The sequence below is a fragment of the Equus quagga genome, chromosome 15 (genome assembly GCF_021613505.1).
Source record: "Equus quagga isolate Etosha38 chromosome 15, UCLA_HA_Equagga_1.0, whole genome shotgun sequence".
Lineage (NCBI taxonomy): Eukaryota > Metazoa > Chordata > Mammalia > Perissodactyla > Equidae > Equus > Equus quagga.
Window position 1 is genome coordinate 53,365,400 of NC_060281.1, and position 70,864 is coordinate 53,436,263.

A 70,864-nucleotide genomic window follows, 5' to 3' on the forward strand; every position below is an offset into this window, starting at 1 on the left:
TAAGTTCCAGATGCTGGAAGCGAAGCCCAAGTGTATGTTAGAGTTCTCAAAAGTCTTCTTTCTTTCGGCTGGCTGGAATGTACACTAGATGCCTAGAGTTTAGGCAACCTTATTGGACCATGAAATAGTCCGCTGGGGATGGCAGAAAAAGAAAATAAAGCTGGGTCCTGAGGATCGCAGACTCCCTTTACAAGCCATCACCTGCCTATATCTGGATTTTCTTTTATTGGCAAGAGAGATAGCTTAAGCCGCTGTTACAAGGTTACTGTTACTTGCAGCAAAACGCAGTTCTTAACAGATATGCGTACCCTACACAGTGCTTTGCACTTTGCACTTTTCCTTAACAATATATCTTGTAAATTCATCCATATCAGTGCACAGAGATAGAAAGACACTCTCTTTTAAGGAAAACTTCTTTAACCTAGAGCCAAGAGGCATCCATGAGGAAAGGTGGCAGCGCTAAGGAGAAATGGAACTGCATTCCATTCCTAGAGGAACATCCGTTGCCATCGGGGTACACGTTTAAAAATTTATGTAGTCAAGGGGCTGGCCCCGTGGCCGAGTGGTTAAGTTCGCGCGCTCCGCTGCAGGCGGCCCAGTGTTTCATTGGTTCAAATGCTGGGCGCGGACACGGCACTGCTCATTAAACCAGACTGAGGCAGCGTCTCACATGCCACAACTAGAAGGACCCACAGTGAAGAATATACAACTATGTACCAGGGGGCTTTGGGGAGAAAAAGGAAAAAAATTAAAAAATCTTAAAAAAAATTTATGTAGTCAAAAAGTACACATTTCCAGTTATTAGGTAAGTCCTGGGTTGTAATGTACAGCATAGTGACTACAGTTGGTAATACACAATTTGAAGCTTGAATTTTTAATGGCTGAACAATATTCCTTTATATGACTGTACCATAATTCATTTAAACAGTGTCTTATTGATAACATTTAAATTGTTTTCAGTCTTAACTATTATAAAAAATGATATACTACACCCAGTCATCATTTCACACTCTTGCAACTGTAGGACAAATTCCTACAAGTGGATTCACCAGGTCAAAGTGTATGCATATATTGGTTGGGAGAAATTTCCCATAGAGGTCATAGCATCTTACATTCTTCCCAGTGAGGACAGAATGTCACTGATGCCCACGCTCAACAGCAGCCTTTCTAAGGTGCCGCCTTGGGATGCCAGTTGCATTTCTCCGATGAGGCCGAGCACCCTTCCCCACACCACACTGCCTTCCACACCAACCCTGCAGCATCGGAACTTGGTCCTCAGATTGGCCAGTGAACATCTGCCAGCGTAAGATCTGAAACCTCATTGTCCGCTACCAGGCTCCCGAGACTCGCTCTCTTTGTTCGTGGATTAAGAGGCCAGAACACCAAACACTTTATGATTGAGAACTAAAGCTAAAACTAATACTAATGAGATTTTCAGTGTCTCCAGAAGCAGAGATTTTCCATCCATACCCTCCTGGCCCCAATTTACCTTTGTTAAATTCAGAATGGATCCTGGAAGTAGGAAAAGACCACATTTATCCTGTTAGAATTCTTATGTATTTCTTAGAATACCTTTAGAAAGATTAAAGTGAGAACAAAATCAGGCAATTTTACACTCATTAAAAAGAGAAAAAGGAACAAGGCAGCATATAAGACATGGTCAAAGGGTGAATAAATTGTCTAACAAATGAGCTTTGAACAAAATTCCAGTAGATGGCAGTGTTGGCCAACTTTTTCCTTAAAAACGAAAGTTGCTTTTCAAGATACCAATTAAACTTTCTTGGGCAAGTTAGATATATTTTTAAATTTTCGAAATAAGAATTGAATGTGTATCTTATTATATATTGTGCTCTCAGTTGTAAAAATAAGAAAACCCTTCAAGTGATAGTTGAGGGATGAATTAACATTTTGAGCGCTAACAAGTGCTAAGGGCATTCTTAGGGACTCAGTTGTGTCCCCCCTCAAAATTCATATGTCGAACCCCTTCCCCTCACATGGCTGCATTTGGAGAGAAGACCTTGAGGGAGATCATTAAGGTTAAATGAGGTCATAAGGGTGGGGCCCTGATCCATTAGGACTGGTGTCCCTATAAAAAAACAGGAAGAGACCAGAGAGCACTCTCTCTCTCTCCACAGGCCCTCAGAGGAAAAGCCGCATGAGGGCACAGCAAGAAGGAAGAGAGTCCTCACCAGAAACTATCCACGAGGTCACCTTGATCTTGCACTTCTAGCCTCCAGAAGCGTGAGAAAACAAATTTCTGTTATTTAAGCTGCCCCAAGTTCTGTGGTATTTTGTGTGGCAGTCCTAGCACACTAATACAGGCTTCCCTGACATTCTCTCTAAGTTCTCAGCACCCGGAGGTAGGAATTGTCAGACCTGTTTTACCAGGGAGAACGCTGAAGGTGGAAGGGATAGGTAAGTTGCTTAACAGTATCCAGGTTTTTTATGTAGTAAATCTGGCTAACACTGTATGGTTCCCTGCCTGCAATCTCCCGCTGGTTCCACCACGGATGGTGAAGTCTCCGTGGCTAGAGCAAGGGTCTGCTTTCTGTCTTTCTCCCACCCCACCCATCAGCAGCGTTCGACATGGCTGTTCACTCCCCCTTCTGGAACTCAGGCTTGCAGACTCCACCATCAATGGCTTTCCTCCCCCTTCTTTGGCTGTTCCCTTTTCAGACGTGTTTTGTTGGTGTCTCTGCATCTCCCTGACGCTCAACCTTGGAGATCCCAGGGCTCAGCCTTGGGCCTCTTCCCTGTTTACCTGCAAGTGCTCCCGAGGTGATCTCAGCCAGGCTCATGCTAATTGCTACAGCCTCCAAACTGGTTTTCCTGCCTCCACACTTGTCCCCTCCAGTGACACAGCAGCCAAAGCATCCTTGTTAAGATATGAGTCAGAGCATGTCATTCTTTGACACAAACCCCCCCAAAGGCTCTCCTCTACCTCAGAGGAAAAGCTGAGGTCTTTAAAATAGCTCACAAGGCCCTTCATCATGAGCATCTCTAACCCCAGCCCTCCTCCATTTGTCAATTTCTCCCTGGCCTGGTCTGTTAATACTCTTTCCTTTGCTCCTTCAATCCAACCACACAAACCAGTGGTGTTTCTGCCACAGGGCCTTCACACTTGCTGATTTCCCTGCCTAGAATATTTCCCTGGTGATGCAGATGTCACCTTATCCTTGGGGGCATCCTGATCTAAACCGCAAACCATGCACTCTCCCAGGACTTCCTAACTCCCTTTCTTCATTCGTATTTCTCTTTAGACCATACTATTATCTACCATACTATCTATTTCACTTATTTATCTTGCTTATTGTCTGTTTCCTCCATTCTTGAATATAAACTCCACAAGGGCAGGGATTTTTGTCCTTTATTTTCACTGTTCTAGCCCCAAAATCTAGAAGAGTGCCTGGCACATGGAAGACACTCAATGAATATAAGCTGAATAATTGAAAGAACTACCATGTCACCTCACCTAGAATTAATTACTAAGAGTGAGACAGGTTATTGTGCAAAGAATTCCCAACAGCTGTCTACATTTCACACAGAGAAAACAAGAAAAATTAACTGTAAACCACTGCGTGGGAAACTAGATGGAACAAAAAAATGATCAGACATTGAGTATTCTTAAGTATTGCAGTAAGCTATAAAGAAAAACAACGAAAACTCTCGAAACATTGGAAAATAGGGTAGTTTCTAAATTTGCTGGTGATATTTACCTTCACCGTGTGTAAAGGCAAAAGGAAGGGTTAACCAGCTTCTTGTGGTCTTCCAGACCCTGGTATCTGTGGCTAAAATAAACGTATTCTTTATCTGACTTCTGTGCATGGAAATATCCCAATGCAATGTTCCTACATGCTTAGAGGAATTTGTCGACAACAAATAGTATTGTAAGACTAATCCTGCTTTTCAAAAAAATACAACAGCAGGCTTGCCTATAAAAATTATTATATATATATAATCCATTCATGGGCTTCCATGAGTCATTTCCCTTAAGGAAATGTTATAAGTTTTATGATTCCCTGAATATTATTGGCGTGTGTTTATATAGCTGTCTTCAGTGAAACCGATAACGTGACTAAGGAGCACGTTGCCTCTGTGCCAGGCAGAAGTCTTCTGGATTTTGTCAGTTAGGATAGAGAGGGAGATACAAGCAGGTGAAAATGATTTGCTCACTAATGACGAGTCTCAAATAAGACTGACTCTCTTATGAACCAGATTCTTTGCTTAAGTTCCATCTCAAGGTGAAAAAATACATTAGATGATATCTTTGAATCTTGTGACTGGTGGCTTCATAGCTGTATGTGTCATTTCTAGAGCCATTGTTTCCAGCCTGTGTTGTCTTGGAGCTCAGCTGACAGATATATGGGTCTGACTCCAGGGGCTCTTAGAGGTGGAAGGGGCCTCTGAGATCATCGGACGACATACTTGCTTCACAAGTCAGGAACTGTGACCTTGAAGTGTGAAACAACTTGACTAAAAACACTCAGGTAGCTGTGGCCAGGCTGACACTAGAATCCTGTCCTTCGAATTCCAGTTTGGGTCTCTTTCCCTTGTCCCACGCTACTCAGAAAAGCCATCGACATTCTAAAACACTGTAAATTGAGTGTTGCCCTAACGGTGACGGTAGCAGTTTCAGATGGATATTGTATTCTATTTAAACGGATCATATGGCCTTGGGAAAGAATGGGCACAGCACAGGAATAGGGACTGGCATATGAGAATCGTTGCAGAAATGACAGACCCTGGTCATGAAGAGGGGCCTGCAATTAGTCCTGGCACTTTGTTCCTCCAACAAACTGAACTGTGGCTCGAAAGGAGAATCCTTCCTGCCTGTCACACTGCACCATGCTCTGAGGAAACATGTCACGTCTGTGGTTCTCATCAGTCACTTCGGACTACAGTTGGGAATGATGTCTATAAATGTCATTGGTTTCTTGGTACAGAGAAAGAAATCAAAGAACAGAATCCTTATATTTAGATGAGGACACATGAATATTTTCTACACCATAAGTCTGCTTTCTATTCAGTTATATATTAGGCCATCTGGTAATGGAGAAAATGTTTGAAACTCTACCTAAGTTAACCTGAAATGTTGCATTCCCTGCCTTTGGGGCTTTGAGTTTTTAAGTTTCATATTGTAATAGAAGGTGATCAGGCTAAAAGTCATACCTCCCTTAGACATTTGCACACGTTTAAGTCAGGAGACACGTGAGTATAATTCACATAGCAAGATGCATGTCTTACTAACATGCTGGTTTGCTTAGGAAATGAGAATGCCAGGCTGGAGGCAGGTTCCTACAAGCAACTAAGGGTTCAATCACTGATCACATTGTTTTGTCAGGCATAGCATGCTAGCATATGAATATTCGAGCACTAATACATGATTTGTTTTTTTTAAGATTGGCACCTGAGCTAACAACTGTGGCCAATCTTTTTTTTTTTTTCCTGCTTTATCTCATCCCAAATCCCCCCTGGTACATAGTTGTATATCTTAGTTGCAGGTCCTTCTAGTTGTGGCATATGGGACGCTGCCTCAACGTGGCCTGACAAGCGGTGCCATGTCCGCGCCCAGGATCCGAACCCTGGGCCACTGCAGCAGAGCGCGTGAACTTAACCACTCGGCCATGGGGCCGGCCCCTTAATACATGATATTCAAAGTAGGGTTAGTAAATCTGAAGATGACTTAGAATCCTGTGCATTAGATACACAACTGTGTTCATCCTGCACTTGTGAAAAAAATAAGACACAAAACAGTTAAAGGGTTTCACAGTACGTCAAGGGTGATGTGTACATTAATGATGAAAACGCTAAAGAAAGCTAAAAGCAAAAAAAAAGTCCTCAAAACCACCTCTTTCAAAGAAAAATAGATTTGAGTACAGAAGTTTTCAAACATTTCAGGCACTAAAGCTAAACAATTGTTAAGAAACAATCAGAAAACCTTGATATGATGGCAAAATTTGAATGATTTACATATTTAAGGCAAGTGGTAATAGAGTTTGTATCACTAATAATCACATAGAAGATGACGGTAGTAAAAAATAATTGTACATATGATGACAGTTTAGAGATTCAGTTTGTACAAATTGCAAGAAGAATCTCTTTCCTTTTTAGGTTTAATCTTACCCAGGTCAAAGAAGAAATTTTCTGCTTGTAAGTTATCTCTGCCCGATCCTTGTTTTTTATTTACAAATGAATCAACTGTTTTAGTGTGAAGACGGAAGTGAAAGGAATAATATTCTGAAATTGTATGCTCACACATTATACTATGTAAACATATACACATCTATACAAAATCTCACTTACAAACTCACAAAAACATCCCTGCAAAATCCCATGGGGTCCCACGGGTTCCATGGACACAGTTTGTGGAACTCAACTTAAAATGTGTGTGCTTACTTTTTTAAAACTATCAGTGTATCAGTTAGGATAATTTGGGTTCCAACTAAACTAAATGTCTTTTATTTACATAATAAGTCCCAAGGTAGGACAGCTACAGGGTCAGTTAATTCAGCGGCTTAACCAGACCATCAAAGACTTAGAATTCTTTCCTTCTTTCTACTCTGCTATACCTGGCATGTGGGAGCTTCCTTCATGGTACAAGGTGGCTGCAGCAGCTCCAGACATCACATCCCTTATATCCCCACAGAGTAACAACAAAAACCTAGAAGAAGAAAACAAGGCTATAATCTTATTGTTTTTCTTTTCTAAGAACGAGGAAAACTATCCCAGATGCCCCATCCCCAATCGGATTTCCCCTTACAAGGCTGAAAATTGCTTCATGTGCTCATTTCTAAACCAAGCACCAGAGAGAGGAGTGGAATGATCATTACTGACTTAAAAAAGTGATTCTCAACCCAGGCTGCACACTAGCATAACTCGGAGAGTTTGCAAAACTGTCAAACTCAAGACAAATTAACCAGAATATCTATAGGTGGGCCTGGACATCAGGATTTTTGTAGAGCTCCCCAGAAGATTCTGATTAACTGTGAGGGGTGATCACACTTGTTAGAATGGCTATTGTCAAAAAGACAAGAAATAACACGTCTTGTCAAGGATGTGGAGGAAAGGGAGCTCTTGTGCACGGTTGGTTGGGATGTCAACTGTTGCAGCCACTATGGAAAAAAGTATGGAGGTTCTACAAAAAATTAAAAATAGAACTACCATAGGATCCAGCGATTCCGCTCCTGGTATTTATCTGAAGGAAAAAAACCACTAATTCAAAAAGATATATGCACCCCCATGTTCATTACAACATTATTTACAATAGCCAAGACATGGAAACAATCTAAATATCCATCGATGGATGAATGGATGAAGAAAATGTGGTATATATACATATACAGTGGAAAATTGAATAATAAACAAGAAGGAAATCCTGCCATTTGCGATAATATTGATGGATCTCAGGGACATTCTGCCCAGTGAAATAAGTCAGAGAAAGACAAATACCGTAGAATCTCACTTAAATGTGGGATCTGAAAACAAACAAAAAAACAAGCTCATAAGTGCAGAGAATAGATTGGTGGTTGCCAGAAGTGGGGGTGGGGGTGGGGGATGGGTGAAATGGGTGAAGGGATTCAGAAGGTACAAACTTCCAGTTATAAAATAATTAAGTAGTGGGGATGTCATGTATAGCACAGTGACTATAGTTAATAACATTGTCCTGTATATTTGAAAGTCGCTAGGAGAGTAAATCTTAAAAGTTCTCATCACAAGAAAAAAATTTTTGTGACTGTGTATGGTGAGGGATGTTAACTAGACTTATTGTGGTAATCATTTTGCAATAAATGCAAATATTGAATCATTACATTGTACACCTGAAACTAACATGTTATATGTCAATTATACCTCAATAATTCAAAAAAACAATGAAACAAAACCTTCTGAATAAAAAAATAAAAACAGTGAGGGGTGAGAACCAGTGAATAGCCTAATTCTTGGATGAATCAAGATTCATTCCCTTGGGTATGGGAGGAACCCAGGCTTTCTTGAAACACGTGGTTGCTTGATAACTGAACAAAATCCGGATTCTGTTTTCAAGAAAGTAGAGAGAGAATGGCTTTGCTAGGTAGATCATGGCATTACAGAGAAGATTTAAGACCTAGTTGGTACTCAAGAAGCACTGGTTACTGGTACATACTATAAACACTGAAGATGATTTTCATTTTGAAGTCACAAGCAGTCCACTGCATAATCATTGGCCATTAAAGGAAATGAATTCCTTCTTGTCTCCTTAGGTTCCGAGCCACTCAGACATCGAGAATCAGGTTTGTCAAGATGACGGAGCACCAAGGTAATGGATTCCAATGATGAAACAGGAAATTCATTCAGGAGTTTTTGGTACATCTCCAAATCAACTACTTAGCCAGAAAAGGGATAACTAGATTTTCCTACTTCTGTTTTACTATCCTCAATGAGAATGACCAAATAGTCAATGAGATGGGACCTTAGAGAAAATCTGGCTCCCACTCTCTCCCCATCCCGCCAGCCTGCCACCATTTTAATATTTGAAGAGACCAAGGCACAGAGAGGTTATGTAATTGCTGGCGATTGCACCAGGAGTCTGTGACAATAGTAAAACCTTTTCTCCACCTTTCTCCCACCCTGTCTCTGGAGCTCTTTCTACAATCATTAGAGTATTTTTCTGGTCATAATTCTGCATATCTAAACTGTGAATGCTGCCTAGGAGGTGCTAAATAGATACAATTTAGCTTTCACACTCAGTTTTCTAAAGGGACACATGGGGGCAGCAAATGTTTAGGAAAAAATTCCAGTTCTAACTTGTGCGGGCTATATATATATTCAGAAGACATTTGGTAAAAGGGATATTTGGGGGGGTGGGGTTGGTTTTGTTTATTTGGTGGTACTGAGATTGCTTATGAGCCATATGCTTCAACGTGGTCCTGGGGATTTCGGAGAAAGTGGTAGTCACTACAACTCAATTTTGCTGCCAAATGTGCCAAATGTGCCACTGCTAAGAGATTATGCAAAGCACTCCTTGTAAATAGGAAGTGTGTCTTCTTCAGGATGTGCATTAATATTGAGCCACACCTTCCTTATAGAAGGTAATGAGATTTTGTGTCACATGGACTGGAATAAGCACAGGCAAACTTATTGGTGAAGCCCCCTTTCAGAAGTTACCATTACCCATGTTCACTGTTATGATTACTGAGGAATAAACGTTCTCTTTTGGTAAATACTATTTCTGATTTCCTCACTCATTTAATGTTTTCTCTCTTGTTGTCAATTGTTTCTTATCACTCCCTAAGAACTCCTAAATAGTGATTCCTGACGGATTATTCCTGCTTTCCTGCTATCACTTGTTAGTAAAAGTGGAGCTCTTGTACTGGAATTTTTTTTTTCCTTTTTCTCCCCAAAGCCCCCCAGTACATAGTTGTATATTCTTCGTTGTGGGTCCTTCTAGTTGTGGCATGTGGGACGCTGCCTCAGCGTGGTCTGATGAGCAGTGCCATGTCCGCGCCCAGGATTCGAACCAATGAAACACTGGGCCGCCTGCAGTGGAGCGTGCGAACTTAACCACTCGGCCACGGGGCCAGCCCCTCTTGTACTGGAATTTTGTGCCATAAATATCAGGCATGTGTCCAGACAAGGTTCAGGACACATTAAAGAGACAGGTAACTGCAGGCATATTCAGACTAGACTTTACATTTTCTGGTTTTCTTGTAGCTTTCAGTGGAGGTTGAGCTCATTCATGGGAACGGTCACCAATGAAATGTCAACATCAGACCCAAGAGCCATTTCTCAAGTATCATCCAGAATCAAGCCTTGGGATGTCATTTCTATCAACCCTGGACATTTTCTGTCTGCAATTAACAACGGATTCATAGGCCATATCTCATTCCAACCCCTTTAAAGCAGGTTGGACGCTTAGGTTTACAAACATTTAGTCAAAAAGGGATTGTAACCAGGCCTGCATTCCTGAGCACAATCCAGGGTGCAGTATCGTGGACTAACTCAGTAGGGAACAGGTGAGATGAGAAGGTCTCCAGCCTGGACACTAGTCTTGACCCCCTTGGCCACCAACCAGCTGAATGGTGCTGCGTTCGGGATACACACCCCTGTGGGGAGGGGCATTATGATGAGAGCTCTAAGACTCTCAAATTGTGTGGTTCTGATCATTTCTCCCTCATGATAAAACTGTGGAAAGCATACTGAATTCCTTCTCTTTGGGAGGTTTGAGCCAGGCTGCTGTTGAACAGCGCAAGTCAGATTTTTCCTATACAGTGTTGGCATGGGGACGCGCCAGAACTGCCGAGGCCAAGGAAATCCTGTAGTTTGAAGAAGTTTTAGTTTGTTATCATCTCTTTCTAGTAGTAAAAGAAAAAAGATGTTAAAAATCTCGTCAATATCCTGGAGGGTTTTTGTGTAAATATTTCAACACAGTAAGAATATATAAACTGGATATATATTTTTTACACATTTTACTTAACTTTATATAATGGTTGCTTAAGGTGCTCCAACAATGAAAGGAGAAAATATGTATTTAAGCGTTTTTAGGGATTTATCCTTTATTCAGCAAAATTGAGAGGGTCACTGAAGCTGTAGTTTTAAAATTGAAAAATTTTAAGATAACTAGAAATTAAAAGCAGTCAGATGTGATTATCTGAGTCTTTGCTCAACTAAGTGTCTTAGACAACTTCGCCTTTAAAAGTTCCTGGAGCAAACGAAAACCAGTTTTTTGAAGTTAGAAATAAAATATCTGAACTGAAAACCAGTTAACTTAGTAGCCTGTGACTTTGATATTTTAAATGGTAATTCTCAAAGGGGAGAGTCAAGTCAGAAAGGGAATTGTGTGTATAAATTGTCAGGTTCTGGTGTTTGTTTTCAATCACTTCTCAAAGAAAAGCTTCCTTTTCATTCTTCTCAGCACCATACTTCAAAGGAAAATTGTATAGCTCTTATATCCACAACATTAGGGCTGAAATTATCTAATCAGAAAGGTTGTACAATTTACCTTTTAAGATTCAGAAAGAATACATTTTGAGTTTGGAAGCAGATGAAGTGATGTGTGCTATGTTAATTTTTTAAAAACCTCGTACACTTGATCCGACCTTGTTAAATTGTCAGCTTAAATTCTGAAAGCAACTTATCATGTTGATATAAATATGGAAAAACATAATGCCATTTGAACAGTGCCTCCCCAAGGTTCAAGAATCATGGTAAGTATTGTTTTATTTTGAAAAAAAAAATTTAATGACTTCAAAAAAATTCCTCTCTAGACTTGAGAAGCAAGATACATGCATCTTTGATTTTTGAATATGTAATTGGAAATGCAGAGGAAGCTGGCCGATCATTTTGAGATCTTTGATAAATAATGTTGGGCAGCTTCAAAATACCCACAGCAGAGCACCTTCACTGTAGCGCTTGCCTTTCAGGATCACGTGCAAAAGCAGTAAGGCTCCATTATCCAGAAATTACAAGAGATTAAAACATGGAAATCTGGCCGGTTTTAATGACAACCGAGGTTTGCTCTTTGAACGTCTGTGGTCGCGTGGAAAAGCAGTGGAATCTGGTGTCTGCGGTCCCGTTGAGCACATCATTAGGAGCTTCCTTTAGGAAGGCAGAAAAGGCAAAGCGAGCGATCTCCACTTTTTAAAATAAGGCCTTACCTCGTATTTCTAAATTAAAGTGACAAATCCTTGAGAAAATCTCAGAGCACGCCTTACAGCCTGTCCCGCCATTAGTCAACGAAGACGAACTGAAAGCAAACGGAGCCTTGTCGGAGTCGATCCACAACCCCGGAGCCCTGCGGGCGGCGGGAAATGGGGAAAAGGTTGGAGGGCCTGCCAGAAGGGAGCGGGACGGAGCCCTCGCGCAGAACGCGCTTTGCGCAGAAGAAAGTTTTGAGGCCTCCCCGCAGACGATCAGGAGACTTGCATCAACCTAGGAGACTCTCTGTCTCCACCAGCCCCTAACTTCTGAACGGGAACGAGCGCGATCGGCTCCCAGCCCGCCCGCCGGCCCGCCGGGGTTGGCGCCGGAGCGCGCTCGCGCCAGAGGCCGGCGCGTGGCCGACTGTCCGCCCGGCGGGGGCGCCCTCAGCTCGGCGCGGCAGGCCCTTCTCCGCCGCAGCCGCGGGGTCGGCCTCCGAGGCCCCCGGCCCCGCCACCCGGCAGCCGACCGGGTCGGCAGCGCAAAGCAGCGGCGGCGGCGGCGTGGGGAGCCTGCGCGCGCTGTTCGCCCGCGTCCCCTCCGCGCCGCCCGGGAGCGACGCCCACCTGTTTGCCCAGATCCTGCCATTTCCAAGGCAAGAAACCTGTAGCCCCGAAGGGTGACCAGGCCCCACCCGGGGCACACACCCTGCTCGGATTACGTGGCCTGAGGGGCAGCTGCGGGTGAAGCCCCAAGGGCCGGGCGAGGTAGCCTGCGGCGCAAGCCTACCGCCGGGATGCAGTCGCCCCGGGCGCCCGCTCCAGGAAAAGGCGCCGGAGCCGCTCCTGCCAGCGCCCCAACCCACCCAGCGCCCTCCGGTAAAGATGCGGCAAGCTTGCCCTAGGGGCGGGGGCAGGGGGCGCTGAGAGGGCGCTGCGACTGGGTGCGGGCCTGATCGGCAAACCTAACCCGACGAGTCTGGGGGCAGGATGGAGCAGAGGGCGGAGATTTGACTCCCTCAATGCAGGAAGAAGTCCGAGACTGAAGGATTCGCTGTTTGGGTTCACAGGACAAGTCCCAAGCACATGGCCTGAACGAGTGAGACTGAGATGCCAAGTCGGGTTCGAGGAGTTGGGAAGAGGGGAGAGAAAGGGTGGAAGAGGGAAGATGGAAAGAAAGAGGAGCCCAGAGCTAAGAGGAGTGAAAGGTACACCTGGCCCCAAGGAAAGCCTACTGTCTCCATTTCTTAGCGTGCGAAGACCGCCTGCGGTGTGGTTCTAAACCTGTATCCTGGGAAAACGGCGACGCCACCAAGAGAGGCAGGGAAACGCTGGGGTTGTAGCAATGATGTCAGACTTGGTCTTAAGATGGTTAATTCTCCTGCAGGGCAATTCTCTTGAGAGATTTACACCTTTCCATAGCTAAGACTAAGACACGCCCTCTTTCCGAGCGATGGACAGGTAAAGTTGGGGTCTCGAGTTTTTCACAAGGGCAAAGATGAAGAATAGCTGCAGTTTAGAAGTCAACCCCAAAACTCTACCTCAGATGGAAGATATTTCCCTTCCTCAGTGGTTCTCAAATTTAAGCGGGCACTGGCACCGCTGGGAGGGGGGCTTAGAGCACTGATTGCTGGGCCCCACCCTCAGAGTTTTCAGTGGAGCTAGTGTGCAGTCTGAGAATTTGCCTTTCTAATAAGTTTCCTAGCGATGTTGCTCATGCTGGTCCCTGGACCACTCCTTGAGAACCACTGCCCTAAGCCATCGGTTCTCCAGTTTGGCTGTACATTGCAGCACCTGAGAGTCTTTTAAAAATATTTGTGCTTGGGTCCTACCCTAGAAACTCTGATTTAATTGATTTGGGGAGCCACTTGGGCATCGGGGTTTTAAAATTCTTTAGGTCATTCTAATATACAGCAAAGTTTGAACGCCACTGCCCTGAGTCATCAGTTGCTCCCGGACAACTTTCCTTGGGGGGAGAGGGGATTCAGACCTCCTCCCATCCTGCTCTGGGTGGTTCCACTGTCTTTGGATCTAGCCCCCGAGTCTTTGGAAAGGAAAATTGTTCATGTTACAGATGATTTGCACAGTGACACAAGCACGACGTTGACTCTCCACTTTCATCAGCCACAAAGAAATGATAAAGGATGAAACAGTTCTGCCAAGCCCTTTAAAAAACTGCAAATGATAATCTAACATTGAGAATTCTGCCTATGAATGGGGTATCAGGTAGCCCCTTCAACCACGCCAGCTCAGGATAGTCCATTAGGAGCCAAAGTTATCTCTCAGGGCTAGTGGTTATAGACTTTTCAGGCTGGAGTGATGGAGACCAAGAGTCCTAAATCCAGGTTGGATCGCAGGCGCTTCATCCAAATCCGATGAGCATTCACCTGCTACATTAATGTGGGCTGCAGGGGAAATCTGGCCCTTGGCTAAGAGAGTGGGGTGGGGCAAGCAGTACTGGATGTCCAGGATCGCTCACGAACAAACCCAAACTCTGCTGATATTAAGGAGTGAATTACTGATACCAAGACTAGAAAGGTCTTCCCAACGGACATCTGATGGGAAATGGTGGGGGGTGGGGGTGGGAAAGCTTGTTCTCTTCCCCCTTCTGAAGGACAGCAGGAGAGGCAGAGGCACACCAGAGGGAACGCCCCAAGCACCCCGCTGTTCATAGGTTTGGCTCCCTGAAGCTTTTCTCATCTCACTCTAGACAAGCCAGGAAGGGGATGGAGATAACTGGAATGGACTAGGTCCCGACAGGGATTGCTTATAACTTCCGAGGACTTTCTGCGTTTCCACCATTTCCTGGGCATTTGGCCACAATACTGCCCAGCACATCCTTAATCTGTGCCCCCGCCCAACCCGGAACAAGTGCATTGAGGGGAGGGTGGGGCTGGGGGTACAGAAGGGTTAAGAGGAGCAAAACCCTTTAAAACTGGTTAGGAATTCCTAAAGACTGTCTTTTGGGCCTTGCTGTGCCCCTGCGAGGGAAGAGATCAAAAGGGACCTAGCAGTCTCCAAGAACTCACTTTCCCCCCCCTCTGCCCATCTATTTCAGGGAATGGGGGGAGGGCTTTAGTCTTTGAAGATGCCAGAAAAGTAGACATCGGAGTCTAGCTGCGGATGGGTGGATTCCAAAGAGCCAAGAGAGGGATTCCGGCCTCTGCCCGGCCCAGTCCCAGGCTGGGCTCCCCTGTCACCCTCCGGCACCGGTGCTCAGGCTGTCCTCTGTCTCTCCCAGGCCTGGAGGGACACGGCGTGTCCGAGTGATTTACTCTGGAGGAGAGTTGGGGGAGCTCTCCTTCCCTTTGCCCCCTCCCCCCCGCAGACACACAAACTCCGCGCGGTTCTTCGCTAGGGTTTCCCTCGGGGCAGATTACTTTATGACAGGGTGTGATAAGTGGTGATTTTGTTCCTCTTTTGATGGCAGGATTGCTTTGTAAACAGAAGCGCAAACTCGTTCCGATAGTGGTTCCGCACCAGTGCGCGGCGGCCGCCCTGGCACAGCAGGCGGCCGAGGCTGCGGCTGCACCTGTCGCCTGAGGCCGGGAGGGACCCGGGCCGCGCGTGGAGGGGAAGCACCGAGCCGGGTCGCGGACCTCCGGCCTCCGGGGCATCTCTAGGTTCTTGGCCTTTGGGCCTTCTGGCTTGCTGCGCTGTACCCTGTGCTCCAAGAACTCTCCTGCACGCCAGGGAGGCACCGCGGTGGACACTTGTCAGGGTCACCAGGCCTCCCTTCTGGACTCTCCCTGGGCACCTTTAGTAAAAGGTTTGGCTTCTTTCTTCTGTGGTTACTAGTAACCCTATTCCTTTGGTCTAATCCTTTTGGAGAGTCAAACGGGTTTTTTTTCACCCTGGAAGAGTTGCCCAGATGAAGGCTTCAGCTCTTGGTGTGGCATGACGCCCCACAACTTCTCCCCTGAGAGGTCCAATCTTCTCCTTTCCTTGCCCCAAGCCTGGGGCCAGTTTACCTCTCCCAGGGGCCCAAGAAAGACCCAAAGTTGACTTTGGCTCTCTAAGCCCAAGGTGGGGGGGTGGGGGGCAGGAAGATGAGCCTCTGGAGGAGAAGAGGCACAGGCACAGTGAGTGGTCACTCAACTTGTCCCCATAATCCCCGAGTCCTCTAGGGGACAGCGAAGCCAAGGCCACCACACCAGTGAACTTGCGAGTTAACCCACGGCTTTAGACTTCCAAGTGCAGTAAGGAGCCTCAAACGCTGCGGTGAGGGTTTGGCACCGGATGATGAAGGAAAAGGTGGGAGAAGAGCCCCAGATGTTCTAGGGTAGGGGGAATGAGGTTCAAGCAGACTTGTACCCTAAAGGAAAGATTGTTCCTGTTGCAACTTTGAGACTGATGAAGCTGGGGGGCGGGGGGGGGGGGGGGGGGGGGGGGTGGGCGTTATAGGATAGGAATAGATTCCACCAGGATATCCTAGGTCACCAGGGGCCTCAGAGAGCCTGAGCTCAGCATTACCTGAAGATAGGAGCTCCACAATTTGACACCAAGTCATCCCGCTCCTTCCCGCAGCCCAGGATGCCCACACTGAGCAACGCACAGAAAAGCTCCCAATTGGGCCGAGAGTCCCAGGACCTGTTAGCAGCCGAGCCTGCTTTGTGGTAGCAGCACCCAGCATGGGGAGAGGGACTAATGATGATCTCCCTCCTCTAACCCAGTAAAAAAAAAAAAAAAAAAAAGCCGCAATTTTTTCTGATTCGCAAGTGGCCCGAGGCCAGACAGTTCTGGAGAATGCTTGGGTCCTGGGGCGGGTCGCCAAGGGCAGTTAGCGGCCTTAGGCCTGCCCTGGCACTGGGCGCAGCTGTCTCTCTCTGGCGGCTGACTGGAACCTGGGCGCAGGCTGAAGCTGGGAGGCGTCCTCCACCTGCCCCCTACGGCTCCGTCCTGGAGTCGGCAGAATCCGGCTGTGCGGGGCTAGGGAGGAGATTCAGGTGGAGAAGGGCCCTGAGGGGCGAGGGGGTGTCTGGGGAGTAAAGGGGAGGGCACACACCTGGGAGGACCAGGGTTCTGAGGAGGGAGTCGCGGGAGGTGCAGTTGACCGCGACGTCCGGCTGCGGCTGCCTAAGGAAGGAGTGGTGAAGTTGACATCATCTTGAATTGAACCGATCTTGGAAGCCATGAGGGTGGGGGATGGGGCGGAGTAGGCCATCCTTGACCAGGCTCGGCAGCGTAACGTGGGCCAGGAGCTGTGCTAAGCACTTTGCACACTCTTCTGGTGAGTTCTCACAGCAAATTACCCGTTTTACAAATGAGTAAATTTAGGTTCAGACAAGTCCAGTAACTTGCCAAGTCACTAAGCCCGTAAATGTAAAGGACAGAGCTGAGTTTGGACCCCAAGAGGTCGTACTCCAAAGCTAAATTCTAGCTCCCGGCCGCTCCCAGATTCCTCACGTCCCTCCTCCCTTCTTTCCCCTCCCCCTACTCTGACCCCAGCCCCTGTCCCAAGCATCTGAGTAGACCTCAAGGGCCCTTGCCCAGGGCCTGAACTGCTTCGCTTCCACACCATCCTGTCCACCTCCATGCAACCCTGCACGGCAGCTTGGCTTCGCGTTTAATCCCACTGGCAGCTTTGCCTCCTCATTGCCCTCCCCACCCCCACCCAAAAACACGACCGAAGTTGGAGATGGCACTCTTCCTTCGCGCTCCACCCCGGCCCGTCCTTCCTGGGCCCAGCCAGCGGGGTCCCAGGTCCCTGCAGCTCTTGTTCCACCCGCGCGGGAGAAGGCAGGCCTGAGGCCGTGCTCATTTTTAAGAAGGCACAGCGCCTCTGGTCGGAATGTCGAAGAACTACAGGCGCGTCCTCCGCGTGTGTCTTGGAATTTGATGAATTCGATTTTCACCAACTTATTTCGACAGTCTGGAAAAAGCCAGGAAAGGGAAGCGTAGACACTTATGGGTTAAAAGTGCCATAACTCAAATTATTTAAAATTCTCACAAGCAAAAAAAAAAAAAAAAAAAATCGCAAACAAAACCCAAACTTGTTGAGCAAGGTTCTAAGGCAGGTCCAAGAAAGTTTCAGATCAACAAGAGAACCGGCATCGAGATAAAAGTCCTGCAGCCTGGGGACGATTAAAATGCCTAGGCGACACAGGGTTTCCTGGGAGAGACACCACCACCCCACCCCTGGAAATGTCCGGAGGTTGCAAGGCCATCTGGGCCGGCCACAGGGATGGAGGCTCGAGCGGGGCGCAGGGTTAGAAAGGGGAGGTGTGGGTGTGGGGACAAATCTCCACTCCTCAGAGCGGAGCTAACCTTTTACACACATTTGCCTGACATGTCAGAGAAGACGATTTGAAACCGGTTCTTTATACGCCTCGCAGTCCCCGCGACGGCAGCCCGAGACGATCAAGGGGCCGGTCCCAGGAGCCCCAGGCCCAGGCCCTGGACAGTGGGATCTCGCTGCTGCCCCGGAATGAGGCTGGCACGGTAGCGGCGCGACGGCGGCCGCTGGCTAAGCTCCTCAGCCTCGCCTCCCTCCCGGCCAGGTGTGGTTCCCGACGGAAGTGAGCTCCTCGGGAGCCCAAAATCCTGTGGCTTCTTTTAAAGCTCCCTTCTAATTAGAAGCAGCGGTGAAATCACCTGAGTGATTTTATCTGTCATGGGAAAGCAAACCCCAACCCAAACTTCAGTTGCCCATCCCAGAACCACCGACGCCCCCATTCTCCCTTTAAAAAGTTTTTAGTGGAAAAGATGAAGAGCTGGGAAGCCATGGAGGAGTGGGGGAAGGGGATTGTGAAAGTGGGAATAGAAGTGTAAGTGTATGAGTGTGCAAGGGTGTGTGTGTGGTTGGCTCTCTGCGGTGGGAGGAGACTAAAACTAGAAGCCAGAAATGAAACAGAATCGTGAACGTCTTCACCTACTGAGAAACGCTTTGATCTGAGATCCGACGTCGAAGCAGCCCTGGGGGTTGCCGACTCAGATCCGCGAGGGCCGGGAGTACCCTGAACCTCGTGGACCAGTGGGGAGGCCCGGACTGGCATCTGGCCCCACAGCGAGCATCCAGGTGCGCAGGACCTATCGGGTCTGGCCCCATCTCCAGGCCTTGCCCTCCCCCCTCCACATCTCTGGGTGGAGACTCTCCCAGCCCCAAAGTTCCGAGAGGGAGAAGAGCCATGGGAAGAGCGTGTAGATGCCCCCATTGCTTGAGTGCGAAAACACCCCCTCACACTCGCATCGCGCCCAGTACACCCCAGCAGACAGTCGGCCTCAGTTCGCTGCTCAGGGACTGACCGGGAAAGCGGGTTGGGGCTGTTGGGAAAAGCTGGAGCTGATGGCGAGATTGCCGCGGCTATAAATCCATCACTTCCCAGGTCAGTTCTGCGAGGCGAGGAGGCTAGGGCTGGCGGAGTGAATTCCTGGGCTAGTGCGCATGCGTCAGCAGGTAGCAACCCAGCTCTTTATGACCAGGTGAGATGTTGGTGAGCAGGTAAAAAAGGAGGATTTGCCTAAGCGATTCCAGGGAGCGGGCCCGGCCGAGCCCTACAGCCCATGCCCGGCGGGGACCAGTCGCCAGGAGCGCCGAGCCGCGATGTCCTTACTTGCCAAAATGGGGGACTGGCAGGTACGGGGGTTTGCCTTGGCCGGGGCCGAGGTGGGCGGGGGTGAAGCGGGGGAGGGGGCCGGGAAGGGGGAGGCGGAGAGGAAGAGCCGTGGCCCAGGGCAGGAGTGTCGTAGGTGAGGCGCGCCTGGCAGTGCCCAGGAGTGTTCCCAGGAGAGAAAGAGGACAGGAAAAACGAGCGCAGGCGGCGGCCGCGGCGCTGGGGGCAACGCGCGCCGCCGGCGGGCCCGGAGCCGGGAAAAGTCCGGCGCGCGCTCCACAGGTGGCCCCCGGGGGTCACTTGTGGCTTGCGCTGCAGCAGTCCTCCCCCACCCCAAGTAGAAATAGGGGTAGATGACTAATTCAGGAGGGGGGAGGGCGCAGGGCGGGGGGTGCGGTGCGCCGAGAGGAAGCTTCCCTGCTGGTTTCGCCTTGGGTCTTGCCCTAGACCCCAGGGCTGCGCGTGAGGTGGGATTCTGGTGCACCTGTCTCCCTTTGGGTCTCCAAGTTTTGGGGATCTAGGGAGTGTGGAAAATGAAAAGGGGGTCCGATGGACTAGTTGCGGCGGCGAGCTTCTTCTTTTGGAAAATACTTAAAAGAGTTTGCGCAAAGTTTAGCTTCTCACTCAGTCCGCTTCCTGAACCCAGTTTTCCCAGGTTGGGCTCCGGATGGGGGTGACTGGACGATGGGTGAATGGTGGGTGATGAGGCAAGAGGGTTAGAATTTGCCGAAACCAAAGCCTGAGAAACTTGGCCCTCCTCGGTCTCGGGCACCACAAGGCCACTTAGGCTCCGGATCCTGCCCTGCCAGAGCCCCGGAGCTCGACCCAGGCCACGGGGGCCTTCTTCCAGCGCTCTCCTAACTTCCAGACATTTCCCCTACGGGAACCAGGGCAGCTGTGGCCAGGTTGGTGAGGGTAGCAGCCTCTCCCCTGTCGCCCATTTCATAATGAGAACCGCAGGGCCCTCTTTTCGCCCCAGCCAAGCTAGGCCTGGTTAGGGCGAGATTCTGTGTTCCTACGGGCCTGCGGGGCGATTCGAAGCAAACGCCCCGACATTCCCGAAGAAAAGTCGAGGCCCGGCTCCTTCTGGGGAGAGTTCTTTCGCTTGTTTCAGATTTAGGCCATTACAAGTAAGGTTTAGAGAAGTCTCGTCTTCACTACATTCCCTGGAGTTGGGGAAAGGAAGTCATCTTGCGATTTTTACTTCTTTCCCTGCACTTATTTTTATCAACCGTGGGCTCTTTCATACTTCTTCCTCTAGTTAAACCTCAGTAAATGCAATTTTATCCCCAAAGTTTGACTAACTTTGTGGTTTAAGGATGCAAATCCAGCACCAAACACAAATCCTGGGAATCCACATCTTTCCCTCCCTTGCCCCTGTGGGCCTCAGGGCCCTTCTTCATTCTCTTCCCTGGAGGGTGAAGATTGGGGGAGTTCGTGGGCAGAGGTCTTTGGAGTTTTCTGCTCAAGTCGGGCGAACTTCGCTGCAGAATTCCTCGCGGAGAGAAGGCCCCGGGCGCGAGCTCGGCCCGGGGCTGGGCCTCCAGGGGGCCCGAGTAAGGTTCGAAGCAGCAGATCGCGGCCTGAAGGGGAAAGGAGGGAACCCTGGGCCTGGCTCCTGCGGGCTCACAGTTTGGCAGGTGGTGGGAAGACTAGATCTCGGGCGGGCACGCAGATTTGGAGCCTGGAGGGGCCGGATCCTCAGGCCTTGGCCTGTTGGGCTCCTGGGTCCCACTGGGTGGTGACAACCTGAAAAAATAGTCATTCTGGCCCCTCGCTGTCTCTTTGTTTCTCTCGGCGTCCCTGTCGCTCACACAGATACTCGCTGTTCCCCGGACGCCCTCTCCACGCCCCCACATCAGGCCTGGACCCCCGACCCCTACCCCCAGGCCTGGCGCTGCTGTCCCGGGGTCCGGCGAGGCCGGAGCATTGACATGCAATGAAGTGACTTGTCGTGGTAATAACGCTCACACTAACGCGGCTCGGCTGTCTCCAGGGGCGACCGGGGCGGTGGCCCCGGCCTTTCTTCAGCGCCCGTAAGGCGGGCAGGGCGGCGGCACCGAGCCGGCAGGCCCCAATCTGCACCTCAAAGGCTCCCTCGGCGGGAATACAACAACAGTTTAGCAGCCCCCGCGGGTGCGGAGCCGGAGATCTGCGGGGCGCCGGTCAGAAAGGGGGGTGGTGAGTGGAGAAGATGAAGGGCCTTAAATGCCTCCTCTAGCCACAAACAGCAAGAAAGAAAGCGAAACTTAAGAGTTGCCTGAAGCATACTCCGGCGACATCTGGGGGTGTAAAATCCCATGCTCCCAGGCCTGGGATTCGGCCTGCAGCTCACGCTCTGCGGCTGGCGGCCGCCGCTGGAAAGGTGTCAGCGCTCCCGGCGGCCTACCTCCCGCCTTCACGCCGCGGGTTGAGCTGCGGGCCCGGGGGCAGCCCGCAGGGCGCGTGGTGCTAGCCCTGGAAGTTGACCGTTTTCTGGGCAGAGTGCGGTACTGAGCCGAGAGCGGGGTTCAGCCAAGGGACTGGACTCGTGTTCAGGAGGGGAAAGGGAGGGCAAGGGCGCGCGGAGGGCTCGGGAGGGCGTCCCTCCAGCTCTTCCCACCCCGGCTCTAGTTTTCTTCCTAACTTTTTTGGGGGCTTCTGGCCTACTTTGCCTGGCTTGGGGAATTTGCTGCCGTCTTCTGGAGGGAGAATTGCCCTTCGGCAGGTTGGGGGGAGGCATCCTCCCTGTTCTTGCCTCGCTTCCACCTGTTAGGGAAAGCTCGGATTTGCAAAAGCCTGTACCCCTCTGCGCGGACGCCCTGTGGAAACCTAGGAGGACTGGAGATTTGCAAGAAACAGGCCCAGATGGAGCGGAGGTCGTTGCTAGAGCAACTCTGAGGCCAGAGCTACTGTTGTTCGGGGAGTTTGCGGTATTAGACAGGGAGAAAGACAGAAACTTTTTTATGGAGGAAAAACGAGGAAGATCAGCCAGATTAATTACTTTGTATTTCGGAGGATCACATCACGTCTTTCTCTTTTCTTTCTTCCTTAAAAAATTTCGCTAAAACAGAAGAAAAAAATAGAAAGCCCCGGTGGGGCGAGCAGGCCCCTGTGTGGAGCGGGGGAGCTAGGCTTGCCAACCTGGACGAGGGGCTGGCTGCGGGGCCTCCGGGTTCCGCGTCAGCCGGGCACTGCGCCGCGAGCGCGCCCGCGTTAGTAACATCACCAAATCATGAAGGAACTCTCCTGCTTTAATTAAAAAGGGGGATCTTGGGAAAACTGGAGCAGATTAGCACAGCGAAGAGTTGGTTCCCAGCGATTTATTTTGATGCATGCATGACACGGCGCACACATGTCGGTATTTCGGCTCCACTCCAGAAGCGACAGTGAGTCTCCATAGGAGTTCTGTATTCTTGTCCACACCGCACCTAGGAAACCCTTAGCCCAGACGCCACGTTGAATTATCAGTCGGCCCTAGTTTCATACAAACGAGAGGAAAATCATTTAACCCCTGGAGCTGTCAAGTAACCTCTTCAGGGTACAATTTTTATTTTACACGCGGCAATTAAAGGATCGCAAACCCCAGCCGAGCAACCGGAGCCATTTGGCAAAATCTCCCACCTGGGGGGAAAGCGCAAAGCCAATAAAACTCTCGAGGCGCTGCGGCCGGAGGTGGCGGCTGCCGCGAGCAGAGGCGATCTCTTGTTGGGCAAAAATCCTGGAGTGACTTCGCCGGTCTTGGTTTGGTGGTTATGTTTAATTGCGAAAAGGCTAATAATTTCTAATAAAATTGGACAGGGCCGAAAGGACAGCGCCGTTAGTGGCGGCAGGGGTGGGGGAGAGGTGCTGGCAGCCGGGCCCCAGGAGTGGCCGCTCGGACCCTGCGCAGCTTTTGCGGAGGACATCTCCCGCGAGGAGAAGATGGAGAGGAAGCTGAATGAGGTGGAATGGGGCGGGGGGTGCTGGGGCAGGGGCGCGGTGGGGCTCAGGGGAGATTTCGTCGGCTCACAGGCGGGCGTGCGCTCTAGGAGCAAGTTCGCGGCTCGGAGAGGCCTTTATACCTGGGTCGGAGCGGCCGGCGGCAGATTGTGGTGCTGGCGAGCAATTGGACTATTGTTGATATGCTAATGAGGCGATTAGGCGGTTGGTAAAGAGCTGGAAAAGGGAAAAGTTTCTACCATTAGAGGGAGATCTCCGAGCGCACACGGGAGCTCTTTCCATTCTCTCCTCCTCCTCCTCACCCTCCTCCTCGCCCTCCTCCTCCTTTTTGCCCTCCTCCTCCTCCTCCTCGCCCTCCTCCTCCTCCTCCCCCTCTTCGCCCTCCTCCTCCTCCTGCGCTCATCGCCGGCAGCCAGCACTTTGCGCTTACCCAGAGAGTAGCTCCACTTGGGTGCGAGGCGGAGAGGGGGCAAATCCGTTCACGCCGATCCATGAAAATGCTTTGGAAACTGACGGATAATATCAAGTACGAGGACTGCGAGGTAAGCGCGGCGCTGGCTCAGTTATCCTTGCTGCGGCAGGCTCCGAGCTCTACCTTCCCGCTCCTCCTCCTCTCCTCGCAGCCAGCTGCGACATGCGGGTGGGACAAACTTTCCCCAGCGCAGCGCCCGCCTCTCGGATTCGCCCGAAGAATGTAGGGGAGAAGATGGAGAGGGAGGATGTGGACGCTCCGTTCTTTCATTCCCCTCTTTCGAAGCCCGTGTCCCACTTTCCCCGTTTTTGTGATCAGTTTTGGCTGTGCCTAAGAGTGGAGCGAAGAGACGAGCATGGGTTTTTGCAGCAGTTACTGACAATTGGGCACGCGCCTGTGCACTCTGCGTGACTTTCCAGCGAGATTCTGGGGGCCCAAGTCATTAGGAAAAGAAAGGAAAGAGAAAACCCCTTCTCTCTTTAACTTCCTCTCTGCTCTTTAATAGTGCGTCTTTTATTTATTCTTTCTTTGCTTCCTTCCTAACCTCCCCACCCCCTTTCTAAAAAGGCTCTCTTCTGTTTGGAGAAGGGGCCGCCCGCTTCGCTCTGAGCTGAGTTGCACCTCCCAGTAAGCGGGTTCAGTTTGGAAACACTCATCTCCCAAATTGCTGCGGGGCTCGCTCCAGGTGCTCTATGTTATTCAAGAAGTTCTAAACAGCTTCTCTCTCTGAGCTACTTGGTTCACCCCGGGGGTAGGGGTCGGGGACTGCACGCGGCACGAAGCCTACTGGCCGCCGGGTCCCCACGCGTCTTCCCCTGGAGCCGCCCGGCGCTCGGCTGCGTGACCATGTGAATCCTGGCGGGGCTGCACACGACCTTTGGTTAGGAGAGTCCTCCGGGACGACAGAGCGCGCCGCTTTGGAGCCCATTTTAAAACCCAGGGTTCCCGGAGCTCGGCTTCTTGGGGAGGCCGGGGAAGCCCCAGCACCACGGGTCCGCTCTCGGGAGGCGCTGGGAACGGGCCTGGCGGCCGCTGCCCTCACCACCCTTACAACTTCTGTCGAAATGAGCGCCTGAGTCACGAGAGGGGGTGGGGAAGGAAGGCCTGCTGCCCGACATTACCTAAATAAATAGGTGGCTGTCCTGGCTTTTGCTATTTTTTTCTTTTCTTTTCCCATTTCTTGTCTGTCTTTCTTTCTTTTCGGCATTTGGAGCTGAGAATGTCAGGCGTGGGAGTTCTGTGCGTGTGCGGCGGCGGGGGTCTTGTCTTCACTTGAAATCAGCAGCTGAGTTTATGTGAACGATATGTCACCCGTCCCCTTCCCCCTCTCCTTTCTGCAGACTATTTTAAATCTTTCTCCTTTCAGGGGCCCTCCCTTTTCGCCCTCTCGTCCCCCCTCCGCCTCCGTGCATTGGGCACCGGATGATGTCGCACCGGGACTGGCGCGACTCGGGGGGCTTCTATCGCGCACAGTGCGGGGCGCAGAGACCCCACGTCAGACCATCCGCTTTGTTTTCAGGGCTGGGGAGGGGGGTCCTTTGCAAGCTGGTCTGGGTGAAAGTGAACCCCTAAGTCTCCCAGGATGAGTTGTCCCAGTCTGGGCTGTGGCCCGAGGTTCGGACGCTCACTTTCGCGAAGGCCGAAACCTAGCTCCGGGCGGCGCCGAGCCCTTGGCAGGCGGGGGCCGAACCTCCGCGCCGCGCTGGGCGCCTACGGGACCTACGGGAAAGGCAATGAACTTGCACCCCCAGGGAGGCACCCTGTAGGGGCGCATGTGAATGTGTCTGTGAGCGAGGCAAAAAAAAAAAAAAAAAAAAAAAAAAAAAAAGCGAGAAACAAGGGGGAGCGGAGAATAAAAAGAGTGAAGGCTGTTTCAACAACTTTGTAGTGGGCGAGCGCCGGAGCAGGGATTTCGGGTTTTCGAGCCGGCTTGGGACTGTCTAATTATGTCGGGGCTCTGCAGGGACACGCAGCAGGCGAGGTGCCGCTTGTTCTGACAACCCAGCGGACAGACTGGCAGCGGCGGACGCCTTGCCGCCCTGGGAGAGAGCGAGCCCCGTCATCTGGGGGGGCGTCAGGCGGGAGTGGCCCAGCCAGTCGGACGGGTTTGCGCCGGGAGCCGGGAACCCGTGCCAGCGGCGCCCGGGCTGGGCCGCCTTGCGTCTCTGCGCGCCCCGGGCCGCGTCCCGGCTCCCCCTCCCCGCACCTCTGCCTTGGAGAGCCGAGGGCAGGGCGGCAGCTGCCGCAGAGCGGACGGCTCCGGGTGTCCGAGGGAAGCGCAACCGGCGGCCGAGGCGAGGGCCGGTGGCGGGCGGGGCGCCGGGCCATGGAGGAGCGGCGCGGCGGCGGGCAGCCGAATCCCGAGTCCCAGGCCCGGCTGCGGAGCGGAGGAGCCCGCGGCCGGAGAGGACCGGGAAGCACCCACCGTGCCGAGAGCCCGATGAACGCCCGGACGCGGTCCCCGGCAGCTCCTGCCCGCGACGCGCGGCCCCCACGGTATCCCGAGGTCTGCCTCAGCCTTTTAGGTCTGATTGTCCTCGCTCGCTTCCTCTCCCCCTCCCCACCCCTCCCCCGCTGCCTCCCCCTCCTTGCGCTCCGGCTCGGCCCCCTCCCCCTCCTTCCCTCCCTCCCTCTTTCCCTCCCTCCCTCTTTCCCTCCCTTCCTCCTCTCGGGCTCTCCCTCCTTCCCTCCCTCCCCTCTCCCCACTCCAGGCTCTCCTCGCTCGCCCACACTTTCTTTCTCACACACGCACGCAGACACATTCTCCCTCTCTGCGCTCTCTCCCTCGGTCTCCCGCTCTCCCTCTTTCTCTTTCACTTTTGCATGCCCTGCAACCTTTTAAAATGTTGCCCCTTCCCTGTGATTCGCCAGACGCCGCGCCGCGGCCCCCCGCGCGCTCGCCCGCTCCCTCTCTCGCCCGCTTTTTGTCTCTCGCGCTCCCTCTCCCCACCTCCGATTTGCTACACTGAGGCTCCCGTCAATGGACTGCATTGAGAGCCGGCTCCGGCGCGAGTTGCCTCTCCGCTTCACGCTCGATTTCCAGGCATTCTTCCCTTATTAAGTATTCGTGTAATATTAATAGTCATGAATATCTGCTATTAGGAGGCTCCAGGAAAGCTGCCCAGCGCGGTCATTAGAAGCTCAAGCGAAGCCGCCGCTAAGAAAAGAGGGGGAGACACGGATTAAGGAACACGCACACACACACAGACACACACACACTTTTTTCTTTTTCCTTTTTTTGGGGTTTTTCCTTTTTTAAGGAACTTTGAATCATAACCGATCACGGCAGGATAGAGACCGTGGGCTCGACCAGCTGAAGGCGCCGCTCGAATCGGTGGTTCAAGTTCGGATGGACCAGAGCGGGGCTCCAGCGCTCGGGGGAGCGTCGGCGCCGTGACTGGAGTCCTGGGTGGCGCGGGCTGTCGGCGCCTTTTGTGTGGGGCGCGCTCGGGCGGCCGGGCAGCCGGGCTCTCCAGGCTTGCTTGTTTTTTTCCACCCTGACTCGTTACCCCAGACTCTTCGCAGATGTTAGTTCACAGTTTTTCAGCTATGGTGAGTCCCACCCCCCCCCCCCCCCCCGTTTCCTTAGGAATTCTATGCTGGAAACCTGGCGCTGCGGAGCTGCCCGAGACCTCGGGTTTCACGCGCAGGTTTCCTTCAGGACACCCCCTTTCCATGTGCGTTTCCCTCTTTCCTCCTTTCTCTCGCTCTTTTCCGTTCGTAAATCGAATGCATTACCCCCTGCCCCCGCTCGACCCCTCCCGGCGCGCAGACCTACCTCGCTGCTGCTTCCCAAGGCGTGTTTCTCGCCACCTTCGTCTTTATTTCCTTGCGTCTTCACTTGTTCCCGAGATGTTCCCAACGTTTGATGCTTAATCCGTCTGCAGGAAAAACTCGGCCCGGTGTGCCCCCTACCTTCGGGGCCCGGGGCGGAACCTCCGAGGGTTCGCGGTGCCTGGAATCGCCTGGAACTCTGTTTGCTTGTTTTGCAAGCGAATTGCAATAGAGGAACATAAAGTCAGGCGTTTCTTCTGCCCTTTGGGGCTGGGGTGGAAGGGGCGGGGGCCTCTGCCCCGGGGTGCACCTCTCTCTTTTAAACCCACTAAGGCTGAATCTTTCTGTTGTAAACCTTGACTTGACGTCGCCCTCTCCCCGTCCAAATCAAAAATCGACCCTGTCCAGAGAAAGGCTCCTAACTGAGGAAGCGGAAAAGGTAGCCCCCCATCCCGCAGTTAAAACCATCTTTAAGCTGCTAATTTAAACGTGTGCTTTCGTTACAGCCCCTCTACGAAATATGTTTCTATTTAAATAGTCATGAAATGGTAATAGTCTTTGAACGTGTATGATGCCCCCCCCCCCCCCCCAATAAATGGAACAGAGTAAACAATAACGCAGTGGCAGGCAGGTTCAAATCCGGGGGAAAAAAGAAAAGGCCTTTTCTGCTGTTTAATATTTAGCAGGAATTTTAATTTTGCTTAAGGGAGGTCTCATGCTGCAGCTGAACGGGCTGTATTCCAGGAGGCCCTTTTCTGTCTTTTTCCCCTCTTTGAAGGAAACGCCTAAGGAGAGTCTCTTATGCCCTCACGTTTGCACACTCTAATTCCCTGCGTTTTTGGAAGAGCCCGGCTCACTTCTGGGGGTGTTTTCCGAAATGAACAACTTAGAGCTGCTTTCTTTCGGCAGCCTGCCGACGGGAAAGGGCGGTTTCCCACGCAGTCCTGCGGAGTGGATTTCGAGTGCACAGCTGTAACTCGACGCCTGATTTCTTGTTCTTTCCCCTTCCTCTCGCTCTCTTCTAGGACCGTCACGACGGCACCAGCAACGGGACGGCACGGTTGCCCCAGCTGGGCACTGTAGGTCAATCTCCCTACACGAGCGCCCCGCCGCTGTCCCACACCCCCAATGCCGACTTCCAGCCCCCCTACTTCCCCCCGCCCTACCAGCCTATCTACCCCCAGTCGCAAGATCCTTACTCCCACGTCAACGACCCCTACAGCCTGAACCCCCTACACGCCCAGCCGCAGCCGCAGCACCCGGGCTGGCCCGGCCAGAGGCAGAGCCAGGAGTCTGGGCTTCTGCACACGCACCGGGGGCTGCCCCACCAGCTGTCGGGCCTGGATCCTCGCAGGGACTACCGGCGGCACGAGGACCTCCTGCACGGCCCCCACGGGCTTGGCTCAGGACTCGGAGACCTCCCGATCCACTCCTTACCTCACGCCATCGAGGACGTCCCGGTAAGAGGCCTCGCGCGCGCGTCGCGAGAGGGAATGCAGCCCCTACTCACCCAGCCCCAGAGAAGGTACCCGAACGTGCGGCCGGTGGGCCCGGGCTTTCCTCAGTGGTGTTTACCTTTTCAAAATTTCATTTCGCTTTTGGGGTGGAGGTTTTGAGGACCCACATAGACAACCAAATTTAAAAATTTAAAGTAGTTGAGAGTTCTGCTCCTAGAACAATGGTTCCTGGAGCTCCTTCAAACAATGCCTGCATTACCATTTCCATCAACACAGAAATAAATCAGACGAATGTCACCATCAACAATATCTTCCCCTCTCGAGGACCGTAAACTGTTTCGATTAGGTGAGGCTCTGATTCCACCGCTGAGTCTGGCATGGGGATTTCTCCCTGTCCTGGAAAAGACGTTCAGTTCAACCGAAAGAGCTCATGAAATGCCTTAGCAATTTAAAAGAAAGCTAAAAGATGCACTAGGAAAATTATTTTTACCGATTTTGGAAGTACTAGTGATATCTAAAAGTTGTGTGTATACCTGACTCTGATTAAAGAATAGTTGAGCAGCAAATCCGAGCAAAGGGACATTAAAATACAGCCTTCTTCTCTTCCTAGGGGTGCTAAATGCTGACCTCATAAATCATTAGCTGGGTTCCCAACGCCTATCAGAAGCTGCTACACCCCATATTAAATTAAATGTTTTGAGACTATTGGGCAATACATTATTTGAGTTCTAATTCAGTTATCAATAAATGCAGCTTAAATGATTTCTAAATAAGCATGGTATTAGCACATTTACTGTTTACAATGCAAACCAGGCTATTGATAATTTGAAAATACTTTCCAAAATTAAATTTAAACCAGCATCTCTGCTTCAATTCTACATATTTATGGTTTCCTCACAACCTTCCTGAAACAGAATTAGAACAAACCAATAATTTTATTAAAGCTGTAAAGGCTCTGTTAATGCTACTTTTCTTTGGAGAGGAAATGTATCTGGATGTGATTTTTGCTAAAATGCTATTTCAAATTACTGCATCAAATATTGCAGCAATATGTTCGTTGACAGTTTAATGATTACTGCATTAGATTGCAAAGAAAATGGTCAGATGAACTTACCTGCTTGCTTGGTGAATTTAAAACATTATTTAAGTTACATAGGAAATTAGAAAATTTATTACATCTCTCATTTGGCCCAGTTAATCACTGAAATTTTTTGGTTATGTTTAGCAGCCTTGCATGGAAAGCAGGAAAGTAGGTACTTGATCCAGTGTGGGGTTTAGTAAGCATTGCATGTGTGTGCGTGTGTGTGCACGTGTGTGTGTTCATACATGTTTTTGGAAACTGATACTAAACAGTGCATTTCTTGGGAAGTGAAATGAGAGAAGCAATAGTTGAGAAAACAGCAATTAAAAAACTAATCTGGAAGTTGTGATCATTTTAGTTCCCCTTCCCAAAGAATCTCTGAACCCTTTCCCTAGTCTGCGCTTTGGAAATATTTGAATTGCAAAATAACGTTGTAAGCTTTTGGAACTACTGTGAATTAGAATTGCTCTGCTTTGCAAAAATTCCAAAGTGGCTGGTGTGAATTCTTAACACCTGTATAGTTACTCTTTGTGGTGAAATTGGTCAGTAGGAGAAATCAAGCAAAAAATCAAATAAAAATAAGGAAACCCAGTTGGGGCTCTTCCCCCTCCATCCCCCACCTTTTAAGAAAAAAATTCTTTCAAAGGAATTTGGGTCAGGAAAAGGGTTGTTTTCAATTTTCTCACTGCTACAACAGTTAACCTTTAATAAGAATGACTGCTAAATATTTAAGAAAATCAAATCGATGGTGAAAATTATTTAATCATTAATATCTCAGTGGGGTTTTGAACTTAACAGTCTTCCCTGTATGGACAAGGTCTAGAAATAACACAAATAAAAGTATTATGCCACACTACATTTACTTTATGGGTTTAGGGTGCATGCATAAAGGGATCATATTTCCCCATATAGTTAAAACACAAGAACTGCAGCAGTAGTCATTTCTGAACATTTCTCAATTTAATTATACTTAAATCCAGAAGCACTTTAGGCAAGTTACAAATGAGAGCATTGAGTATAATAAAACCTGTAATAAAGCAACTTAGTACCATCCACCCGGAATCATTGCGATCAGGCACAATTAACAGGAGCATAAATCCAAGACAGAATGGAAAATGTTCGAATTAGTATTATTGTTGGACAAAGACTAGAGAAGGAAGTAATAGTTTTTTAAATGGTAATGCCTGTGTTTGGTAACGATTGCAAAATCTTCTATCTCAGCAGCCCTGGTGCTAATTTGTAAACACAGCCAGACATTATATTGCCTGTCAGTTTCTGCATTAGAAAACATGATTTCATTTTACTTTCTAATCACGTTTTGACTCTAGCACACACGTATATCCATCCATCTGTAAAAACAAAACACAACGAAAAAACCCCACCAACAAGAACCCCACACCAACAAATCTGCTGCTGGACAACAGGAAAACTACCTCAAAGGTTTTCTGCTTTTTATCGTGTTCATACTACTGTCTGCTAACCAGTTTAGGCAGTAGTCCTTTTTTTTAAAAAAAAAAACAAAACAAATAAACTATTTTCAGTTTTGCATAAGTGAAGGTGTGTATATGCGCTTGCTCTTTATCACACTACCTACAATGGTCCCAACCCTCCCCTGCTCCTCCCGCCTCTGTCATTTCTATTGTGTTTCTCTGGCTTTTGCTGCCTGAACACTGGAATCGCTAAGGTCCGAAGCCGCTGAGGCGCCAAACTAAAGCTAGGTGTGTTTGTAAAGGGTGAACTGACTGCGAGAAAGATTAGGTGCTCCAAAACTTGATTTAATTTCCAAAGAAAGTTTTATTCCCCACCCCCACCTCCTTGAAACATGGATTATTTGCTAGGGGAGGAAAAATTGGCTGTGGGTGTGCAGTGAAACCTCTTGAGTTGCAAAGCCCCAAATTCCAATAAGCCAAGATGAGATGTTTATATATAAATGTCACTATATGGGAGGGGGAGATTTCAATTCTACACCTTCCCCTCCCCCCCTCTTGCACGGAATATTCATTTCCTTTTGTTTTGATTATACACTTACATCCATGTGTATCCTTTTGTTGCAGCATGTAGAAGACCCGGGTATTAACATCCCAGATCAAACTGTAATTAAGAAAGGTAAGCCATTTCCTTCTGCATTCCAAGCATGTCCTTACAGGCAGAGTGCTATTTAAAAGAACTTGCAGAGCTGTATTTATTTTTTTCAAATAGGATTTCCTAAAGGCTCAGAATTAGCAAATAGATAGGCATAGAACAGCAATGCTTAAATGATCGGTTTTCAGTATGTTAGTAACAGGCTAGTTTTGTTCTGATTCATGAGTTGACCATTTAATTTAGTTAATGATATCTGGACAAACACATGAAATGTGTAATAGTTGAACTGATTTGGAAGTGGTATTTCAATTTTGGAATGGCTTAATAGTGAAATCCATTGTGTGAGTGGCCATGAGTGTTAAGAAGTGTATAATGCTAAAATAGTGCAAATAACTTCATATTAATATAAGGGCAGATGATAAAAAGATGTTGCACCCCTACCAGATGATGAAACCTTTTACATTCTTCAATTTAATTTCTCATTAGTTGTTTAAGGGTTTTGAAACTTTGTGAATTAGGTTAACAAAAATTTGGCTTTTGGTTAAAATTAGCATTTTCAAGATGTCAGGATCATTAGCATAATGGATCAGAGCAGAAATTGTTGAAAAAAGTGTCAAGTGATTTGGATGGATTTGTAATTTGTATTGTTTAGTGAGCAGAAATAAAGTTTACTGGATTAAATGCTATTCACAGCAGCTTTTTTTTTTTGTTATGGTGGCAATGTTACATTTCAGGATTCTAGGCCCACCAGAGGACGATGCTATATAAAACTGTTCTCATTTCTAACCCCAATCACTATATTGTTAGCTAGTTTAAAGTTTCATTTTTGCATCTGTGAAGTCTTTGTCACGTCAAATTAGATGTGCAAAGGATAAATCTTAAGAGATGCTCTTTCCAAGTCGACATGATAATTGGCTCTTTTATTAGTAATCTCTCAAGAGTTCGTTTAACTCCTATTGTCTCTATTAGCCTCCCCAGAGCTATTAATGTCACAAGTGATCTATCCAAAACCTAGAGCCCCCCACCTCCCCATACGTCTAGAATATCCCCATCAAAAAGGGAGGGGTACTGTGATGAAAATGTATGCATATTATTACATATGTCTCCATGTGGAATTTTAAAATATAAATGCATACAGGACTTAAATGGTTGTGAATGCATCTGAATTGTACCGGTGTTGAGAAATGTTACATGTTAGTATGCGTTCTGCTAGCCTTGGATTTTTTCTAACTACGGTGGGTCCAATAATGAAGAGCTTGTGATTTTATCTAGCAAGAATATAGCCTCCCCACTTTCCTAGTGAAGACTCTTAAGGGGAGAAGTACTGTTAATTATTTGCTCAACAAAAGGACACACTGCTAGTATTCTCTGGTAGGCCTGTTTATCCTTCGTGCTCACAGTTCAAAACAGGGCGTGGAATGGACTTCCAAAACTCAAGTCTTTTCCAAAACTAAATATAGGAAGGGGCCTATTTATCAAAAGGATGGGGCATGTGTGGTGTGGGACAACAGAACCCCCCAGTTCCCAGCTCAGTGCCTTAACTGAAATGCTCATTTACAGGCTGCCTGAGCCATCTAAACTCTCGGCTGATTTTAATTTTAGGTCTTTGAAGCAATTTCTCCCCAACATAAACCCCTCACCCCACAAAGCCTCCGAAGTACACATAGTTTGCTCTTGGTTTGCAAACCCCCTCCCCTGCACCCTAAACCCTGCTCCAGCACCTCGTCTGGGGCCCACTCTCATCGGATGCTGAGGCGAGATGGTCACAATTTCAACACCATCTCTAGACAGCATCCTGAGGCTAAAAGGAAAGAGCCCGGACACATGCACAGGCCTGGCTGGCTGGCGGGGTGAGGCGCCGAGGGGCAGAGGTCGATCCCTAGGCCGGGAACAGAGCAGGGAATAGGGCAGGAGGTGGGAAAGGGCCATAGGCTTTTCAGGGCTGGGAGACAATCGGGTTGGCGGCGCAGCGCGGGCCGCCGGTCGGGGCGACGGCCGGGTCGGGCAGCACTTGGGCGGTCCCCTCCGCGCCCACACGCGGCCTCCGCGTCTGTCTCCGCAGGCCCCGTGTCCCTGTCCAAGTCCAACAGCAACACCGTCTCCGCCATCCCCATCAACAAGGACAACCTCTTCGGCGGCGTCGTGAACCCCAACGAAGTCTTCTGTTCAGTTCCGGGTCGCCTCTCGCTCCTCAGCTCCACCTCGAAGTACAAGGTCACGGTGGCGGAAGTACAGCGGCGCCTCTCACCGCCCGAGTGTCTCAACGCTTCACTGCTGGGCGGAGTGCTGCGGAGGTGAGGCCTGGCGCGGCCCTGCCCACCCCGCCCCGCGGCCCGGGGAAACACTGCGCCTGCGCGGGGCGGCGGCGCAAACGGGCCCCGCGCCACGGCCCTCCCTTCGCGGGAAAAGAAAGGGGCGGGAAGAAGAGCCCAGAACCGGGTGGGTGGGGGCTGGGGGGGGCGGGGCGGGGCGAGGCGGCGCGCGCCTGCGCTCTCCACCGCCTTCCCGCGTGCTCCGGGTTCTGGCGCGCGCCCGGGCGGCCTCCGCAGCGCGCTCACCGGGCCCTCCGCCCCCTTCCCCCGCTCCCCACGCGCACGCGCAGCTCGCTCCGCCGCCGCGGGCTCAGTCCCGGCCGCTGCAGCCGCGGGGCGCCGTGCAGCCGTCTTTTTCCTCCTCGCGCACACCTTGCAAGCCCTGGAAAACTTCCTCTTAGGCTGGTCGCTTCGCCTTGCCTTCGTGTAGGGTCTTCGACCGCAACTCGCTGTCCCTTGGCTAGGGTTTTAAACGGAAAGATAGTGGCTTTCTCTTGAGTCCGAGCGCCACGCCCCCGGTCACTGCCACTTGGTCCAGACGGTTAATGGTTCTGATGGACGGCGGCCCTGATGTGTCCCAGGCAGTGTGCAAGGCCCCTTTACGTGCATTTTGTGCAGCAGTTACTGACGAATGCATGTTACCTACGTGGCCAGGGATTCTCATCTTATCCGCAACCCCCCCCCCCCCAAGGAGAGGAACATTCATTTCGTAGATAAGATCTTACCAGGGTCATCGAGGTGAAGCCCCTTCCCTCCAGGCAGGTTTCTCCCTCCTGTGGGCTTCGTCCTCCTAGGGATCCACCCAACGTTGTGAGGGGTGGGTCTTGTGTTGAACTTTCCTGGATAATATTTTCTTCTTTTTTAAAAAAACATCAGAAAGTAGCCCCAAAACTTTATTCCTTTGACATTTATTCATTTGTGTGTCTATTTATGGGCCCATAGTTCCGCTCTGATGGTATATCCCATATAAAGCCCATAAAGCCGTTTTGGGAAGGTTTTAACATCAGCTATCCTAATCTTTTCTTCCTCCTTAGCAGTCATTTTGCTGTCCCTTTGTAGTCTTTCACTGACATAGATCTGAATCCACCCTCTGCCTGTTCCTCCCCTGCCCCCATCCCCAATATTGGAGACTGTTTACCTAGGGGAGTATAATCTAATCCACACAATTAAAGAGCACTTGAGTAGGGAATAAAATCTGAAATTAATTAATTTGCTGTTTTATTTAAACAATTTATCTTAACCACTTTCTGATTATGGGAGTCTATTTAGACATCTATTTAGAACGGCCTCCATTGTCTTTGAAATCAGTGAAATTTTTAAAGGCTGATATCAGCTTTTGACATTTCCAGTTAGGCTGGTGACATGGCATGTAAACAGCTGGTGAAATGAGTTTCCCATTGGGGCTAAAGCCAGAGCATGAAACACAGAGGGATGATAACTTTGGTTACTCTGAGCAAACTAACAGCAACCTTGCAAAGACAATTTAAAGACCCCCTTGGGATTTGTGTGATTGTAACAACAGGGAAAATACACAGCAATCAGTTAAATTCAAAAATACCTCAAATCATAGAGATGGGAGGTGTCTGTTTGTTTGTGGTTCTTCTTTGGAGAGTTGGCAATTCAAAACCTTCCAACCTGCCACAGCAGCTGCAATCATAACTGAGCACAGGGGTGCTTTTCTGCTTCACAAGTTCTTATGTCCTGTGGTCTGTCCATTACCATTCCTTCCTCTGTTTCCCTCCCTTAAATATCTCTGGGCCATGGTTCTTAATTTTTAAAAGCACATTTTAGGAGGTTGTCAGAGTGACTATAATGTGATGCAGAACAATCCAGTGTTTTCTAAATTCCTTTCTCGCATATGTTTGTGAAACAGGGCGAAGTCTAAAAATGGAGGAAGATCTTTAAGAGAAAAATTGGACAAAATAGGATTAAATCTGCCAGCAGGGAGACGTAAAGCTGCCAACGTCACTCTGCTCACATCACTAGTGGAGGGTAAGCGAGACCACTTGCTAACAAGAAAGGGAACTGTCTTCTGGGAAAATGGATAATCCTTAGTGGCCAGATGTTTGGTTGTATTTTGTGTCAATTGGGCAGTTTCAGTTTTTCCAGAGAATATAGCTGGAAGTGAATGGAATTCTTGCATGTCAAAAAACTATTGGCATTTACTCCTATCCTCCTTTCCTCTTCCCCTCGGCCACAAAATTACACCTCCCTGGCCCAATTCTGATCTAAACAATGTGAAAATTTAAGAACTGCATATTCTTCAAGTTCCTGTCTCCTTTATAGAGCTCAGCAGTAAATCACTTAAGCTATTCTGACATGTGCGTTTGAGAAATGCGTGACCATTACTTCCTGAATTAATTTGGGAATCTTTGACCTGCATCCTGATTTAAGACCGTCCTGAAAGCTCAGGGTTGTATGGCCTTTTAGGTTTTTGTTTTCCAAACATGTGCTCCCTTATCTTTCATTTAACTGTGCTTCTCTGCTGGAGGGGAAGAAAAGTGAGCAATTTTAGACTTTGAATTGTTTGGATAGGAAAAGAAAAAAGAAACAAGCATTGTAAAAAGTTTCTCATGTCAGTTTTTGACACACACACACACGCACGCACGCACGCACACACACATCTACACATAGACGCTTCCAAACTCCTCAAAACAAAAGATAACCCTCTCCTCACTCCCGGATCTAGATACTGTCCCCAGAATCTGCTCACATTCCTGCCTCCTCTAGATTCTTGTTAAGTTTTTCTGATACTAAATTAGCTTAAGTTTGGGTGTGCCGGAATGAATGCGTAGCTCTCTTGCATTTTCCTTTGTGTTCTGTTGGAAAGATCTTATGCCAATAGGAAAAAAGGCATTTAAATGATCAGTCATATTTCAAAACTATCACTTATATTTAAAGAAGGCATTTTATCTTATTTACATCTTATATTTGAGGAGATGTGTTACAAAGGAATTCCAGTTCTAGCTTTGTAAATAACTAAAAAACTGTTTAAAACCATACATTTGCGGAGGAATCCCATGAACCATTTGTTAATAAGGACAAAGGTGATAATAAACTAACTTAAATACTAGGCAATTGTTCAGTGACAGAAACTCAACTACATTAGCATTATATTAAAAATAATGCCAGTACATAGAGAACCTGCTCTGCATACCGTAAAAGAATTATACGCAAAGACAATGGTAGTGGTGGCTTCGGGTGTAGTGTGAGCGTGTGTCTGGGTTTGGGGGTTGCGTCCTGTAGCAGGGAGGCAGTTTCTGGAGAACTGTTATTGTTTGTGATCCGCTCCATTTTATGGAAACAAGCTCTGCGCGGACGGCTTTGATGCTCTAATTGGCGCATGCGTTCTTCCGGAGCTGGAGCTAATGGCAGGAAGCCCTGCAGTAAAAACCAACTGGTTCAGGAAATTAAAACCAAAGATTCGAAAATCAACAACACAGACAGACTCGGTGGAGTGACCCTCAAATCCTCGTGGTTAATCGGTTTGGATGAACAGATAATTATATGCGATCAAGTTAAACTGTAAACCCTCCGTTGTTCCCCTGCAGAAAAGCTCAAGGAGTAATTATGAATATCATTTATGGATGTGTTGATGGGTGTGAGGTTGGAATACAAGAGACATTTTAAAAGAGAAGTTGGGAAAATGTCATCAGGTGGGGGATGGGACTGGAGGGTAGTGGATGGGGTTTACATTTTCAGGTCATCTTGGCCTTTTAGGACAAGTGGCTATTTTTCCTGGTAAATGCATCCACCAGATCCTGCAGAGAAGGGAATAAAAATGCCTGAAATGAGAAAACAAGTAGTTTGTGTTTCCTTCAGCATCTGGGTTCAGAAAATAAGAGAGTTGGGAGGCAGTTTTGATCTCAACTCTTTGATTCTCTTTCACTTGCCTCCGTCCTCTCACCTCTTGCCAGGAGAAGCCGTCCACCTAGCCAGGGACTTTGGGTATGTGTGCGAAACCGAATTTCCTGCCAAAGCAGTAGCTGAATTTCTCAACCGACAGCATTCCGATCCCAATGAGCAAGTGACAAGAAAAAACATGCTCCTGGCTACAAAGTAAGGCATTTACCTCTTCGGGGTCTCTGTGTCTTATTGTCAAGAGAAACCAAAGTCAAAATCATTTTGGTTCTCACTTTTCTCCTCTTTGCTTTTGTGTTAATCAGCTTTGTTGTTGTAAACATTGAAGTTACACCACAAACTTATAAACCATAATGTATTTTAAAGAAGGAAGTATGGTACAAATAGGACCGTTAGTGTGTTCCCATCTTTTCTCTCTCTTCTGCCCCAGCTTCTCATTTAAAAAAAAAAATTGATGTGTCTGGGGGTGGGGAATAGTAGGAATTTGATGGAAGCTGAGTGTGGCTTTGTGACTGTGTTGTTTCAGATAGACCAGAATCAAGTCCTTAAAGGGGTAGCAGGCTTGTCTGTATCAGTTTTTGTCTTTCTTGTATCAGTTTTGGCTCCTATCAATATGGTCTCCAAGGGCAAGAATTAAGCAGTGGCCTGCAAAATGTGCAAGCCAGAAGCTGGCCTAGTTTCAACCCTAATCCCTTACCCCATTTCTTGCCTTCCTTTCCCCTCCCTCCTTGAAAGTGCCACACACACACACACACAGAGCCCACAAGTTTTAGCCTACAGGCGAGATGTCAAATAGGTTTCAAAATGGCCCAAGTTATATTCCCATTGGTGCCTGGGCTGAATAGGCTTCTCCAGGTGGTGTGTGAAAAGAAAATGACTGTTTTGATATGTTTTCTCAAAATTAAAAGGCTTGTTTGGAAGCCCTTAATTATCAAAGTTGATGTCACAGGAGGGCATGGAACCAGAGGGCAGAGGCTGAGGCCTCAGGCGGGACAGTTTCTGGCCTGGGGACATCAGCTGGCCTTGGAGAAGTCAGCCAGCCAGTGCTCCCCATTCTCCCTCCTCCCTGCTCCCTTCCCCACCCCCGGGCTGCTGCTGCCTGAGGAAGGCCCCAGCTAATCCTTGCTTCCCAGACTCAGAGACAGGGCTCCCAGGGTGTAGATCACATCTGTGTTCCTCACTTTTCAAGACCCTTTCTGCAACTTCAACTTTTTCTCTTCTCTTAGTTTCCTAAGTACACCCAAATTCACAATTTTCCTAGAGAATTGTTTTTTTTTTGGTGTGGGAAAAGAAGTGGAATGGGATATTGAAATGTTTATTTCTTCTGCCCCAAAACCAATCTGAATTATACCCAAGTAATAGGTTTCTCGTGCCTTTTTTTTTTTAAGGCACAATAACCCCCAGAGAAGTTTGGCTTTTCTGTCCACATCCAGCCTGATTTGAAGGTGAATGAGTGGAGACTTCATCCCACAAACTACTGTTGAGGTCTCTGGGAGAGCAGAGAATAGGGGCCCTGTGATGCTTTGAACAGGACAGCTGATGGCTGCACGCTGTTGGCCGTTGGCCAGGCACTGTGTTTCTGACTCCTCAGCCCTCTTCCTCTCCTTTGTTTCTCCTGTAATGTGTGAACTGTTTTCCTATGTCTAGGATGTTTGGTGTGAGTGAGAAAGGAGGGAGTTCGAAGTTTGGTATAGCTGAGAGAGGAGAGAGAGAAGTATGGAAGGAAGGAGAGAAGTTTTAGTGGACTCAGAGGTGACTGGATCTCCCCACATGTGGCCCCCACAGCTCTGTCTCGGGGCCTTGGGTCAGGTCAGGTGTCCGCTGGCTCCCGGCAGAGGGAAGTGCAGGAAGAGAGGTGGTGTCTGCTGCCCGTGCTGCCCACAGAGGAGCCTCATCTCTCTCTCTCTGCTCCACTTGTGCTGTAGACAGATATGCAAAGAGTTCACCGACCTGCTGGCTCAGGACCGATCTCCCCTGGGGAACTCGCGGCCCAACCCCATCCTGGAGCCCGGCATCCAGAGCTGCTTGACCCACTTCAACCTCATCTCCCACGGCTTCGGCAGCCCAGCGGTGTGCGCCGCGGTCACGGCCCTGCAGAACTATCTCACCGAGGCCCTCAAGGCCATGGACAAAATGTACCTCAGCAACAACCCCAACAGCCACACGGACAACAGCGCCAAAAGCAGTGACAAAGAGGAGAAACACAGAAAGTGAGGCTCTCCTCCCGCCCTGCCCCCTCCCGCGCCTCACCAGCCCCCGGCGCGCCCACCCCCTCAATCTTGCCCCACCTACCACCGCCGGCAGGTGACAGCTCCGGGATCAGCAACCCCCACTGCTGCTACTGCTGCTGCTGCTGCTGCCGCCGCCGCCGCCGCTGCCGCCACCACCCTCGGCCCTCGGGAGTTTGGGGGACTGCTCTCTCCTGCCAGTGGGGCAGCCCCTGCTGACTCAGGCCCTGCCTCGACTTCCCCATCAGCACCAACTCCCCTTTACCCTCATGTGGAGCCTAAGAGAACAGAACAGGCCGTGAAGCCAGCAAAGAAAAGTTCTGTCCGAGTTTGTGAACCTTTTTTAAAAAAACCCCAACAAATCAACAACAACGACAACAAAAAAAGTAATAACTTTTTTTTTAGAAAAAAGAACGTAAAAATTAAAAAAAAAATTATATGAGCTTCATGGGACTGAATCACCACCTTCCCTTACATACTTCAGTTCAGATTGTAGCCATACTAAAAAAAAAGGCAAAAAGGATAATGACATTTTTATCAGTATTGTGAATAAACTTGAACACAAATACACGAAGTTCCATGTCATGTCTTCAGTTGTAGAAGTTTTTCCTCTTCAAGGTAAAGCGACCAACTTGAACTTTCTCTGGCAACACGATTCACAGTTATATAAGGGAATCAGTGTTCACGTCTCTGTATATATTTATTTATGTGTAATTTAATGGGAATTGTAAATATGGTGAGTCTGTTTTAAGCCTTTTTTTTTTTTATTTATCTGGTGATCTCGTTTACCTCTTGTTTAGTGGGTTTTGAATCTTCGCTATTAGTTTTTCATGTGGTTCATGGTACTTATTTAGAGATTCAAGGTTTGGGGGATTTTTTTCTCTGGGATTCATGAATTTAGCCCTGTTGTAGCATGTTAAAGACAACAATGAAACAGCAGAACAAATACAAAAAAAGTAAAATAAAATTTTATATATAATTAGTATTACATTTAGCTTTCCATTGAACTGAAAGAACAAAGTGATATTGGACCCTGGAAAGATTTTTAAACTTGAATGGTTTGATAACCCTTCTATGTATTGTGGGGAGAAAAAGAAAGTTTATTTTATTCCACTGTCCGCCTTTAAAAGCATCATTTGAGCAATAAATGAGTATTGTCTTTAAACCAAGGGTTAGGGATTTTTCCCCTCTCTCTTTCTCTCACTCTCTCTTTTTGTTCAAAGAACTTCAAACATTTGGGACCACCTGGTATTCTGTATTTTCACTGGCCATTTTGGAAGCAGTTCGAGTTGTATTGTATTGAGTTGTGCTGGCAGTAGTTTCCATGCCTGTCAATGTATCATAGTCCTTTGTTGCCCAGATAAATAAATATTTGATACGCTTTATGTCGATTTTTTTTTATTCAGTGGCTGTCTTTACCCAGGCGTATTTTTGTTCTTGGCAGTATTTTTTATTCAGTATGGTTACAGTAATTGAGTTTAACTCTCCCTTGGCAATTGCTCCTTGCAATAAGCAGCTGAACCCATTGTTTCCCTCAAGTATAATAAAAACTTACTTTCAACTTGGAGTTCAGAGCAGGGTATCATTTAGATATTCCACTGAGTCTGTATTCAGACAAATGACACAATAAAACCCAATGTATTCTTTTGGATAAAAGATTGTTTGTACTGCTAAAGGAATGACATACTATCTTTTCCTTACTAGAAACATTAATTTTATTATTAAAAATAAAGTTTTATTTTATTTATGTTGATCCTTTAGGTTTTCATTTGTGCTTTGGAAACCAAAACATAAAACCTTCAGAACTAGACATTAAGGATGACAAGGAAGATGGAGAACAGAACAGAAGAACCTCCCCCCACCCCCACCCCATAAGTACTGTGGAATCTGTCTCAGAGGATGACTGAAATTTAAATTGTTAGTTCATTAGCACAAAGGAAATACCCACTTCAACCTTCACTTGCTCACTCAGGCTTCTCAGTGGCTGAGACATGTAAATGAGCTAAAACCAGCTCTCGTTTTCTGGGAAGAGAAAGGGAATAGTGTCAGAAATGTACGTGGAGCAGAGAAAGAGAGGGCAAATTGTCTCCCATTTATTTTAATATTTTATTTAGAGATGAAATCACTGCTGTGCTCTTCTTAGTAGCTCTTGAGGTTGCAGAGGGGAGTGGGAAATTATGTTGATTCAAAGAATCTTCTCTGCCTGGCCACTAAATGTTGACCCACTGCTTTCTATCACTACGGGGCTCCTCCTAGGACCTTTTAGAAATAAAAAGCCCTCTCTGAGGTGGGATGGAGAGGATGGGGGAGGGCTGCGAATCCTGCCTCTGCAGACCTTTCCTATCTGTCTTCTACAATAGCAGGACTGTGTGCTTAGCTCTTACAGAAGGAAGGACTTCCTGTACATAAAAATGGCGAATTCAGAGCTTTTGTAAACTGATTTTGAAAGTCTTTGCTTTGGAAGTGAGGAGGATTTTTAATGATTTTTAAGAAGAAAATGGGGATGGTTAACTAGGAGATTTACAGCAAAGGTCATAGAAAAAGTGTCTAGGCACACATACTGGAGGAGATCTAACATTTGTTCATCCGGTTTGACATTCCCAAGGACTACAGAATCAAAGCATGAGGCAGTGTCCATTTTGCAGCCTTTGGCTTTCTGATCTCCTCATAGAAGGCTGTGTAAGGGCGATCTCGACAGGCGGAGGAGAGTTGGTGGGGTCTAAATTCTATTTTCCAAAGCCAGAGAATTCATAACAATGGTGGATTTTTTAAAAAAATTTCAAATGGAAAGTGTATCCTCAGAATGAAACGCGACAATTGTTTTTTAAAGCGGTTATTTATTATTTCCTAGAAGACTGGTTAACTGTAACGTAGATGTAACAAAATAATGAGGCGAATGAACCCTAACTGTACATACTCTTGACAGAAATGAAATGCACACAGCGTCGGAGCAGGTGAAGTGAAGCATTGTCTATCAGGGCTGTTTTTCTTGGCTGCATCTCAGATTGTGTGGGGATCCTAACCTCAGGCACAATAGCATTCATAAACAGCCATACATTGCTGCTCTTTCTCCAACGACACATAAATACTCATTTTAAAACGAAAACAATCTTATTAAATACCATTCATTCATATCTGGATTTACAGATGCTTGTTATGTTGGAAAACCTGAACCCAATATAATCCTTGCATCCTGAGAAAGATAGAGAGAAAATAGTGGGTTAGAACATTACAAGGTCACAATAAACAATGGTTTCCAAATGCACAGAATTAGTTATTTTTATTCTGCAGTTGGACATTTTGAGAGTCATGGTATTATCACTTTCTTTCTCTCTTCTTTTTTTAACAAAAAATTTAAAAGAAGTTATATATATTTTTAAGAGGCGGAAGGATTAGAGGGATTAAAAATCATTTTTATGGGACTAACCAGAGGCTATATGGATTTTGGCTTTTTCTGTTGTGACCAGTGTGTATTTTCTAAAACACATGATGATTACTTGACAGGCCACATGTTTATATACTAACACCAATGATTCTCTTTGGATTAATTCAAATTGGGATACATAGTTGAATTATAAGGATGCTTGCTAGGCTATGCTAATTACCACACCCAATTTTTTATGGAAACACAATGCTCCTTCATGATCCCTTCTGTTCTCCAACACCTTTCAAAAATCACAATCTGATCCATCCCTCCCCAAAATCGAATATTAATATAATTTGAGTTCTTGATGGAACTACCATCAGGACTGCAATGCCCTGCAGCTGAAATAATATTTAAAATAGAAGGGGTCTGACATTTGAGAAGTCAGTGGCTTGAAATACCCAGTTGTACTTAGCTAATTCAGTCCTTAACCTCTGGTTTCAAATAAATCAATTACAGTCGATTCCACTTCAGTTCAGAAGTGCACAGGGTTTTAGTTAATTGAATACATTTTATTCACTTGCTAGGAATATTCATTTATCAAAATTCCAAATTTAATGTACATTTCTTTACAACTCAGGTTATGTTAGACTGCACAATCAGATTAAATTTTCCCTGGTTTCCCCAAATCCTGCCTAAAAGCTAAATTTCACCACTTTTTATGAAACAATTTCTCCCCATTGCTTTCTCATCCAAAAGTAAATTCACAATAATTCCATGTCAGGCAGGAGAGCTGCTTTCACCCGCAAAGAAGACATCATATGTGGTCATCACATGTGTTATGTTTAAATAGGTTGAGAACAGATCTAGATTAATTAAGTTTTTAAAAAGTATTGACCCCAAATGAAAAAACTGCATACTATGCATGGTTTCCATTAAAGCTTAACTTTGCTGCAGCTGACAGGTATGACAGCATTTTGTGGTCTTAAAGCCACAGGCCCCTTTTCTTAACCCTCTCTCTTCCTCCACCGCCCCCCTCCAGCTTTTGGAGAAGTGCTTGAATAAATAGAGAATTGTTAACTGGAAGCAGTACAGTTAAATGTGCCCAGATGAAGTTGTGCTTTAAACAGATATTGATGTATGCAGTGTTTTATATTTATTGTTTGTAGCATCCTGCTGGCAGCAGTTTACTGTTTGGAAAGGAAAAGGGTTAATTAGCGTCATTATCAATCACTAATGCTTGCCTAACGTGTCCAAAGAATAATCAAGTTAGAGGACGGCATGAAGCCAACAGCTGCTTCATCCCAGTTACAGATCTCCTCCTAAGCTACTCCGTAAGGGGCTGGGGGGCAGGAGGGGGGGGGGGGGGGGGGGGGGAGGTGAAGTGAGAGGAAGAATCCTCATTGCTTGGGTAAAGGGGCTATAACAATCGGGTCAACTCACTAGAGAGCCAAGAGACAGAAAGTACAACATAAATAACCAGCGTTTTCACTCTTTGAGTTACAGGTGCAGAGATGGCAGTGGACCTGAGGCGAGAATACTGAAATCTGTTCTTTAATTTGCTTGATCATCCAAGTTGGACATTTGAAGAAACATACTCATATTTCCCTATTGCTTACTGCTATGTGGTAAAAAAGAAATCTAAAATGAAAGGAGAGAAGAAGAAGAAAAAAACCCACACACCACAGACAAACCCAAGTCAACTCCTAACATCACCTAACCTTCCGTCTCAGAAGAATGAAACCACAGAACACACCAGGTAACAGCAGTTCTCACACCTCTGCCTCACCTCTTAGGATGCTTAGGGATATTGTTCCTTGTGAATTTCAATGAACGATTCTTTTTTATATTAATCTTGGTTGCTGCCCAGGTATGCCGTCTCATCTGCCATTGTTATGACTACTCTCAGTGATACTGTCCTTGTGACACACTGTGGGAATGTGAAAAAGTGTGACCCTGTTATGCATTTCTCTTAGAAGCATGTCTTTAAAAACATTATTTGCCAAGTTAACCATGAGTTAGAACTAAAGACCCCGTTAATGATCACAGTTGACTCAACTGTTTTTCTGAAGGCAGGGATGAATTAGTCCAAGGTGGAGCATTGATAAACAGAGAGCAGTTGTATGATTGAACAAGACATTGATTTCTTTCTACAAAAGCAGTAGCCCAGACTCATCTTTGCCCATGTGGACTTGGGTGAGAAACATTCTCAATCAAATCACAACTCCCCACCCCCCATCCCCCCAAAGAAGTAACTGGTGTTTCCCATCTAGGGCAACAGGGTAGCCATCAGAGTGGGAAAAGAGAACGATGTTGGGATGGAAAACTATGTAATTCATGTATATGGGAAGTTTCTGTGCTTAAAAAATAATATTGTACTCCTCAGGATCATGATTGAAAAAAGGGAAGGAGGGAAGAAAACAGATTTTAGGCTGAACCTGGGGGTCCTATAACGAAACTTTAAGTGTTATTCATGTGTAAAACTGTATTTCTTTTTCATCTTCGATGCCTGAAAAGGATATCACAGAACCAACTTTGCTTTCACAGAGAGATTTATTTCTTAACAAAAGAGCAACACATAGCATATTGCTGGAGAAATCTACCTTAGAGAAGAAAGAAGTATGGGGAAATGCGTTTTCCATAGTGGATACTTGTGGACACTTAGAACAGGAATTTCTTTCTCTCTTTCCTTCCTTCCTTCTTTTCTCCCTCCCTCTCTTCCTCCCTTTCTCTCTCTCTCCCTCCTTCCCTCCTTCCTTCTCTCTCTCTCTCACTCTCTCTCTGACACACACACGAATGACTCTGACATTCTTTGGGGGAACTTCATAGAATTAGTTAGACTTTCCATACTAGGGTCCATTTAGAGGTGGGAATATTTTCAACAGCAAGGCGGGGATTTTTATTTTTTTAAGTGGCCCAATTCCATGTATGCTTTTGCTGCACGTGATTTTTCTGTGGAAAGAAAGATTATATTCTCCAAATTCCAATAGCAATCCCAAATACAAGCCTTTACAGTGAAGGTGGAGTCTCGTGGTCCAGCCTCTGTGCACTCGTGACCCGCTCTTCGGTGTCCATCACGCCTCTCAACTTTTGCAAGTCAAAAAGCCCGGGCCCCCGTTTTTGTGTGGGCGCACGTCTCTCCGAGCCTTCTCTCGAGTTGTTCTCGTTTGTCACCCTTTTAAAATTCAGACTATCCTGGGGAAATATACACATACATGTATATTTATTTATTTATATTTATATTTGAAGTGTTTGGTCAAACTAAATTTAGCTAATATAGCTTAAAAGAATTTTTTTTTCCGGAGGCACAGAGTTAATGCTGGGATCAAATTTCCGTTTGCTTTGTCAGCTACCAAATCCTATTTCAGGATCCCCCCTGTCTTTTTTGGAGCCCCCAAGTCTGGGCTGCGCCTTTGTCCGCAGCATGGAGTCGGTCCCCAGCGCCTGATCTCAGCTCAGGGAGCCTGGACCCCCGCCCGGGAGGAGGCGGCGCGGTCCGCACCCCCTCACTGCGTCCGGCCGGCCCACGTCGGACCCCGCCCGCCGGCCCAGGCGTTGTCCAAGCTGAATTCCTTGAAAACGTCCCGCCGCGCGCCCGTTTGGATTAGAAGCAATTCATAACTTGATTTTGATGATCTGGCGTTGGAGGTGGGAGGCGGGGGCGGTGAAGGTGGAACTGGGCACCGGAGGTTCGAGCCCAGCCTGGGCTTGGATGGAGGAGGGGGTGCGGGATGCAGGGGGCCCGGAGGGCAGCCGGGGAAGGGGGTATGGGCAGCCTGGGCGGCTGCCACCGGCACTCGTGTCCGGGTTAGAGCCAATTAAGCTGCAGTAAAACCCTGAAAAAGAGGTTTGGGACTTGCCTGCGCCTCCCGCCTCCCTTCGCGCGCTCGCCGGTGCAGTGAGCGAGAGCCGGGAGGCTCCAGGTCAGAGTTTTAAGGGTCTTTTTCACGAGAAGGGCGCTTTAATTAATGACTAGAGGGGGAGGATCTGGGGAACTTTCTGGCTCCACAAGTCCCAAGGCGGGGCGAAGTTTCAGCATCCCTGGCCCGGTCTCTAAGCGGATAGAGCTGCGTGGGACTTCGGCTCCGGGCACCCTCACCCTTTCTCTCCTACCAGACTTCCCCAAGCTTTGCACTCTTAACCCATTTCATCAGATGCCTAACTGGCGGACACCTCTCCCAAGGCCTTCCCTTCGTCTAGACCTAAGACGCAGCTGGGAACAGCGTCGCCCGCCCAGCGCCTCCTGCCCACCGCGACACTGACCATTACCCATTTGAATCTTTGAAAAGTCAAGACCTTGTTTTATTGCAACAATTCGGTTGACCTTCAATACTTGTTTGAGCAAACATTCCGGACAGAACTACCCTAGCAGTGGGAAATTCTGTGGGGGAGCATTTACGCAATCCTTTCTGGCCCTCAACACCCAAGCATGGATCTCCCATTAGGATGACCAGAAAGAAAAGCCTCGGGTGGCGCTTCTCGCCAATCCCAGACCCACTGACACCTCTGGGCTCTCCCTCCCCCTCCCTGCCTCCTCCCAGCTCCCTCCTCCCAGCTCCCTCCTCCGGGATCTCTCTGCTCCTCCTCTCTTTGTAAAACTGTGCTCTGACTTTTGGGGCGGGGGCAGGGAGACTGGCTGGGCTGGGCTGGGCTGCGGAGGGGGGCTTCGCAGATAGTTGATATTCCGGGTCCAGCCGCTCTCCGCGCTCCCATTCTCTAAGCTCAGCCGGGGGGAAGTGTCGCCCCGGGCCAAACATATGCTTCTTTCCAGCGCGCTAATCCACCTTCAGCGTGGAGGCATAATTGCTCGAGTGTCCATGGATTCGCGGCGCTTTGTCCCTCGCTGGCTCCCATCAGCCCTGGCACACGCCATTTCAATCAAATCTTTTCAGAAAACTGTCTCCTTTTATCAAGCCCCAGCCCCTGCGAACGACGGGAGCGTTTAACAAAACACCCTCCGTGTTGCGCCCGCCTCCCTCGGCTCTGGCGGAGCAGGGAGCTGCGATTATTGCAACAACTTTTCATTGAGTTCAGCCTCCGAGAAGGCAGAGAGAAAGAGAGAATGAACAACAAAAAAGCAACATCAGCATCCAGACCCAAACAGGTCTTTTTCTAAAGCCCTTGCTGTCAGGTGTATTGGAAAGGAAAGGTCAAAGGTCACCCCTCAAAGAGAAAACATGTTTCATCTCAGTTATTTTTTTCTTTGAAATTACAGACATCGACTGCCTCTGTGGAGTGTTTGGCCAGTCCTGTGGGATAAAAAGACAGGCAGAAACAAGCTCAGCGAAATGGGCAGAGAACAGGGAAGGACTCTGTCTGAAGGATATTATTGGTAGTCTCTTTATCAAAAAGCTGTGACCAAAAATCTCCAACGCTGACTCCCATGTACATATCCACCCTCTCTTTTGTTGCTTGTGACAGGCATATATAAAAGTTGAATCTGAAGATCTTTGCCTTATGATAATACCCTCTTGTACACTTCTGATTTAATATTTTTGACTGGATTCCTAGCTTCAGGAGAAAAAGCTTCCATTGACTAGGGGAAAAAGAAAGGAGAAAAGATGGAGTGAAAAGATAAATTATGGAAAAAACCTTAGAAGCAGACATAAAAAAGATTTTTGATGCTGTAGAAAAAAATAATGTAGCCAAATGCAAAAGAGGAAGCTTGAGGTTTGATTTTGTGTAGCAATTATTATGCAAATACACACAAACAGAAGAAATTGTAGTTCTATTATAGGAACACAGCTTTGCTGCTTGTTTATAAAATGAGAACGTCAGAATAATGAACAGTTTTCTTTAAATCCCAAATCACCCTATATTGAGACCAGTTTCAGGGACTTAGGTAGTTTTCTGTCTGCAACAATTTATTTCATGATGATCAAGGAGGAGAAAGGCAATGTATATGGACCTGCCACTTCTTCCACAGTCTTAGAATGCAGTAGGCCTTTATGGCATGGAACTCCATGGGGCTTTCTGGTGATTCCTCCTACTCCTGACACGTCCAGGCTAAAGACTATGAAGTGCTTGAAAGTGAGACATTCTTCCTGCTGACATGGACCCTTCAACGCCAAACCCACTAGCCTTGGTCCACTTCTGGAGTCTGATGAAATCCTTGAGGTCTCCTCCGTTGACCAAGTGGATGAACCAAGTTCACTATTAATGTCGAAGTCCAGATGTTTTAAGTGAGACCTCCAAGACCACAGTTTTAATAAGCGATTGGAAACGTGCTGCCTGAAGTCCCTCTAAAATGTTCAGGCCGTGGGATGGGAAGTGATGGGACTTTGAGGAAAAGGCTGCCCTGACACATCTTGGAAACTGGAAAATGAGACACATTTCTTAGCTAAGTAGCCTCCTACTTTGAGAACAAGGAATTCGTTTGTTATGGTTACAAAACACCAAAGAATGGTTAAAATTCTTCAAAACCTAAACCATGAGGATCATCAGGGGAAAGAGGAGAGTGATTTTTAAGTTTCTATACATTTGCTTATATTATGATCTTTTTTGTAGTTATAGAACAAAAGGAAGAGAGTAACACCAAGACCTCCTCCAACCATCTTTTCACCCCTGCAGTAGTTTGAGGGGATGGAAGGGGAATTTAGAAGCAAGCAGTAATCTTGGGAAGGAGAAAGAAGTTAAAGACTAAACCCCAGGATGGCAATGATGGTGAGAACCCTCCAGTGGGGGAGACCATGCTCAATAAACATAGTTGTCACATATTCTGTTTCTCACCCACACCCTCCATAGCCAGTTGAATGAAAGGACTCAAGACAATGAGTTCCAAGGAGGGAAACTGTTTTCTGAAATATCAGGGAGCATGGGAAGGATGAATCCTGACCCTGAGGATGTCTCTCCAAGCCAAAATGGTCTTGAAGATTCCCATGAAGTTTGGAGGCTGGGAACTGAGTGGATTTCTCCTCTCGCATCATGAGACTTAAACAGGTGGCTCCAGCTTCTCGGGTTGCCTGAAACAAGGTGGGAGTGGGGGAGACCTCTTATGAGGAGATGATGAGTTCCAGAGGGCTTCTAACCATCCCTGGGACTGCACCAAAAAGCTCCAGGAATGACAGAATAGAGGACAGTTCTGATGAGGTAAATCTAAAATTAAACTAACCAGTTAATAATGAGACCATTCTTAGAGGGTTTTTTTCTTTTTCAAACCCTCAAAGAGATAGTGATCTCTCCAAATCCCACCCACACCACAGCTGTCTAACTCTGTTACAAGGCTGAGAAGCATCTTGCTGGTTTTGCTCAGGAAAGCCAGGAAGAGGGCTGGCAGGGATGCCTGGACTGGCACTGCTTCTACAAGCTCCAGGAAAGGCTTGTGGTCCTCAGTGGCATGCCTCAGAGGGGGAAGACCCCACCTGCATGCTTCTGAAGGGGCCTTTTGCTACTAACTCAATCAGGAAGTCTTAGAGGAAGGCTGGAGCTGACTGAGCAGGGAGGTGCCTCAGAGAATCTTGGGGCTGGAAAATCCCTCACTATACCTTCTAGTATAACTCCCAGCCCTTGGAAGTTAGTGCCACATCAAGAGAGTCAAGCCACTGGTCTGCGACTGTGAGATGTGACAGCTGCTTAGGAAAACTATCCAACAGGCATTAGCAACTTTGGAAAAGCTCTTTAAGGAGAGGAATCAAGAAGGAAACAAGAGTTCAGAGAATCCTCTTGAATTTCCCTCCCACCCCAACTTCTTCCCCTCTTTCCTCACTGAGCATTTTGGCTGAACTTAGCATTTCTTTGTATTTCCCTCCTTTGCTGAGAAAATCTTAAGAACCTTCTACTAGGCTTAGGTTTAACCACAAACCTTACTGAATCTGGTTTATGAAAACCAGACTTCTCTAAGAGCTGGGTCTTCTGGCAACAATTAGTCTGACTTTTCTTTAACAAAATTCTTTGTAATGCCATTCAGAAAACGGGTTGGTAGGAGTTTGTGGCAGGGAGTGTGTGTGTGTGTGTGGGTGGGTATGGGGGGGTAGTTAGGTGGGGGTTGGTGTTACAGAAGACCAATTTGTATGATTTGGTGGAAAAAAAAATCCCAATGTCAGCACATTAACTTTGGGAGCTGTGAAATATTTAATTAGTGCACTGGTTGGGATCCTATTAAAACTGGCTCTATTTCTGAAGACTGCCCTGAAAATCTGCTTGTTCCTTTCCTATGTGCAGAGTATGAAACAGCAATGCTGTCTCTCCTTGTCACTGAATTATTTCAAGCAGTTTACCAATGCAATTTATCTTTAAAAGCAGGACTGCCTGAAACAAACAAAAGAAAGATCCAGTTAGTGAATATTTGAATGTAGAAAAGCCTACGGATGGGTATGAGGAAAGGGTGAGAGAACCTGGAGGAGGGAGCGAACAATAGTCTGTCACCATCCTAGCAGTGACTTCTCTGTTTCTGCCTCACTCATGGGGCAGCAATGTAGTCCTAGAGATGCCCTCTTCCCCTACATGTGTTTAAAAATCCAACTGCACAACACACACACACACACACACACACACAACAAACAAGAGACCTATTCATCGCGTCTGCAAAGCCACCTTCTTCTCCTGGTTATGCAAATACTAAATTGAATCAACGGGCTATAGCATTCAGCCCATTGCTGAAATACGATAGAAAAAAAAAAGTTGAGTATTCCAAGGAAATTGGTTCCAACAGTTCATTTTCAGCTGATGTGGATGTCTGTGTGTCTGAATGTGGAGACACAAATACACCTTGTTAAAGTTGTGGCTGCCGTTCTGAGAAGCAGCCTGCAGTTTTAGATCACCCCTCACCCCCTCTCCTGGGGAGATAAGAATTTGAGCCATTTAAGATGCACTGCAGAAAACTCTGGACGGCAGGGCCCAGGGGGAGAGGACTCCTCTCGGAACTCCCTCTTGTCCTGGTTTCCCCGCCATTGACAGGACCCGAGGTCCGAAGGGCCAATTTAATTGCGAGTGCATCCCAGGCGCGAAGACGGTCAGCCCCTGCCCGGAGGAAGGAAGGATTGTGGAGACGGCCCGAGAGCCCGCAGGGCGCAAACGCACGCTCCCCTTCCCCTTCAGACCTGTGGCTCGGGGCCTTTCTTCAGGCTATCAGAGAACTAGGTCTGGTTCCCGAAGAACAAAGGACACCCTGGGCATTCCTTCTCCTCTCTGAGCCTCCGGAGTCGCTGACTTCTCAACTTAAGGACAGGCAAGCCTGCGGTATCTCAGTTTCCCTAATGCCGCTACCGAGGCGGGAAGTTTCTGAAGGGGCTGGGGCCACTTGTTCTTAGGGAAACGAAAGTGGGGGCTGGCAGGAGGAGGGGATCAGCCCCCCTCCTGTAGTCCAAAGGGGGTGTTCTCTAGCGGGGGACCCAGGGCAGAGCCCCAGTCACCCAACCCCAGCTCAGAACAATAAGGGCAAGACGCGGCCGGCGCTTGTTCTCCGCCACCACCTCCATCGTAAGCATCGTGGAAAAAAAAATCCAATCTTTCTGCACACCCAATACATCATTTCAATAAGAATGACTTCACTTTAATAAAGATTTAATACGTTAAATCTGTCTTTGTCGCTGATTGATGCTTCTTTGTCTTGAAAACGATTTGGGTTTTACTGATCAAGAATTCTGGGGGAAATGCTGTAATTCAGAGTCCGAGGTTGTTATTATTGTTTGATAATACTTCCCGAGGAGGAAAAACCCCGCGTGCGCACTGACTCACACGCGCTCGCACACTCAGAGGCCCGCTTGCTCTTTCTCCTTGGGCTCTCTCTCCAGCATGCAAGCCTAGAAAGCTTTCCTGAACTGCTCGGGACGTGGGGGAAGGGGAGCGCCGGGAGGGGAGGGGGCGCGGGCGGGGAGCGGGGGATGCGGAGCCGAGCGTCTGTCGGAGAATCATTTGCCCTGAATCACAAATTTTCACGGCTTAAAAAGAAAAGGTATAGCTAATGTCTGGCTCAATTAATAAACATGGTAATTTCACACCCGGAGAAGGACATAATTTCATCCGAGCGCTATCGGCGCCATCACAAAGGGTCAGGGCGCAGCTGCGGCGGACCCGGGTCATTACGGAGTCGCCGAGCGGCTCCCGCGCCCAAGCCCAGCGCGCGCCTCGAGGCGAAGGATGGCTGCGGGCGAGGCCGGGGCTTCCCCCGATAAAGGACTTACCCACAGTGCGGGAAATGGAGCCGCTTTCAGACGCCGAGTAATCGGCTCGCAGACGTAGCGCCCGCCACCGTCCCCCCAACCCCCCGCCTTTTACTTTTTAAAAATAAGAGATTAAACAAGCAAACACCATCTCCCCAGCATCTTAGTCTTTTTCTCTTCCTTTCTTATGTCCTTTCATAATAAAACCATGACCAATACAATATAGACACACATACACATTTTTAGTTTTTAGAGGTTGTCTTTGATTCGTTGTCAATAGAAACCTATTGTATCTGTAAATTTCAGGACAGTTGCAGTTGATAAATTTCTGGTGTCAAGATTTGGGGCCAGGAGCTGGGAGACAAGATATTAGCTTCAATCTCATAATCTCTTAATCACATTACACTTTAAGTGAGCATGTGTAATTTCACCCATCAATGATTTATTTAAGCATTTGGAGCACAATTACTTGTCTCATACACAAATACTGACTAGATCATTGTTTGCTAGAAAAAAACCCCTGAGATTTATGGAAAAGGGACATATCTTTTCCGTTCCATTACGTGTTTCACCTCGGAATCAAAATTCATCTGTAATCGAGACCCGCAGGGCCCGTCTCCTCAAAGGAAGGGGCCCCAGAGGCAAACCCACCCGAACCACAAGGGGGGCTCTCCTCCCCCCCACCTTTCTGGGTTTAGATTTTTAAGCAGATCTTCAAAGCTAAAATAAATGCCCATTAAATAGCCTCATGCAAATAGGATGGAGCCGGGCAGCTAAACACACAAAGCCCATCTCACATAAAACAAAAGCATGATTGATGGCAACCCGGACGCTCGCGTGTTTGGGAAAAAAATTATACTTGTCCAGTCTCCCAGGTGTCTAAATTATTGAAGAGCGATGTGCATATTTCAACGGGAGAAGGTGGCCGAGGGTAGGGACCGGGCGGTCGGCCCCGCGAATGCCACACTGTGGTATATTTGGGTCTGGGAAGACTCCCGTGCAAAGAATTTTGAACACATTCTTCCTTGGGCGGCCGAGGAGGCAGCGCTAACCTGACAGCTCTTGGACAAATGGTTAGAGAAAATGCATCGCTTTCCTGGGCCGGGGACCCCACTTCCCGGTCTCGGGCAGCGGGTCTCTTTGCAAGTCTCACCGCTCCCCTCCGCGTGCGGTGCAGGCCACCGAGGGCGACGGGAAGGGCCGGGCGCCGCAGCCCAGCGAGTCCCGAGGTGCCCAGCCCAGCCGTGAACTTCCGCCCGCGACGTGGTTGGGGGCCTCCAGGGCAGAGCTCAGCCCTGAGGTCCGACTCCGCCGGCGGGGCCCAGAGAGATGCCCCCTGCGGGAGGCGCTCGAGGCGTCGGTTCTTTGTTCTGGCACTTTCAGGGCCTCCCAGTGAGGCACCTCTGGGGAGGCACGAGGGGTCGCCCCGTCGGGTGGGGGGACAGGACGGTGCGGGGCCGGGCACTGAGCGGGAGGCATGGTTGGGGGAGCCAATGTTGGGACCCAGAGATCAAGGGGGAAGTAGGGAGTGGGGGTGATTTACTAAAGCAGGGCAGGGTAAAACAGGAGGAAACGGAGGGAACTTTCCATTATCTTCTTTCAGATCTAGGAAGGAAACCTTTGAAAATAAGCAAGCATCTCTACTCCTCTCCTTCTGTCTTTACCTCTCTCCTTCTTTGTCTAACTCTTTAGATCTCTCTGTCTCTCCTCTGTCCACTCTCTCCTCTCTCTGTTTTTCCTGTCTTTAACTCTGGAGCCATCTCTCCCTCTATTGCTCCATCTTCCTTTTCTCTCTCCCTCCCTCCTTCTCTCTCCCTCTTTATGCCCCAGAGAAAAAAAGAGCCTCAGCAATTCCTGCTCCTAGAGAGTGGATCTGCCTTGGGGGATCAGGTTTAACGGCTTCCTGTCAGCGAGGAAACCCCAGGAGCCCCTTTCTTGCTGGGCTGGGGGGAAGAGACCGGTGGGCCCAAGGTCCTCGGCGTGGGGACAAGTCAAGGTTTCCCACGCATTGAATCCGAAACCCAAAGTTGAATCCATCCTGCTGCTGAAGTCAGGCTCGGCGGATTCATAATAGCGACGACAAAGAGTAATTACATATTAGAAAACAAAACAATAATTACACCACCAAGTCGACAACACCAGTCAGCGAAGCACAGTCGCCTGGGTTGGAAACAGCCAAGCCCGCGCGGCGCCCGCGGCTGACTCAGCAAATTGGAAAAGCCGGGGGACCGCGTCCACACTGGCGGACGTGGACAACGTCTCCTGAGGCTGGACGGCAGATGCGCTCCTGCTCCTGCTCCTGCTCTGGTCACCTGCTAACAGGTCTTAGAGGTCTCCTTTCACAAGATATGGTTTGGGCGCTGTCTGGCAGGAAAACGTGTCACCAGTACCAAATAACCGGTTTTTTGGAGAGTTGAGTTTTGTATTTTAATCAGGGCGGACGCACAGATTCTTGCATTTGAACTATTGTCTTACATTTTTACGTTTAGAATAGAGAAAGCCGGGTCTTACAGGTTAATTTCCCCCAGCACCTGTCACCTGGCTTCCTGGTTACTTCACAGCGCCCTCAGGCCGCGGAGTCTTTGGGTTTCGGCTTTATTCCCCCAAGTGTTAAGGCCGAACCCTTTTTACTTCTTCCCAGGACCTGGAGACGGGTTATTGGGCCCAGCTTGGGACAGAGCACGTCCCTAACCAAGGCCCATAGCAGTCTCTGTTCTATTCCCCTATTCCTTGGACGAGCCGTGGGGGTGGCTTGTCTCTGGGTGTTGCTCCCCCTTGTCCTCTTCAGCGGCTTCAGCGCATCCCCTGCTTTGTCCCGGAGCCCAGGCCGAAAGGGTCGATAAGTGATTTGGGGGGTGGCTGGGGAGTAGGGGCATCGCCCGCCGCCGGACCTAGATCTGCTCGACTCCCTGCTGCCCGCTGCCCAGCGAGACCGGCTCGGACTGCAGTTCCTGTGTGAAAATAAACCCAATCTGTTTGGGCCAGGAGAAAGTGGCTGCAAGATGCAACTAAGCTTGAAACACGGGGAAGGGCTTTAAAAAGACTGAGGCGGGCCCTCGATTCGGGTTTCTCCCACTTCCCCAAGGCCTTTCTTACCCGGCGTTGGGGCCTGCCTCAAAGGCGAGGGGGCTTGGGTGGGGGCCGCCAATGCACTTGTGCCAAGGGCAGTGTCGAAGAGCGAGAGCCGAGCTAGCGACCGTACCCACCAGGCGCAGGAATGCCGCGCACCCTCGGCCCGGGAGAAAGCTCGGAGCATCCTCTTAGGCCCCAGATGTGAGCTGCATTCAGCCGGGGACCAGACGCAGGCTCCCTTTAGCCACGGGACACCATCAGCAGCTGGTAAAGGAGCCAGACTTGGCCAAGGAGGGAAAAGGCCGGAGCGACCCAGAATGGGTACCTGGGACTTGGGGAGTCTGGAAAGCCGGCGGGTAAAGCCAGGCGGAAGCAAGAGAGAAGCCCGCGCTCGGTCTAGCGCCCTCTATAGGGCTCACGAGCCCTGCCGAGCGTGGAAGGCTCTCCTTTCGTCCCCCAGGGCTCAGGGAAGCACAAAGGACCTATAAAAAAACCCAACAAAAAAAATATCAGCTTGACCCCCAAAAGAACACTGTTTAATGAGGTGGAAAATTCTTCCACACAAATTGCTTTTTCTACTACTTTATGAGAGTTCATAAATGTTAATGAAATCCAGTTACCAAAAAGTAACATACATCATTGCAGCTGAAGGGAAGCAGAGGAAGGAAGGTGGTGGTTAAGGTACGATCATAATTAAAACAGCAGCGGCAGCAACAACGCGGCCTATGGCTAATGCGGTTGGAGGCCCGGTCCAGCGGAGCACCACGATATCCCATTTGGGTTGGCCACTGGCGTTTCAGGGGACAGGAGCAACAACTACAGCATAACCGCGGGAGCAACAACACAACCAAATACGTAGAGGTGCATAAGCCGGTGGATCAGAGTGAAAATAAAGATGAAATGTTGCTCTGTTTCCTTTCTTTTGCAACAGAACGCTTGTTATTGACTCAAAGTCCTCAAAATTCAGGCAGAAAAAGGAACACAATGGAAACGCCTAGGAGAAGAGCAGGGGAGACGGACAAGTTCATTGTTTTCCACAAGCAGCAGGGCATGTTTGATTTTCCCTTCCTCTCTGCTCGTGGACTGTGAGCCCCTCCAGCAAGCATCTTAGTCCGTGTTTCTATCCTCAGCACGCAGCCCAGTGTTTGGCCCCTTGTAGGTGCTTAATAGGTGTGTGTTGACTAAGTGCATGATTGTCCGATAACAGAAAGTTAACTCAATGGACAATCTCTACGATGGCATCTGAAGATGGACTGAGATGCTGGAGCGCTCGGTATTTTCAATATTCCGCAAATATTTTTGTTAACTTAGCTATGCTCAGGAATGGTTCCTGGTGCTGGGGATACAGCAAGCAAACAAAACAGACAAAAATTTCTCCCCTCATGAAGCTTACATTTGGATTTGGGATGTTTTGGTAGATGTATTGTTTTACATGGTGGCGCAAATGGCTCCCTATCTGACTTTGCGTAAATGCTTTGATTTTCACCTTCCAGATTCCCCTTTATCAAATGGAGTTTAGCAGAAGAGATGTGAGGTCTACTGGTGAAAGTGATTATATAAAGAACGTGCACTTGTTTCTTCCAGCTTTATCAATATATAACTGACAAATAGGAATTGTATATATTTAAGATGTACAAATTGACGTTTTGATATGTGTATACATTGTGAAATAATCACCACATTCAAGCTAGTTAACGTGTTCATCACCTCACATAGTTATCCCTTTTTTTTTTTGCAAATTTCAAGTGTACAAGACAATATTGTTAATCGTAGTCACCGTGCTGTACACTAGATCTCCAGAATTCATTCATCTGGCATAAGTGAAACTGTGTGCTGTTTGACTAATATCTCATCTTTTCCCGCTCCCCTCTGCCCCTGGCAACCACCATTCTAGTTTCTGCCTCTATGAGTTTGACTATTTTAGATTCCACATATAAGTGAGCACATGCAGTGTTTGTCTTTCTGTGTCTGGCTTATTTCGCTGAGCATAATGTCCTCCAGGGTCATCCATGTTGTTGCAAAGGGCAAGATTTTCTTCATTTTTAAGGCCGAATAATATTCCATTGCATATGTATCTATACCACATCTTACTCTACTTTACTTTAAAGAGCATGTTTTGAAAGAAGATATTTTATATTTCTTTAATGGGATCATTTTGTCTTATGGCTTTATTTCTGAAGGAGAAAATAGATTTTTTTTTTGTAAATACCTAGGACAATTTGAATATTTTCCTATTCCCTTTGAACTGCTGAGCTCAAGTCATATTGGCTTTGCACACATTTGCACTCATTTCATGTTGTCTAAATGTGAGTACTAATACTAATAACTATTTTTTTTTATCTCTTACCTTTTGCCAGTTCCTGTGCTCAGTGCCTGGCAGCCTTTATCTCATTTAAACTCTCAACAGCCCTTTGAGATAGGTGCTTTTGTTGGTATCTTTATTTTTCAAATGAGGGAACCACGGCTGAGAGAGGGTGAGTCTTGTTTCTTAGCCCACTGGTGAGTACCTGGCTGTGCCTGATCTGGAACCTGGGATGCTAGAATGGAGAGCATACTGCCAATGGGCTTTCAGCCACTGTGATCAAGGGCAAGCCATTTGCCCCCAGCTTCCTTCTCTATAAAATGCAGCTAAAGCCTGTCTAGTCTGTATTGTACACTGTGTGGTGAGGGGAAAATTTGATCCATTTATGAAAACACTTGGTAAATGTTAAAATGCTTGTGAATACACAGTAGTTTTTGTTCTTTTATATGCTGTTTCTTATCCATAATTCCCAGTACCTCCAATGTCCTACTCCGCAGCAGCAATCACTGGAATGGACTGGACTTTAGCTGAGCGATTGTTTTGGGATGCAGGTGGTGATGGATCTGGTGAGAACCAGGTAGAGAGACGGTGAGTGGAGGAAACACCCTTGGAGATGAGTGGGCTCTTCCTGATGAGTTTCCCTGCATCCTGTGGGATCTCAGGGTCTGGCAGGAGTGGGTGTCTGAGGCCCCCTGCCCACCCTGCACAGTTGTCCTTAGGGAGTTCCTCCCTCCTAATTGCAGGGTGCTCTGTTCTGCCTTGCCTGGGCCATTAGCCCTGCTGTCGGCCATCACTCTTAGCAGCCAGTCCAGGCACAACAGTGAGAAAGGTTAAGTGTTCATTTTAGTGAGTAAATTTGCAATGGTGCTTTGAGACAACATAATTACTACTTCCCATACCTTATTGTGTCTGGTAGAGAGATGGTCACAAAGACATCAAACAAGCATCAAGTCTCTGTCACTGCCTCCTGCACCTGTCATCCTTCAAAAAGTGGGCAAGACCTCGTGGATGTTTGAAGACCTTTCCAGCCTTTTCACACCGGGTGCTTGTCTGGGGCAACACCTGGAGATGCCTTTAATGTTTGAAACTCAGGTCAGTTAGTCAGGGACTAAAGAGGCAGAGTGTTAAGGACATATTGGCTTCCTAATTGTGGTAGTAGTCAAGCTTTATATTTCGTTCATTCATATGTTCATTCCTTTCTTCAACAGTTTTGGGCTCTTTGCTGGGAATTCAGAAATTCCATTGAGAAGCTTCCAGGCTGCTGGGGAGGCAGATGAGTAAAAGTAAAATTACAGAACAGTGAGGTAAGTCCTAATAGAGATTTATACGTAAAATGGGGCTGGATCAGTTAATCATTTTGATATATTGAAATAGGGGAAAACATGCATTCTCAATTGGGGTGATATTGCCCTCAAATGGGCAAAAATGGTTCTCAGGGGACTAAAAAATCTTAGACATTACAATGGTTTGTGGACCTCCAAGCTCAACCCTACTTGACAAAATCTTATTCCTTTGTATTTAATTTCTTTTGTTACCTGGACTTTCAATTACACTTATTTTTTTCTCCTTCAAAGGTATGTTAATGAGAAAAAGACTGATAACCACTGGGCTAGGTAAGGATTTGCCTCACTACTGTGGGCTGTCTAGCTAAGACTACCAGGATGGTTATTGCGGCTGCCTTGTTCAGTTAGTTTAAAAGCAGTGTGGATTTATCCAAAATTTGTCATTATTTTACTGATAAAAACTCTCCTAATTAATGGCTTGATAGAGAGAGATCTCCCTCAAAGTCTCACAAAACAGGAAAGCGAATTCTCAGATATTTCTTTAGTTCCATCAGAAATTAGTTAAATCTGAGAAGCATGGAACGTCAACTTTTGGCCTCAGTTTCCCTGCTGCAAGATGAAGCTGCTGGGTAAAATGTTGACACCTCTAGAAGAGAGAGGTTTTGGACAGATGATATTCCATATTATTAATTACAGATAGATGATTGTTGACTTTGCAAATATGTTTCCTTCCATTCATGCAGAGAGTAAGAGATCAAATTTTAATACACAGAGAAAGTAATAAAATCGCTTCACAAGGTTGCAATTAATTTATTCTTCTGGTTGTAGTTTTTATACTTTGGACTCACTATAATTACCACTTCTGTATCTTGCCCAAAGCTTAAACTAAGAAATCGCTGAGCCCAATATCTGAGTTTTTGGAGAAAGCTTTAGAAGGAATTTTTCACTATATAAAGACATTTAAGTAGTAGAACATAAGACAAGTTGGAAAATGTACTAATAGTTGGACTCCAACAATAAGAAAGCAGAAATGATAATTACTGAGCAAGTTGAGTGAAAGGAGAGGAAGAAAGGTGGCCGGAGGGGCAAAGGGGGATGAAAATGGTCACAAACATAGCTTTACCTGAAATTGCCTCATTTAAAAGAATAAAAGAACTTCGTGTTCCCCTTTCCACCAAAGTTTACAAAATAAAAAGCCCTACCACCCATAAAGACGCCCTGGGTAGTCCTAGGGAGTCAATGAACACATTAGGGGGTGCTAGCAGAAAGCCTGGCTTAGGACTCATTGCCAACAAAGGACAGAACAAGGCAGCTGGAGTTAGTAACTTCCCAAAACAGGGCCAAGCAGGGAGGGGGGACCCCACAGTGCTTCTCAAACAGCATTTCAATCCATCTGGGTCAGAAGGGGCTCCTGTAGATATAAACCTTTATATATAAACCCTTCTTGTGTGAAGTAGCCGCTTGTCCAGTCTCGTACCATAGTCACACAGACAGGGAGACAAAAGCCATTTGTTAATGCTTCAGACAAGGCTGAAGGGGAGGCATGAGAAGGTTGGCCCACATTCCTAAGGGACTGTAACAAACAATTCTTTTCATTCACGCCATATTCATATTGACTGTTTTATTGTAGCCTTGTTATTGTGGCTGTTATTCCTTTAATGACACCACTTTCAAAAGTTTAAAAGTTGACTGCTAACATTTGCTTCACTCTAAATCTTGATGTTAAAGTTTTTTGGGTGTGTGTGTGTTCACACAGAAGGATGACCAGAAAGGCAATTTTGTTTAAGGAAAACTAGTTTTTAAACTCCCAAATATTTTTGTCTTTTTATCTACAACACTAGGTAACTTTGAGTCAATAACCCTTACTGTAGAATAAAGATGGATGTATTTGGAGTTGACTGGGGTTTAAAGCAAAGAGGAGTGGATTCGGAGGCAGAGGAACAGATGGTTCTTGTCTGTGGGCAAACCACTTAATATGAATGAGCTTTTATTTTCTCATCTGTAAAATGGGCGTAATAATAACATCTTACAGGAATGTTGGGTGGATTAGAAAGAATAATGGATACTGTAAAAGTGCAGAGTGCTTTGCAAATATAAGGTGTCTTTATAGTCAGCCTGGGAATGAGCTAACACCAAGACTTCCCCTCTGACATCCTCATGGACAGTTTTTCTTCACCTCATTCGTCTGCCACCACGGGTTAATGCTGCGTATTTTCTTGTAGCCTAGAGTTATATTCCTTCATGTAGGTCTAATTATATAAATCTCCTCTCCAAAAAAACTGCAACAGTCCCCTTTGTTAAAGATTAACTTCAAAAACCCTTAGCCTGGCAGGTAAGGTCTTCCTTGATCCAGCCCCAAACTGCTTTTCCAGCCTTGTTCGTTAAACGCTCCTAAACGCCCGTGCCTTGGCTGCTCCAGTCCTCTTGTCTCGCCTCGAACGTATTAGGAACTCACAGGACTCCTCCTGGCCTTTGCTCAGCCTAGAATGCCACCCCTCCCACTCAGAAAATGAAAAAAACCTTCTTATCCTTTAAATCGTAGCCTACAGATTCATCTCGTAAAGCATCTCTGATCTCCCTAGTCAGAGCAATTGTCTCTTCTCCTGATTTCTTATAGCGTGATTCTTGTAACCTTATTTAATTTTATTTAAATCCCCTTGCTGTGAACCTATGATAATCATTATTTATAGATCGTCCTCAAGATTTCTAAGAAAGTTAATCAACGTACTGCTGTGCCTGCATCAGATGCGATGAGGCCCTGTTCACAAGCATGAGCGATGCTCTTGCTCTGCTTTGTGTTTGCGTAGTTGCTTATGTCTATTTCTTTCACTAGATGATAGGCATATTGAGGGCAGGGCCTATGCTTTATTTGTATCTGTATTCTTTATAGTGGTTGGCAAAGAGCTTTGCAGATATTAGTAACAAAAAAAATGTTAGATTAATAAGATAAATGTTTATGAAGGTTTAGATCTTTTGGTGTGAAAAGCGTTAAACAAAGGGCAATAATCACACGTGATTTGGAAATGGGTATACTTCGTGAGATGATGTATTCCTGAAAATATGACTAAATTGGATTTCTTTGTCTGTGAAAATTGGCTCTGAGTTTTCAACTTAATAGGAGATGTTTTTCAAGAAACCCCTGTGTTGACTTCTTTTGTAAGTGAAGACTGTGCTGTTTCTTTTTTTTTTTTTTAAGATTTTATTTTCCTTTTTCTCCCCAAAGCCCCCCAGTACACAGTTGTGTACTTTTAGTTGTGGGTCCTTCCAGTTGTGGCATGTGGGACGCTGCCTCAGCATGGCCTGATGAGCAGTGCCATGTCTGCGCCCAGGATTCGAACCGGCGAAACCCTGGGCTGTGGAAGTGGAGTGCGCAAACTTAACCACTCGGCCATGGGGCCAGCCCTGTGCTAAGTTTCCATGTTGGGTTTTCTGTGAACAGAGTACTCACAGTTAGCCTTCCCTTCTCCCTGAAACCGCCTACCACTCTGAATTGTTGCCAGCAAACAATTTAACTGCTTTTTCATTTTGACAAACGAACTCCTCCAGGACGTTGCAGTTGAAATATCAGCTGCTGCGTGGCCCATGGCCTTTTCGTCGCTGAAATTTCCTTTGGCTTTGTAGGTGAATGGGTGTCATCTGAATTAATGATGAAGCCCTTCAATTTTATTGGGTAATTAGTAAATGCTGGGGAGGGGGATCCTGGGTGATACATATTTGCCTCTTCCGGTATTTACAGAAAAGGAATGTAAACCAAAAATGAAGGATGCTTTGGGCCAGTTATACTAAAGTGACTCTGGGCCAGTAGGGGCCCACTACGACTGCACGAAGGTAATAAAAAGATCAGGGCTTCTGAGGGCTGTGTAAACATGCATACACTTCCCTAGGATGTTTTTACTTTTCTTTTAACATGCTGGAACCACCCCCCCCCCCCCCCCCCCCAAAACAAACCAAGCCCAAAGCAAGCACAAATGCATCAGAACTCTCATACAGCGAGGGTTCAGAATCCAGCCCGAATAGAGAGTGCTCCTTTTCCAAGTGTGCTAGTTTGTTTGTGATGGTAGTCTTCTAAATTTTTAAATGTTATGCATTTCTCTTTTGCACATGGCATGAAAAAATAAAATAGTATGAAAGGAGACACTATGAAAATTTCTCCCCTTCTTGTCTGTTGTGGGTTGTATGATGTCCCCCAAAAAGATATGTTGAAGCCCTACCTCAGTATCTCAGAAGGTGACCTTATTTGGAAATAGGGTCATTGCAGATGTGGTTAGTTAAGTTGAGGTCATACTTAATGCAAAATTAGGGTGGGTCCTTAATGCAATATGACTGATGTCCTTACAGGAGGAGGGGAATTTTGATACAGATACAGAGAGGGGGGAGGCCATGGGACCACAAAGGTAGAGACTGGACCAATGTAGCTGCAAACCAAGGAAGGCCAAGTATTGGAGAGAAGTTACGAAGAGGCAAGGGAGGATCAAGCCAGACTTTTAGACGGCGCACGGCCCGCTGGCATCTTGGCTTTGGACTTCTAGCCTCCAGAACTGCAAGAGAACGCATTTCTGTTTTAAGCCGTCCGGTTTGTGGCACTCTGTCTTGGCAGCTCTAGGAAACTAATATACCATCTTCCTGTCTTTTGGTTTCTCTGTCCAGAGGCAATCAATATTAGCACTTCTAACAGTAATACTTTAATTTAAAGATCAATGTGTTTGATTTTTTAATAGATAGTACATTCATGTGAGTCAAAAAAATACACAAAAAGTTATACGGTAAAAAAAGTCTCTCTCTTAATCCATTCCTCATCTGCCCATTCACCATCTTGCCCCACCCTGTCTCTCCACCATGGTCATTCATCTTATTAGTTAATTTATATACATAGGTAGAATAGATTTTTATCTCCTCTTTACGTAATAGGAATCTATTATATCATTGTTCTTTACCTTGCCTTTTTTTTTTCTGATAAGAAAAGTACTTTCCAATTATTTTCCAGTCAAAAGTTTTCTGGCCTGGAAAGTGATAAATATCATTACTGTTTCATGATCAAGGAGAGAGGAGAGTGTGGACCTAGTTAGGGTTCCCTTCCATCTCAGCATCAGAATGGGACTGACTTTCAGGTGTCTTCACTTAGGGGTTCATAAGTTGTGGAAGAAGTATGTCAGTCAAGGCTGGGAGGCCTGGAGCACTGCTCCTCACTCTGGAAGTTACACAGATTCAGGGAAATCAGGAGAGCCAGAGAGTCAAGCTTCCAGGCCCCAAGTAGTCTCTTGGGGTTGGTGGCAGAGAATGGGCTGAGCGTGAATGAGTTGGCCTTCGGTGTCTCCAGCGTCTCCTGGGAGCCTTCACGGTCAGGTGGGGTGCTCAGAGGGAGCGGGCGTCCAGATCCCTGCCACCCAATAGTGTGGGCTTCAGATTTTCTGATTTGCAGAGGAAGGGGACGACAGAGCATGGGGGGTAATCAACAGCATTGACTTTGGAATCAGAAGGTTGGATTTGAATTTCTGTCACCAGCTGGGTGACTTGGCCTAGTTATTAAGCCTCTCTGTATTCCAAATGCATCAACTGCAAAATGAGAATTGTTCTGATGAGTAAAGGAGGTCACGCGTGTTAATGCTCTGCGTAACACTTCAGTGTCAAGATGATGATGAAGAGATGAAGGTGAGGCCAGAGATGTTGGAGCAAGACACTTAGCAATGCTGCAAGGTGAAAACTGAGAGAGCTACTGGCTTATGCAGGGCCACGGAGAGATTTTGTTTTTCTGAATGGGTTAGCCTCACCTCCTTCAACAGAGGCTATAAGGAACCAGGGATGCATAAGACGAAAATAATGAAAATACACAGGCCGAAGGGAATTTGTGTTCATTTTGACCTCAATTAACTTATAAAACATATAGAAATTATATGCAAATAAGTACCAATTATTTTCTGTCATGCTCGTTGGTCGTTTTTGCAATCTTGACATCTACATTATGCTAGGTCATTTGATCTTCGATGTCCCATGTTGAGCTATCACCTCCAATCCATTTTATACCTACCATCCATTGACAGCTTTGACAATCGCAATGATTCTCTTCATATTTATTCTTTGTTCAAATCCTGACTGCCCTTGTAAACTCCCTTATTGCCTTGAATGGGTAATATAGCACTTCATAAGTTCATAAAAATGTTCCCTTTTAACATCACACCAGCCAAGTGACTGGGGAGCTATTGAATTCACAGTATGTACTGGTAGGGATTTCGCAGAACATCTCTTAGAGTTTCAACGCACGATCTCCATTGAAGCTAAATGTAATTGGAGTTCAAACCCTCAAAAATCCTTATATGGAAGCTCTTCTTGGGTCTATTTTAGGGTAAGAGGCCTCTTAATTCAGATATCTGGAAAAATCAATTCAGGGAAAGAACTATAGCAGTACAAACAACACACCATTTGTCTGTTCATTCAATCACTGGTCACTGAGTAACTTGTGTGTACCAGGCTTCTCAAGAATGACAGCTATATGAAGAAAAAGCCACTGGCATCTCTGAAAAGTATAACATACAATAATTACGTATTGTTATTATTAATATTGTTATTATTATTTTTAATAATAGCAATATTATTAATAGCGTTAAGATGAAAATACTTTTATATTAATCAGCATTTCACGTTGTCAATTTAATATATTGTTAAAATGAATATACTTTTATATTTATTGTCATTTCATGTTGCCAATTTAATATGCTCTGACTCACTACAAGGTCATAGTTATTAACACCTTAGGTCCTAAGGCTCAGGATAATGGAGGCATTGTTATGTCAAGTTTGTCTCCTGACGTGATAGCATCTGTGAATGGCAGAGCAGAGACAACCTGGACAAGAGTTGAGCCAAGAAGCCTCCTCTTGGACAATAATATTGAGCCCAGGAGAAACTGACACTGGGCAGCAGCCACAGCCTCATGCACATCCAAAGACAGTCCACCCACAGGAAGTAAGTGTTCTTGTGTTAAGTTGTTTGACTGAGTTTGATTCACCTAGAACTATATTATCCTACAGCTTACATTTCTCCATCAACACCACAGGGGTAAAAGAGATCTTACCCAAAACTTTAAAAAAGTCGAGGTATTGCTGTTGAAAATATCCTTTAAGCTGATAATCTTACTTGAAAAGGAAATGAACTCTCTTGGGTCTTCTTGGTGAACCCTTACTGATCTGGTGTGATCTTATCTTCTTTCTCCTGTGTTCACATGTTCCTACTCCCCAACCCCGCCATGTTTACTAGAATTTTGCCAGTGAAAGGTGTCAGATTCACTGATCTAAAATTTGAAGAATGTCATCTTTTGTAAAAAACCCAAACTATATTTTGATCTGATCTTCCAGAATCTCATGTGATTTCCAACACTCTTCAAAAGCTACCACTGACCTTCTCACGGAAATTTGTTGCCTTATTATTTCAATCCTTGAAGTTGGATTTCTTTGCTTTATATCACAAAACCGATCTCCTCAATGTTTTCCTTATAAAGAATACTTTTGATCACCAGTGCCACTCTCTAGGGTATGACAGCAGTAACACTTTGGAAAACTATCAGATAAGAAAGTTTCAAGATCCTCTAATAAATCATTATCTTTAGGGTCAACAGCCTTGATCTAAAAATTTCTGGAAGGATGAGATCAAGAAACCAGTAAAATGGACCAGATTCTTTTAGTGTGGATATGAGCTACTGAAATATGATTTTTTGGCATTATGCCTTTATGTTGTAAAAAAAATGTAAAGTCTTTAACATGCAGAAGGGTAAAACAAAACACTAAACCACTGAGCGATAAGCCTTGAAGTAGCTTCTTGCCTGAAATGACAGATCACAGCAATCAACAAAGACATGTATTCTGCGCTTGAACCTTCAATGGTGGAATGCATCACTCTCTTCTAGGCTCTGAAGAAGAGGGCTTTTCAAGTGTGTTGTTATGGGGTCAAATACCACAGGAGAAATGGAAACGATAGACATCATCCTCGGGTGAATCAGAAGTGACATGAATCACATGCCCCAAGACCTGTTGGAGGAGTTTAGGATCTTGATGGACAAACTACTCAGAGCCTTGGGAAACATAGATAGACGATGAGCGCAATTTCCCCGCCTCAGGCAGAGTGAGATTGGGTTGTTTCAGCTTGTGCTGACAATGGGCAAATGTTTCTCTCTTCTCCTCATTTCTCTGGCTCTTGGGTGCACCCATAGCACCCTTAGCTGCTGGATGATGTGAAGGGCTGTTGTATATGAAGCAAGCCAAGGTGGGAGTGCCACAGCACCCTCTGCTTGGTGTGTCTTTTCGTTTTCTCTTTGCCTGTGCAAATTCTGCTCATTTCTAAAGATTGTTCCGATTCCATATCCTCTTTCCCGAATATTTCAATATCCATTGATCTTCCTCTAGTTTGATCTTTAGAGCTTATCCTCGTGGTACTCCTCATCTTGGCTATTTATCTGTTTTATTGTCTCTCTCTGTGCCTCATCTTCCTCAGCCAGTTCACCAGCAGTATCTAGTGGTAGGGACTATATTTTAACTTAATTTTTGCTTGTTATACTTTCTTTTTAGTGCCTTTCACAGGATGCGAATGAATGAATGAATTATTACTTGTTTGATTTTTTATGTCACCCTTGGAAATTCTAGGTTCTTGATGATCTGAGATGGTCCCAACTTTCTCCCATGAAGGCTTCTTAGCACATGACTCCCAGTTTTTGATTTAGAAAATATGATTATGGTACCTCATTATAGTAATTTCTCCAATACATCAATCTTTATTGAGGGGTTGACCACTGAACAATTTCCAGGTCAGTTGTAACAGCCAATACCCTTCTCTCACGGGAGAAACAAGCACAGTAGTCCATGCTGGTCCTTCCTCTCCTAGTCAGCAAATTGCATTCTCGTCACTATCTATCAAGGTAAGTTTCCATCAAGAAAAGCCTGAGGTCATCTCCCTTAAAAGAATGTGCTACTGCATTGGTTTTTACTGATGCCCTGTCAGCAGGACATGTATTTTCAGTTGTTTCCAGGAATGTTGTGGGTTCTTTTGCTGATTTGGTTTCATTTATGACCAACGGCCCCCAAGTGCCAAAGGTGCAGCCGGAGCCTGGGGTCTGAAGATTTGGGTGAGAAACTAAGCGAGGCTCCTACTACCCAGCTGTCACTTTGACCTAATTTGCACCAGCGTCCGTGCAAAGCAGAGATGTTGACTGCACAAGACAATGCAGGAACAGGCTAGGAAAGCTTTTCTTGTTTGCATCAGAAGTCTTGAATTTACCTGGCTGTGAAGGTAGACAAGTGGGTAAAGCGTTATGCTATGGTTTTCAATCTGGTACAAACCAGAATCCTTTTTGAGAGCGAAAGGAGATACTAAAAACAATTTAAAATAATTTATTGAACTACAATGAGAGCAAAGTAGGACTGTTCCAGAAGGTATGAAATTTGAAAGTTCTGAATCTTCTCTAAATAACAATTCACATATGCACATGCTCACAAAATTGTGCATATAAGTTTTGGGGTTTCATAGAGACCCCCTGAAACCAATCCAGGGGTCCAGCTGGATTAGAGGGAGGGACCTAAGGCTAAAAATCCCTGATTTGGAGATTCTGTAATTTACTTTGTGCCAGAAACTCGGCTACATTTTAAGTTTTTATTCATTCTTTCAGTGATTTGGCACACATTTACCCATCACCTGCTACTTCAAGACATTTGCTGGATCGTGGAGAGACACAAGACTCGTTAGAGTCCTTCTCCTTGAGGCACCTTCCTCTGGTTTGGGAGGCGGATAATTGCAATGCTTCAATAGGAGTATTAGTAGAGCGCTGGCATGGCTTAAGGAAGAGCATCCTTCCTTAATTCAATTTCTGAATTCTCTTTGTGAGCTTGTCTTATTGCTGGGGCTAGTAAAGAAGGAGGTGATATGTGCACTGGGTTTTAAAAATTTAGAGGCAGTTTGCCAGTGATAGAAGATTGATTAAAATATCCAACTTGTGTGAAGTGACCAATCTTTTCCAATTTTTCCAGGTGCAGAAACGACAGTAAATTTCACCAGCTTGAAGACCAGTACCATGGCTAGGCAGCATAGTTCATGGGTTAAGAAGGCAGCTTATTAACCAAATGACCAGGTGTCCTGGATAGTTGTATGTGTCAACTTGGCTAGGCCATAGTACCCAGTTATGTAATCAAACACTAGTCTAGGTGTTGCTGTGAAGGTGTTTTGTAGATAGGGTGGAGGGTTAACATCTATACTCAGCTGTTGCTAAGTAAAGGAGATTACCCTTGGTAATGGTGGTGGGTCTCATCTAATTGTTTGAAGGCCTTAAGAGCGAAAACTGAGGTTACCCAAAGAAGAAGAAATTCTGCCTTAAGGTTGTAGCACCAACTTCTGCCCGAGTTTGCAGTGTGCTAGC

The 70,864-nt window shown here is 47.0% G+C and overlaps 1 protein-coding gene and 1 long non-coding RNA gene across 5 annotated transcripts; one reads left to right on the top strand and one right to left on the bottom strand.

The window, feature by feature from the left end:
• The first annotated feature begins 18,948 nt into the window (after positions 1–18,948).
• On the top strand, positions 18,949–41,738 carry TFAP2A (transcription factor AP-2 alpha). 3 transcript variants are annotated; one of them, XM_046639807.1, is made up of 7 exons: positions 18,949–19,188; positions 28,358–28,792; positions 31,925–31,976; positions 34,015–34,246; positions 36,138–36,256; positions 38,182–38,323; positions 40,051–41,738. In XM_046639807.1, exons 1-7 carry the CDS (start codon positions 19,156–19,158, stop codon positions 40,337–40,339), a joined length of 1,302 nt encoding a protein of 433 aa, XP_046495763.1. In that variant the 5' UTR covers positions 18,949–19,155; the 3' UTR covers positions 40,340–41,738. The 3 variants fall into 3 exon arrangements, with proteins under 3 accessions (XP_046495763.1, XP_046495762.1, XP_046495764.1); XM_046639806.1 differs by lacking the exon at positions 18,949–19,188 and adding an exon at positions 23,426–23,628; XM_046639808.1 differs by lacking the exon at positions 18,949–19,188 and adding an exon at positions 26,237–27,110.
• Positions 22,383–23,643, bottom strand: LOC124226482 (uncharacterized). Of its 2 annotated transcripts, XR_006885311.1 has the most exons (3): positions 23,517–23,643; positions 22,769–23,302; positions 22,383–22,621 (listed from the first exon to the last, which is right to left on the bottom strand). It is a non-coding gene; the product is annotated as an uncharacterized LOC124226482 (long non-coding RNA). The 2 variants fall into 2 exon arrangements; XR_006885310.1 differs by having other exon boundaries at positions 22,383–23,302.
• Positions 41,739–70,864: the final 29,126 nt, after the last annotated feature.

What these genes read in the sequence shown, in the direction of transcription:
- TFAP2A (XM_046639806.1), top strand. Translation starts at nt 23,578, where the DNA reads ATGAAAATGCTTTGGAAACTGACGGATAATATCAAGTACGAGGACTGC. An exon ending in TCAAACTGTAATTAAGAAAG is followed by an intron (nt 31,977 to 34,014) that starts GTAAGCCATTTC and finishes CTGTCTCCGCAG; the next exon opens with GCCCCGTGTCCCTGTCCAAG. An exon ending in GCTCACATCACTAGTGGAGG is followed by an intron (nt 36,257 to 38,181) that starts GTAAGCGAGACC and finishes ACCTCTTGCCAG; the next exon opens with GAGAAGCCGTCCACCTAGCC.